The sequence below is a fragment of the Heteronotia binoei genome, chromosome 12, assembly GCF_032191835.1.
Source record: "Heteronotia binoei isolate CCM8104 ecotype False Entrance Well chromosome 12, APGP_CSIRO_Hbin_v1, whole genome shotgun sequence".
NCBI lineage: Eukaryota > Metazoa > Chordata > Lepidosauria > Squamata > Gekkonidae > Heteronotia > Heteronotia binoei.
In genome coordinates this window covers 28952936-29024486 of record NC_083234.1, presented here as the reverse complement: position 1 = coordinate 29024486, position 71551 = coordinate 28952936, and the positions used below count along the sequence as shown (strand labels likewise).

Genomic DNA, 71551 nt, shown 5'->3' with positions numbered 1-71551 from the left:
TCGAAACTTGAGGGGAGTTTTGAGGAGAGGCACTGAATACCATGCTGAAAATTTGGTGCCTCTAGCTAAAAAAACAAAAAAAAACAGCCCCCCTTGAGAGCCCCAGATAGTCACAGATTGATTCTCCATTATATCCTATGGGGACTGGTTCCATAGGGTATAATGAAGTGCCCAGCAGACATCCCCCCCCCCCTTTCTGATAACCCTGAAGCTGGGGAAAGGCCTCCAAACTAAGGGTTCCACTGCCCCCAACTGGGGATTGGCAGCCCTAGTTTGGGCCCTAAGTGCACGAAAGTCCATATATCTGCTAGTATTTTGGTATCTGAAGAAGTACTGCTGTAAGAGCACACATTCTGTGGTACTATATTGATGGAACTCAACCCATACAAAGAAGGACAGGTTTCTTACCTGTAACTGGTGATCTTCGAGTGGTCATCTGTGCAATCACACATATGGGTATTCCTCCAGAATGGCCCTGACCTCGGAGAGTTCAAAGCAATCTTGATCGTAGATCTGGCGCGCCTCCCCCTCGTCCTGGGGCGGAGCCACCGTTTGCGCATGCGCGGACGAGGGGGGAGGCGTCTAGCCACTCAGTTTCTTCCCGCCACCGGACAGGTGGAAGACGTGCTAGGTGAGTGTCCAGCAGCGGGGAAGGCTGGGTGGGTCTGTGTGATTGCACAGATGACCACTCGAAGATCACCAGTTACAGGTAAGAAACCTGTCCATCTTCTTCGTGGTCTCTGTGCATTCACACATATGGGTGATTAGCGAGCTATCCCTTCGGAGGCGGGTGCTGGATCTGTAAAAAGTATGCAAGGTTAGACCAGAATGTAATGAGAGTGGTACTTACGGTGGTCAGTCGAAGATGGAGCGAAGTACAGCCTGTCCGAAGGAGGCATCACGCCGGGCACGAACGTCAAGAGCGTAGTGCGAGGCGAAGGTAGACGTGGAGGACCAGACCGCTGCATCGCAGATGTCCTCAATAGGGATGCCCTTCGTGAAAGCTGACGAGGTGGCGACGGCTCTAGTAGAATGAGCTCGTATGTGTTGCGGGACTGGTTGTTTCGCCAGTTGGTAGCAGAGTTCTATGGTGGCAACGAGCCACTTAGAGAGCCTCTGAGTAGATATTTTGCTGCCCTTATTATGGGTGGCGTAGGTGACAAAGAGTCTCGGATCCTTACGGAATTCTCGAGTTCTGTCTATGTAGAAAGCTAGCGCTCTGCGCGCGTCCAAGTTGTGGAGAGCCCTCTGGCCTGCGTCCGAGGGGTGCTGGAAAAAGGCTGGTATGGTTGACTGTTTCCCTAGGTGGAATGGAGAGACGACCTTTGGTAGGAAGGTCGGGTCGGGGCGAAGGACCACCCTGTTACTGTGAAAGATTGTGTAGGGTGGGTCCGCCCTCAGGGCACAGATGTCGCTAGCCCTCTTGCCTGTGGTGAGAGCCGTGAGTAGTGCTGTTTTCCACGATAGCAGGTGCAGTGGAATAGATGCCATGGGCTCAAAGGGTGGTTTCATGAGCTGGCTGAGCACTAGAGAGAGGCTCCAGGTTGGAAGGATTTGTCTGACAGGAGGGTGTAGGCGAATGATGCCCTTGAGGAAGGCCTTCGTGGCATGATGAGAGAAGACTGTTGTTCCCCCGATGTGGGGGTGGAAGGCAGAGATAGCTGCGAGGTGTACCTTCAGGGAGGAGTATGAGAGGCCTGTTCTTGAGAGTGCTAAGGTATAAGTTAATACCTGAGAGATGGTAGCGCAGTTAGGGTCAAAGTTGTGTTGAGAGGCGTAGTGGGTGAAGCGCTTCCATTTTAGTAGATAGGCTTTCCTAGTGGATGGTTTTCTAGAGTTCACTAGGACTTGGCGAACGTCCGGGGGAAAGTCTAAAAACTGATTCTCCAGGCCGTCAATTTGAGGGATGCCGGGTTGTGGTGTAGGACCTTCCCGTCTTGTTGGGAGAGGAGGTCCTGTGCTTGTGGGAGGATTAGGAATGTCCCGTTGGACAGAGACAGGAGGGTGGTGAACCAGGGTTGGCGTGGCCACCATGGGGTTATGAGGATGCAGTTCGTGCGGTCTGTTTGGATTTTCTGCAGGACCCTTGTGATGAGTGGGATGGGGGGAAACAGGTAGTGTAGTTTTCCCTTCCAGGTTTGGAGGAATGCATCCCCTCTGGAGAGCTGGGATGGTGGACCTCTCATGTAGAAGTGGGTGCACTGGGCATTTGATGGTGAGGCAAATACATCTATGCTCGGGGTTCCGAAGGTTTTGAAGATTTGTTGGATGTATTGAGTGCTGATAGACCACTCGTGGTTGTTGGTCGAGTGGCGGCTCAGGGCATCCGCCTGGGTATTCTCGGTCCCTGGTAGGTGAACGGCCGTGAGGAAGATGCCCTGGGTGATGCTCCAATGCCACAATGCCAGGGCCCTCTTGCAGAGTCTGATGGAGGCGGTGCCTCCCTGTCTGTTGATGTAGAAGACCGTGGCGATGTTGTCGGAAGTGACCTGGACGTGCTGATTCCGTAGCGATGGGAGAAAGGATCTCAGCGCTTTGTGTACTGCAAGGAGCTCTAGGCAGTTGATGTGGAGGGACCGCTCGTAGTCCGACCATTGGCCTTGGACTGTGAGGGTTCCTAAGTGGGCTCCCCATCCCCACCTGGAGGCGTCCGTGGTGACGATCACTGAGGGAGGGGCTTGTTTGAAGGGCATGCCCGTGCGGAGGTGATGTTCCATCGTCCACCATTTGAGGGATGTTACGATGTGCGATGGGAGGGTCAGGAGTGTGGATTGGTGCTGTGTGTGAGGATGAAAGGTCCTGACGAACCACATCTGCAGGGGTCGTATGTGAAGTTTTGCGAAGCATAGGACTGCGGTGGTTGCTGCCATTAGGCCTAGCATCCTTTGAAACGTTAGGGCTGTCTGGGAGCGCCGGGCAATGATGGTGTTGGCCAGAGATTGTATGCTGAGTACTCTGTCGTGCGGTAGAGAGGCTGTTTGGGAGATTGTGGAGATGTCTGCTCCTATGAACTGAATTCTCTGAGTGGGGGTTAGTTTGGATTTTGATAAGTTGACCTGGAGGCCGAGAGTGGCCAAGAGGGAGAGGGTAGTGGAGACGTCCAGTTGGAGTTGTTCCCTTGAATGGGCGACGATCAGCCAGTCGTCTATATATGGGTATATTGATATGCTCCGTTGTCGTAATGATGCGGCAACCACTGCCATGCATTTGGTGAAGACTCTCGGGGCCGTCGATAGGCCGAATGGGAGAGAGCGGAACTGGAAGTGTTGCTCCCCGACGGCGAATCTGAGAAATCTTCTGTGATGGTGGTTGATTGTGATGTGGAAGTAGGCGTCCTGTAGATCTATGGATGCCATCCAGGAGCGTTCTGGGATAAGCGGAAGGATTGCCTGGAGTGTGATCATACGGAATTTCTTGTAGGTGATGTGGAGGTTTAGTTTGCGAAGGTCGAGGATCGGGCGGAGACCTCCGTCCCTTTTCGGCACCAGGAAGTAGCGGGAATAGAACCCGGTGCGATGGTATTGGGGTGGGACTGGTTCTATCGCGTTCTTGTCTAGCAGGGACGCGATTTCTGTCTGTAGCGGTGCGGACGATGGGGTGGTAAGAAATCTGTGATGTTTCGGGGTGGATGTGAATTCTATTAGGTATCCTCTCTGTATGATGGTGAGGACCCAAGCGTCCGATGTTATGTCTCTCCAGGCGGAGTAAAACTGTTGTAGACGGGTGTGGGGGTTTGGCTGAAGGAGGGAAACTGGACGTCTCGTGGCAGGGTGGTCAAAGAGACGGTTTTGAGGTAGCTGCGGTCTTTTTGGAAGTTTGCGTGCGTGGTCTGTATTGGGATGACAGCTTGGACTGGGGGGTTTTCCGTCTCCATGAGGTTTGCTGTCTGGGGGACTTGGTACCCTTATGGTAGGTGGACTTCCAGTTCCTCTGCCTGTTGAACTGGGGTTGGTGTTGGGAGACCCCCAAGCGTTTCGCCCGTTTCCTGCCGTCATCGACTGATGTGAGGATGTCGTCTGTGGCTGCGTTAAACAGTCCAAGGCCGTCGAAGGGTAAGTCCTCAATCTTATATTTAATGTCCGGTTGGAGTGACGAGGACCTAAGCCACGCATGTCTGCGTAAGGCTATCGCTGAGGCCAAGGCTTTGGAGGAGCACTGTGCAGCATGGCGAGCTGTGTTAATCTGCTGCTTGCTCAGTCTTGCTAATTCCTGTAGGGCGTTAGAGGCTGGTTTTTGTGATTCCTCGGGTAAGGAGGGTATCAGGGTGTTGAGATAGGTGGTTAGGTTGTATGCATATGCTGAGAAGCATGCCGTGTAGTTTTGTATCTTTGTTGCAGCTGTAGTGAGCGAGTATATCTTTCGCCCTATAGTATCGAGCTTCTTGCCCTCTCTTTCCGGGGGTACCGGGTGTCTCGTCTGTTTCGATTTCGAGGAGGAGTGAACTATTATGGAGTTGGGAGCCGGGTGGGTGAACAAGAACTTTGCATCGGGTGCGTGGATCTTGTAAAGGGCTTCGACTCTTTTGGAGGTTGGAGGTACCGATGCCGGCTTGTCCCAGGCTTCCTTGAGTGTCTCGAGGAGGACGGGAAGCATAGGGAGAGAGGAGCTTGCTGGGAGGTCTGAATGTACGAGGTCAAAGACGACGTCCGAGACCCTGGGTGCGTCTGTGTTAAGCTTCAGATTCAGCGAGTTCGCCATATTGGAGACTAAGTCAAGGTAGGATTTCGGACCCTCTGATGGAGACAGGTCCGCCGGTTTAGCTATGTCGGAAGCCGGGGATTGTAGGTCCGACCCCGAGGAGCGGTCAGATTCGGAGAGTTCGGCTTCGGAGTCGTCGTCGGATCCGTGCTGTAGGTCTGGTTGGGTTTCTACAGGTGGCAGCTGTTTGTTTGTCGCAGTGTGTATGGAGCCCGGTGGTGAGGGCAGTTTCGGCTCGAGGTCGAGGCGACTGCGTTCGTCATGGAGCTGAGCGAGTGTGTCGTAGTCGAGGTGGTGTGTGCGCGGGGACGCTTCGTAGTGTCGGGTTCGATCGTGTCTGTCCGCGCGGTCTCGGTACCGAGGGGAGTCATGGTAGCTGTGGTAGTGGCGCCCTCTCGAATCCGAGCGGTAGCGGTCGTGAGAGGGGGATCGTCGGTGCCCTCGTCGGGTCCGGGGAGAGCGAGATCTAGATCTCGACGGGGAGTAGTAGGAGTATCTCTCTCTACGGCGGCTGTGGGAACGGTGACTGCGGCGGCTGCGGGAACGTTGGCGGCTGTCCCTACGGCGGCTACGGGAACGTTGCCTACGGTGGCTGCGGGAGCGTCGGCGACTGCGTGAGCGTTGGCGGCTGTGAGCTCTTGGTGTGGGTTGCCGTGGTAAAAGGACTCTCGGAGTTGAAGGTTCCCTGGTCAGGGATTGGGCTTCCAGCGGCTTAGAGAGATCTATGAAGGCGCGGGGGTCGAGTGGTTGGTGGCTCTTTGCAGGGGAGTGGACCTCGAGTATTTGGTCGGGTGGAGAGGTCGTGATTGACGGCGACTTGGAGGAGATGCGCACAATCTCCAATGGTGTGATGTTCGGCGTCGGCGTCGATTTCACTGTTGGTGTCTTTGGAGCCGAGGCGGAACTCGTGGTCGGGTTCGATGTCGATCTTACTGCGGTCGAGCTCGTGGCCGGGTTCGAGCTCGTGGGTTGCCCAGATTGGTCGGAGGGTCGATGCGCAGACTTGGTTTTCTTTATGCTGGCGGTGCTCGTCGGATCCACGTGGGCGGACTCGGAGCGGTGACGCTTCTTGGTGCCGTCCGACTTTGTGGTATGTTTGCCGGACTTAGGCTTGCAGGGACCTTGAGCCACGGAAGCTGCCGGCTGCGCCGTTCCCACGTGGAGTGGGGAAGATGGCGGAGGCTGGTGTTGCGCGCCATGCGGTCGGAGGGAGGCTTCCATTAGATGGCTCCGGAGTCTCGCGGCGCGATTCTTGCGGGCCTGTTTGCCGAACTGGCTACAGTGGACGCAGGAATCCGTGCGGTGGGTCTCCCCGAGGCAGAAAAGGCAGAGGGAGTGCCCGTCAGACGATGGGATCTTGGCAGAGCAGCGCGTGCAGCGTTTGAAAGTGACCTTGTCCCTTCCTTCCATCCGCTCCCGGGGGGGGGGGGGTGAGGGAGAAAGTCCGAAAGATAGTGAGGAAGGGTTTTTTTTTTTTTTTTTATACGATACCCGGTGAAGATGAAAGACTGAAGTAGGTTTGAAGAAAGAGGTAGTTTGCTGAAGATTGCAATGAGGAAGTTGGAGATCAACGAGGTAGGTGCGATCGGGTCAGCGGTAAGGAAGAAACTGAGTGGCTAGACGCCTCCCCCCTCGTCCGCGCATGCGCAAACGGTGGCTCCGCCCCAGGACGAGGGGGAGGCGCGCCAGATCTACGATCAAGATTGCTTTGAACTCTCCGAGGTCAGGGCCATTCTGGAGGAATACCCATATGTGTGAATGCACAGAGACCACGAAGAAGATCCATAAACTTTGACCCTTTACTGTGGGCCTCTAGACACCAATTAAAGACTTTTGTATTTCATAAGGGCTTTGAACTATCATATTTATCCCTGCCCTTAATTTTTTTTTTTTTGTCATTTGCCTGCTCATGCCATTTGGCATCTGAAATCACTCCACTTTCCAATAGATAGGACTAATGGACTTACGTTCTAGCTGTATCTGAAGAAGTGAGCAGTGACTCACAAAAGTTTATGTTTATTGGATTTATATCTTCCCCGCCGAAGCAGGCTCATGTTGCTTGCTAGGTCATCCCCTGCCCAAAATGCTGCTAGTCTTTAAGGTGCTACTGGACTCCTGCTCTTTTCGACTTAATATTTTTTTTACATTAATATTTAGTATTGTCTCTATGGCTTTATTTGGGGAAGTGGGGTTGTGCTTGTGCTGTGAGACCTTGAGCATAATTCTATGAAAAAGCAGCATTGAATATTTTTCTGAAAAGTTATTACAGGGCGTGGCTTATTTGACAATACCCCCTCCTCCACCCCACCGTGAAAACATTGTTCATATGGAGGTTGCTAGAGAACAGGAGGTGAAGAGAAATATTAGTTGGGCTCCACTGCTTATATGTACTGAGAAGCAGCTCTGTTCTGTTCTTCATTTTTGTGAGCTGTGAAGAAAACAGAATAAATGCACAGGCTGGGCCTGGTGCTTTGAAGGTGGGTGGCTTTCACTCTTACGCTGCCTGAATTAGGCCCTAATGGACAAAAAATGCTTTACTAGAGCAATAATTGCAAACAGGTGAGACTGGCCCTTTCATGTGCCTTTTTCATTAGCCTCCTAGGCTCTTCACCCGAAGGAAATAATAGTTGGCCTCACAGTGGGCTCTGCTTCTCCAGAACGCGCACACACACCTTCCAGTGGGAGAGGTTTCAAAAAACATACTGGACACAGAAGCATGCAAGACTAATACATATCAGACACCTCCTTTTGGGGATGCACTCCCTCCGAAATGCTGTTTAGCAACTTTTCATCATCAATCTGTCCATTTAAAGAGGATCTCTTAGAACTGAACTCTTAAAACTAGGTAAATCATCTCTGTGTTTGTTTTTTCCTGGACAATGATCAAGCACAACCCCGCCCCCCTCAATTTAGGATTAATCAAACTGTACAAAAAAATGTCTCTGAAAAATATTTGTGATGGGAAGCATTCACCTGTCTGTTTGGAAGGAGCTCTCCTGAAATAACCGAATTTGGATCGGGCCTGAATCACTATAATCTGAAGCTTCCCCCAGATCTTTAGGAAAGTCTGCAATATCATGGTAAACTAGTTTCCAGGGTAGAGGTACTGGGAATTTCCTGTTTGTGAGGCTGTTGGATCTCCTGAAAATCCAGCTTCCCCTTTGAACCCTCTCACTTTCAGGACAAGCTGAGACCTTAAGGCTGGGGTCCCCAATTTTCTGACACAGGGTGATAGGCACAACCACAAAATGGCTGCCACAGGTGATGGAGCCAACCACAAAATGTCAGGGAGATTATGCATAATTCCAATGGTAAGTCTTCTCAGGCAGAAGCTCCATTTAACCGGATGCCTTTGAAATGTAAAGATGTTTTTAAAATATTTTTGTGCATATGCACAGCACACCTTCAGACACAGTGAAGATCCTTGTGCTGTGATGGCAGCTGCTGCTAAAATAGTTTTTTAAAAGCTGCACAGCCAATCAGAAGCCCTGCTGGACAAAAGGCCTACCTGGTCCCACCCACTTTCTAAAGACTTTTTGGGGGTATTTTTGTATATTTTAGTGTGTGTGTACACCTTGGAGACATGTCAACCTCTGGTGACTGATCCCTACTGGCGGCCTGGAGCAGTGTTCCCTCTAAGCAGAGTTAGTGTGAGCTAGCTCAGTTTTTTAGCCTCTGGCTCACACTTTGTCTTAGCTCAATAAAAATGGCCCCAAAGCGAACTAATTTATGCAGTAGCTCACAACTTTAATGCCGGTAGCTCACAAAGTAGGAATATTTGCTCACAAGACTTCACAGCTTAGAGGGAGTATTGGCCCGGAGGATATTCAGGAAGGTGGCTGAATGGATCCTGCCCGTCCTCTTGACTGGGTATTTCAAGGTCTCCCATCCAACCACTAGCCACAGTAGATCCTGCTTAGCTTTCGAGATCTGATAAGATCAGGAATACCTGAGCTATCCAGGTCAGGGCCACTTTCTAAAAACACTTGATGGTGATGCCCTTGGGCACCGTAGGACCCCAGCCCTAACCTATGTCAAGTTCTGAAAGCCCCATAGCGTCACCCCCCCCCCCCACAAAAGGTAATTTAGTAATATTTTTAGATTACGAGCCCCCCCCCCCCCCCCGCCAATCTGAGGTCCTAAAAGATAGCTTACTTTGTTTGTGCATAAACCCAGCTATGCACACTTTCTCTTGCTGCTTCTGGAAGGTAAGTTTGGGAAAAGGGAAGGGAGTGGGGCCTTGGAATGTGGCCATGCTAATTTATGAGATGTAATTCAAGGAAGGATTTTAGCTTGGATCGCAATAAGCTCAGTAATGCCAAACTGAAGCCAGTTAGTTTCTTTCAAAACAAAACCAAAGCCCCACCATCCATAATTCTTCTCCACTGGCCTACACGAATGAATTCTGAAAGACAGGTTGCTTACCTGTAACTGTAGATCTTCGAGTGGTCATCTGTGCATTCACACTTGTGGGATGTACTGCGCCTGCGCTGGTCCCCAGTCGGTATCTGTAAGAAAGCCCGGGAAAGATTTCCGCGGACGGCGCCACTGGGCATGCGCCGGCGTCCCACTGCGCAGGCCCAACGGCGCCACCGCGGCAATCCCACCAGTTCCTTCTTGACCGCTGAAAGTCCCTAAGGAAGGGAGACCGTCAGCAGTGGGGAAGGAGGGTGGGTAGTGTGAATGCACAGATGACCACTCGAAGATCTACAGTTACAGGTAAGCAACCTGTCTATCTTCTTCGTGGTCTCTGTGCATCACACTTGTGGGAGATTAGCAAGCAAGTCATACCTGGAGGTGGGAAGACGGTCAACCGGAGATGACAGATTGCAGCACCGCAGTCCCCAACCGGGTCCTCTGCTGAGCATGCACGTCCAACGCGTAGTGCTTCATGAAAGCATGCGGGGACGACCAGGTAGCAGCTTTGCAGACATCAGCCAGAGGCACGCCCTTCAGGAACGCCACCGATGTCGCCATCGCTCGTGTGGAGTGGCCACGTACAGGTCCAGGCAGTGGCCTCTTTGCTAGGAGGTAGCAGAGCTTGATGGTCTCTGTCAACCACTTCGAGAATCTCTGTGAAGAAATCTTGTCACCCATTCTGGGTGCGGAGTAGGAAACGAATAACTGCTGTCCCTTACGGAAGGACTTGGATCGGCTTAGGTAGAAAAGCAGGGCACGCCGGACGTCTAGGGAGTGAAGCCGACGCTCCTCGTCCGAGGAGGGGCTAGGGAAGAAGGCGGGGAGCCACACTTCCAGGTTGAGGTGGAATTGGGAGGGCACCTTAGGGAGGAAGTTGATATCAGGGGCCAGGGAGACGCCAGACTCTCTAAAGGCTAGGTAGGGGTAGTCACAACGCATCGCCGTGAGTTCCCCCACCCGGCGTGCGGAGGTGATGGCCACTAGGAAGGCAGTCTTCCAGGACAGAAGCTGCAGGGAACATGAGGCCATGGGTTCGAAGGGCCGCCTGGTTAATCTGTCTAGGACTATTGACAAATCCCACAGTGGGGTGGGGGGTTTGGACGGTGGATGCAGTCTAAATAGCCCCTTCATGAACTTCTTGGACTGGGGATGGGCGAAAACAGAGTACCCAGCCACAGGCTCGTGAAAGGCAGAAATGGCTGCCAAGTAGACCCTAATGGAGGAAAACACCAAGCCCGCGTCTACTAGGGATAACAAAAAATCAAAGACTGCCGGCAGGCCAGCTTCCCTAGGTGCGACTGGCCGGCCAGCCATGAAGTCCGAGAACCTCTTCCACTTCCTGTCATAGGATGCCCTGGTGGAGGGCTTCCTGCTGTTCAACAGGACCTCCTGGACCCTACCCGAGAGCTCTAAGGGTCTATGCGCCACGCCGTCAGTTTCAGGTGTGGCACGTTGTGGTGTAGCACCCGCCCCCGTTGGGACGACAGGAGGTCTGGTTCCGCTGGAAAGTGGTAGAAGTTCCCCCCCGACATGGTCAGTAGGGAGGCGAACCAGTTCTGGCGGGGCCACCAGGGGGTCACCAGGATACAGCGTGGCCTCTCCCTCGCTAACTTGTTTATTACCCTGGTCAGCAGAGGGAGAGGGGGGAACAGATAGAGGAAGCGGCCCTCCCACGGAATGAGGAGCCCGTCCCCCAGGGATGCAGGGTCTGCACCCCCTCTGGAGCAAAACATAGGGCACTTCTTGTTGTCTGCCGTGGCGAAGGCATCCAGCTGTGGGTACCCCCAGAGCTGGAAAACTGGTTGTAGGAAACGCCACTGAAGTTCCCACTCGTGCGGGGAGGCCCCCCCCCTGCTCAAAGAGTCCGCTTGAATGTTGAGGACCCCTGGGAGGTGTGTGGCCTTCACGAAGACGTCGTGCTGGATGCATTCCGTCCACAATTCTATCGCCAACGCACAGAGGCGGCGGGACACTGTCCCACCCTGCCTGTTGATGTACGCCATAGCGGTGGTGTTGTCTGTGAGTAGTGCCACTGTCCTCCCTGTCAACTTTGGGCGGAAGGAACGCAGGGCAAAGTGAACCGCTAGTAGCTCCAGATAGTTGATATGGTGCACAGCCAGCTTGGGAGGCCACTGGCCCCCCACACACAGGCCATCCATGTGGGCGCCCCAGCCCCACTGGGAGGCATCGGTGGTGATGGTCACTGAGGGCGGTGGGAGGTGGAAGGGAGCTCCCTGGCAGATATTGTCTCTGGATCCCCACCACTGGAGCGATTGGAGCGTCATAGGGGGAATAGTGAACCTCTTTCGAGGTGAGTCTCTGTTCGGGCGAAACTGGCGAAGAAACCATAGCTGTAGGTCTCTCATCCTCAGTTTCGCGTAAAGAAGCACGCTTGTCGTTGCTGCCATCAGTCCCAGCATTCGCTGAAGTTGCTTTACTGTGCCCCAGCCTTGGTTCTGGAGTAACTGTACTGAGTTGGTGATGTCCTCTGCCCTTTGGGCGGGGAGGAAAGCTCGATGGAGGTTTGTGTCCAGCACTGCCCCTATGAACTGCACTGTCCTTGATGGAGTGAGATTTGACTTTTCTAGATTGACCTGCAGGCCCAGGGCGTCGAGAAGATGCAGTGTGGCCGTGATGTGGGTAGACAGACTTTCTCTTGAATTGGCTACCAGGAGCCAGTCGTCTATGTATGGGAAGACTATCACCCCCTGCAGCCGCAGGTAGGCGGCCACGACGCTCATCATCTTTGTAAACACCCTGGGTGCCGTGGAGAGCCCGAAGGGTAGGGCAGTGAACTGGAAGTGTTGTGAACCCATTGCAAACCTGAGAAACTTTCTGAACTCTGGGTGGATGCTGATGTGAAAGTAAGCATCCTTGAGGTCTAGGGTGGCCATCCAGTCTCCTTGGTTGATGAGGGGCAGGATGGACTGCAGTGTGGACATCCTGAACTTTCGATACAGGATGAATTTGTTCAGATTCCGGAGGTCCATGATGGGCCTTAATCCCCCATCTCTCTTCGGGACTAGGAAGTAGCGGGAGTAGAAACCACCCGTCCTGGTTTCCGATGGTAATCTCTCTATGGCTTGTTTCTGTAGGAGGGTGTCCACCTCCGCCAGCAGAGGTGGGGATGGGGGGGTGGTGATCACCACTGACTGTGTTGGAATCTGAGCAAAGTCTATTTTGTAGCCCTCTTGGATGACAGAGAGGACCCACCTGTCTGAGGAGACCAGCTCCCAGGCAGGCAGGAAAGGACGAAGGCGGATGGTGGGCTGGGTGGTGGCAACGACGCGTGGTGCAGGAAAGTCAAAGCCCCTGCTTGGCGGGGCGGGTGCCCTTCGGTTTGCCTGATGGCTGGGCACTGTAGCGCCCTCTGTTGTTGCCCGAGTATGCCTGCTTGTCGGGCTGTGGAGGGCGTGGTCGCCACTGTTGGTCCGAAGATGGCTTATGCGGAGTCTTTCTCGACCAGGACCTGCTCCACTGTCGGGCTCTGGGTTGTCTGGGAAGTGGCTGCACCCCAAGGCTCCTAGAGATCTTAAGGTTCTTATCTAGTTCCTGCAGTGCGGTGTCCGTGGTGGAACTAAAGAGTCCGTCCCCTTCAAATGGCAGGTCCTCGATAAGCGCCCTGGTGTCTTGTTGCAGGGCGGTCGATCTCAGCCAGGAGTGCCTGCGAATGGAGACAGCGGACATGATTGCCGCAGCTGAAACGTCCACTAGGTGCTTGGCTGCTGTTAGTTGCTGCTTTGCGACCTTCTGGCCCTCGTGCAGCAGTGCCTTGGCAGTGGTTTTCTTGTCATCCGGTAGGAAGGACAGGAGGGGGGACAGCTGCTCCCACATGGCGTATTGGTATCTGGCCATACAGGCCGTATAGTTCGATACCTTGGCGCCGAGGGACCCCGCCGAGTAGATCTTCCTCCCCATGGCGTCGAGTTTCTTCCCCTCCTTGTCAGGGGGGGTAGAGTGCACCTTACGTGACCTCGAGGAAGAGGAGACGATGGCTGAATTTGGTCTAGGATGTGTGAACAGAAATTCAGCCCCCGCCTCTTGGACCTTGTACATGTGGTCCAGTTTTCTTGAAGACACCGGTGCAGAGGATGGCTTCTTCCACGGATCCTTGAGCGCCTGGAGCATGACCTTTGTCATTGGGAGGGAGACGGCTGGAGAAGTGTCCTTCTGGACGATATCAAAAACACTATCGTCCACGGTTGGCTTGGGTTGAGAGATGGAGAGGGAGATGGTCGCTGCCATTCTTTTGATCATCTCCGCATAGGAGCGTAGGTCCTCAGAGGGCGAGGCTGGGAGGTCCTCTGACGTGTTGGGGTCCGGTGAGGGCTCCCAGGTTCTCTCCTCGTCGCTTTCCGACCCCGACGGGGAGGACTCTCCTCGGCCCGAGCGCTCCGATAGGCGCGGTGATGGCTCCCTTCGCGGCGACCGGGTCGGTGTCGGTGTTCGGCGCGGAGGCTCCGTCGGTGTGACGCGTTTGCCCAGAGGAGTCGTGGCCGATCCCTGAGGATGCTTGGACCGATGCGATGTCCTGGAGAGCGAGGATAGCTCAGATTGATGCTCCCAGTCCGGGTGGTCGAGTGGCTGACGCCAATGATATTGGGGGCAGCAGGGATACGTCGACTGCCATCGATGGTGCTCCCAATGCGGCATCGATGGGTAGTGGCGTGGCTCGACCGAAGGCTCCCTTGGCCTCACGCGCTTGGGTGCCGCAGGCGTTGTCACGTCGACCGGTGGAAGAGACTCGACGTCCGATGCCGAGTCGAAGCTCCGCTGACGAGACGCCACCGATGGAGACCGACGGGTGAGGTCGATCTCCACGTCGTGTGTCGAGGACTGCAGCCGATGGTCGCTGGGTCCAGGCGTCGGGGAAGTACGACGTCGATGCGCGCTAGCCCGTGGAGTTGGGGGGCTGCGTGGTCGATGGCCGCTAGCCCGCGGAGTTGGAGGGCTGCGTGGTCGATGGCCGCTAGCCCTTGGTGTCGGAGGGCTGCGCTGCCTTCTCGCGCTAGCCCCTGGAGTAGCGGGGGTGCGGAGAGGAGAGAGGGGAACCCTTCTCACTGGGTCGGTGCCGATCGGTGCCGACACGTCGGAGGGAGGCGGAGGGGAGCGTGGCCGTTTCCGCTTCTCCTTGCTCTTCGCCTTCTTAGAGGGTTCATGTCCCGAATCCTCCCGTCGTTTCTTCTGGGGCCTCTCGACCGACTCGTCGGAGGGCCGTTTCGCCGACTGCTGATCCTTCTGCGGGACAACGTCGACCGGGGCTGCATCGGCCGATGGGGCCTTCGGGGTTTGGGCGGCAGCCATTTTCGGTACCGATGCCGAGGAAGACGCCGTTTGCTTCGGAGGGCGAAGTGCCGAGGCAGTTAGTGCGGCCGAGAGCCTAGCCGCTCTATTCTTTCTGGTCTGCTTCGAAAAGCGGAGGCAATGCGGGCAGGCTTCCACGCGGTGTCCTTCGCCGAGGCAGAGCAGACACAAAGAGTGGCCGTCGGGAGGGGCGATTTTCTTGCCGCAGGCCTGGCACCTCTTAAAAAATCCCCAGCGACTGTCCATAGACAGTGGTCGCTGGGAAAAATCCTCTCAGAATCCTCTGAGAGGAGGAAAAACTAGGGGCGAGGGGGGGGGAAGTCCCGGAGGACAAGAAACCCCACCGCGACACGCACCCGAACGAAAACGCACTTTTTTTTTTTTTTTTTTTTTAAACTAACTAACTATGGAACTAACTAACTACTACACTACAGGAAAACAATAAACAGGCTAATATTTACAGGAGGCTCGGGGAAAAAGGGGTAGAAAAAAACCCAAAGCTCACCGACCGGGAACACGAGGAAACACAACTCTTCGCGCAGCGGTCAGAAAGGAACTGGTGGGATTGCCGCGGTGGCGCCGTTGGGCCTGCGCAGTGGGACGCCGGCGCATGCCCAGTGGCGCCGTCCGCGGAAATCTTTCCCGGGCTTTCTTACAGATACCGACTGGGGACCAGCGCAGGCGCAGTACATCCCACAAGTGTGATGCACAGAGACCACGAAGAAGATTTCCAAATGCCAGCCTTGAGATTAAGGTCCCTGAAAGCCACCATGGGATAACCAGGCTGGTGGCCTGAAGCTCTTTTTGGAAATGGCTAAGGCAATGGCGAACCACCCCGTAAAAAGTCTGCCGTGAAAACATGGAAGCGATGTCACCCCAGAGTTGGAAACGACTAGTGCTTCCACAGGGGACTACCTTTACCTTTACCGCTTCCATACAGCTGAGTACCCCCTAACTCCAGATCTCAGTGACTGCAGTCCAGTACTAATAAGACAAAAGACTCCTGCCAAGGGGACATGAAGCTTTTTTTTTGCTCCCATGCAGCTGACAGAAAAGAAGTACTCAAGCTTCCACTGGCTCAACACCAATTTTAATAATAATATAAAAATAACAAAAAGAAGTGCAACCTGCAGTTGCTACAAAACAGAGGCCTCAAGATGCAGCATGAATCCCCCAAACATCTGTTCCTTTCTGCTTCTGATTGTGTAGACACTATGGGTGTGATCACACAAGAGACTTGGCACGACAGTATCCCGGCTCTGAAAAAAATCAGTTCTCTTTGATCTGTGTCACGGCATTCACACAGGCCCCGCCCTGCTGCCAGAAGAGGCACAGGCCACACACGTGCAAGAGGAGCATTTAGACTGCTCATGCACATGCGGGGGTGCATTGTGTGCCTGGCCATTCAAATGTACATTTTAGAGGTTTGCTACAGGGAAGTTCCCAGTGACTATTTAATCTGGTCCCAGCCTGCCCTAAGACAAGGTAGGTATGGGCAGGACCCAGGGGGCAGATGCGTGCATGTGATGGCACACATTAAATGTGAATGGGAGGTGTGGCTAGGTCAGGCCAAATCTCTTGTGTGATCGCACCCTGAGTTATGCTCCCTTCCATCCCTTTAAAAATAAGTGCAGCTGGTGACAGGCTCGGCTGGTGTTTCCAAGAGAGTCCTCTTTGTTTCTGGCATCCGCTCCGTTTCAGCTTTGTTCATTTCTCCTGCCATGGAGTTAGGAGGGCCAACAGGACTTGACCCTCCCTGCAAAGCTCGCCCCTGTTGTGTCTTCAGGCTCCTCTGGCTTCAGGAGTGGTGTCAAAATTCCTTAAAGCTGTAAAACCAAAGAGATTGATTAGAACGGCATCAGAAAGTGCACCTGATTGCAGGCAAGGTCTACCGTTGTTTCATTTAACCACATACAATCATGCTTTTTAGCTGAGAGCCAGCAAGAAAGAGAGAAAAAGAGAGAGCTGTGGAAGACATCTAGGCTGAGGTGGCAGCTACAGCTGCTTGTGTAATTCTGATAACATCTTTGGGCACTTTCACAAATGATGCTGTAGACTCCATTTGAATTGGTCAGGTCAATCATGTGAAAGGGCTACATATAATGTCCAAGTGGGATGTTATACTATCTTTAGTATAATGCAAAGCTAGGGTTTTTGTTCCCCAGATATGCCAACAAAAAAAGAGGGAGTTGCCTTACATTTGCATACAAGATCCCAGGGAGGGTGTGGAAACTGTGAACAGCTGCCTGGAGGTAGGCAGTTTTGAAACAGCTGAGGACTAAAAGACTGTTAACTTTTCCTGACAAAACAGAGGTGGTACTGGATGGGAGGGGGGAGGTTTAACCCAAAAAACGGGATAGATCGTGTTCTGGATGGGGCTGAACTCCTAAAGGAGCAGATCTTCAGGGAGTCCGGGAGCTAAACTTGGCTACAGCAGGAACTTTGGGTCTTCTGTTGTAGGTGGCAGCAGCAGCAAGAGGTGCCTTTCAACAAGCTTTGGCTGATGAGTCAGCTGCAGCCCTTCTTGGGTGGGAAAGATCGTACCACTTTGATGCATGCTCTCATAATATCTAGATTAGATTACTGCAGTTTACTTTACGTGAGGCTGCCCCTGAAGACTGTTCAGAAGCTACAGTTGATACAGAAAACTGCAGCCAGAATGTTGACTAGAGAGGGTCATGGGGACCATATTGCTCCCATCTTGTTTTATCTACTTTAGATCCCAAGTTGCTTCTGGGCTTAATTATTCATGGTGCTGCTATTGACCTTTAAAGACCTATATGGTTTAAGGCCAGCGTACTTTCAGAACGTATTTGTCCACTCCAGTCATCCTTTGGAGGCCTGCTTGAGATGCCCCTGCCATCTGAGGCTAGATGGGTAGCAACCCAAGCAAGGGCCTTCTTAGTTGTGGTGCCAAAGCTTTGGAACTTCCTCCCCAGGGAGACGTCTTTCTCTCTCTATCTTTGCCTTCTGCCAGCAGTAAAGGCTTTTATTTTGTTTGACATACCCCCAATAACTGTTACTGATCTTCCTCCCTGAGGTTGGTATTCTGTATTTATATACCTTACTGCATTATGATATATATACTTTATCTCAGATGCTGTTTAATGTTGGAATCTTTTAATGGTTTGATGTTTGCTGCCTACTGGATAGAGAAACAGCATAGAAATGTTTTAAGTAACCATAACAATAACAAATAATTCCAGGGGATTTTTTGGGACCTTGACGTGGATGGCCCAGACTAATCTGCTCTTATCCATTCCAGAAGCTAAGCAGGCTCAGCCTGCTAGGGTAGCTGGGATGGGGAGTCCTGGAGCTAAACACAGCTACAGCCAGAACCTTGGCTATTGCATGATCCCTCTTCTCCTATGTCCCCCCCACCACCACCCAGAAAACTACAACAAACTTGTAAAGGTGTTTACAGTTCCTCTGAGGGCCCTTCTCTGGCTGATTATTAATTTTTAGGTCCAATTTAAGGCCCTTCCAAAAGTTAACAAGAGCAGTCATTCTCTGTGGGCTCAGAACCCAGCAGATGGAACCTTCCTGAGGGCCCTGGATTATGGGCTGAGGACCACAACCTGAGAGGTGGTTTTTCTTCTTTGGATATTGGAACTTCATGTGTTCAGAAATAGGCGTCCTGATCAGAACTCACAAGATACCAGAAGTTGTGATATTTCAGCCACTGTTTTAATACCTGTTTATCAAATTCTGTGTTATAATGTTTTCAGGTTTGCTATCTGGGGAGTCAGAGGGAATACCAATAATACTTCTGCACTGATTTCCTTTATTTCAACACGTATTATGCAAAACATCTTCCTGGCAAACTTGGGGCCCTGCCCTTGGGACAGGCTTGCTATCTGGGGAGTCAGGGGGAATACCAACAATACTTCTGCACTGGTTTCCTTTATTTCAACTGGTATTATGCAAAACATCTTCCTGGCAAACTTGGGGCCCTGCCCTTGGGACCCTGACCAAAGCTGTACACCACCACCAAATCACTCCTATATTCCAAGATTGGTATTCAAGTGAAAACAGGAAGAAAGTAAGTCAGAGTTTGGATGTTCATATCCCCCTTATCGGACCATAGAACTGCAAATGAACAAAGCACCAAAGTCCAAGAAAGGGTAGCTGTAACATTCTCTTGACACCTTATACGTCCAAAGGCTCCACCACCAGAGATATGAGCACAACCCCTCTCAATGGAGCTTGCAGAAGTCCAAGAATGGGGTATTCAGCCTTTTACCACTAGTACCAAAAACACCACATAGGAGGAGGCCTATCAAGTGGCACCAGGGCCTTGAGGCAGAGATGTGAACTTACCGTAACTCCTGGCCCCAGAACATGTCTATTCAAAAAGTGAAGTTTAGTGACCTGCAAATACAATCAACATATAGTGTACCAGGGTCTTTAGGGGGGCGGTGGTGGTGGGGAGAGCCTACGTAATCAAAGGACAGTGGTTTTCACTGTTTGGCAGAGCTCTGCTTTTCAAAACAGCAGTTCTCAGACCTTAAGTAGATGTCACATGCCTCTAAGGAATTTGATCCCATTGTCAAATTCAGTGTTTTCCAACTCCGGGTCATAGTCTGCTGTGTGTTAGGGATGGGAAACTGCTTATGCTGGTAACATCACATTTATTTCTTTTACAAGACTTTTTTTTTGGGGGGGGGGGACGGGATGCTTGGGGGACTTGAAGTGTTTAGTTGACATTTCAAAAGTGTTGACATAGAGAGCTCTCTGGAGTGGAGAGAACTCTTGGAGCCTCTCTGTACTCAACTGCCAAAATGCAGAAAGATTGGCCAGTTTGGCTGAGGGGAAAAGCAGAGCTAACAAAAAAACAGAGATGAAGCAGATTATCTCCCCTCTCTATGATTGGAAAGGAGCTGACCATTCTATCTTTCTGATCCAATCAGAACTTTTGTTGGTGGGACCATGCGGGTGGTTTGGTCTCCCATGACAACCGGCTCTATTTCCTGGAAACCCCATTTGGAGAACTGCTGCTTTAAAATAAAGGCTGATTTGTTAACCCCCACACTGGCAGGCATGATTATTAATACAGGATTATTAATACAATGATACCCGGGTAAAGACGGAAGGCAAAGACAGTTTTTTCCACAACAATGATTTCTCTGCACAGTGATGACTGGCATGTCATTTCTTCATTGGAAAGTGGTTTGATTAGTAGCGGATCCAGAAGTAATTATCCAAGAGCATTAGGAAAGGTAGGATGGCATCGGGGAAGGGGGGGGGCTATGCCTCAAGAATGTGCTGGAGATCAATGTTCCCTCTAAGCTGAGTTAGTGTGAGCTAGCATTTTTGTCTTAACTCAGGAAAAATGGCCCCAGAGCAAACTAATTTATTAAGTAGCTAACAACTTTAACACTAGTAGCTCACGAAGTAGAATTTTTGCTCACAAGACTCCACAGTTTAGAGGGAATATTGCTGGGGATCTTCTGAGATCAAGGCTGTGCTGAATATTATCCAGTTTTAACATTTGCCTTGGATATTGCACATTTGATGGAGCCAGAGAAATTATCAGAAAACATGTTTGGGTGGCTGAACATTTGTGTTGTTTCAGTGCTACTCAGAACCGCTTGTTGTCCTCACCGTCCCTGGCCCTGTTGCTGTCTAACTCCACTGGCAGTGGTGACCATCAAGATTTTGTCAGTGATGTCATGGCACTCTATCCAACATACCTTAGACACTCCCTAACAAAATCACTAGGGTCAGTATGGCCAATGGTGAATGGTGCAAAGGGCTGTGAGGACAAAAAAGAAAAAAGACAATTGCACAAAGAAGAAGATATTGGATTTATATCCCACCCTCCACTCCGAAGAGTCTCAGAGCGGCTCACAATCTCCTTTACCTTCCTCCCTCACAACAGACACCCTGTGAGGTGGGTGGGGCTGGAGAGGGCTCTCACAGCAGCTGCCCTTTCAAGGACAACCTCTGCCAGGGCTATGGCTGACCTAAGGCCATTCCAGCAGGTGCAAGTGGAAGAGTAGGGAATCAAACCCGGTTCTCCCAGATAAGAGTCCGCACACTTAACCACTACACCAAACTGGCTCTCCAAAGAAAAACAACTCAGAAATTACACAAATGCATTCACCAGTGCCGAATATTGTAAATGGAATCTTGGTCTCAGATCTAGTTCCAATACACATTCAGGAAGACGCGTCTGAGAAGTATAATGCTTCTTTTCTGATATACAGTTCTCTGGCAGTACAGAGAATACCCTAGTTCAAATCAGAGTTCAGGGAAATTAACACCAGGTCAATCCACCAACAAGTGGTGTGATCAGATAGTTAGAGAATGTGTCAAAGTATCTGTGGATTCAAATCCTTACGGAAGACAGTCATGTCAAATTCATCCAGTAAGAATTAGCTGTCTGATCCACTGGAACTGGGATAGTTTTGGGCCGATGGACTGGCTACAGAGTGCATCATTCCCTAGCTCTAAGGCCATAAGAACACCAGTGCAATAAACCACACATGTCTGAGTAGGTTTTGATTTATCCATCCCTTTTCACTGGGAACACAAAAAATGGGTGTGTTGGGCTGCTATGCTTTGGGTCTCATTGTGCATGATAACCTGACAGATGCCACAGGGAAGAGAGATCAGGAGGGGGGGGGGGGGAAATCACACACCGAATTTGCAGAATTCCTCATTTCAGTGGGAAGGGAGACATAACACACATACTCACGGTGCAAACTATTTTGTATCCAACGTTACTGGGTGAGTTAGATTCATACAAAAACTATAAAGGCATATTGAGAAGAAGATGATTGTTAGTACTGGTTAAAGAGACGTTGCAGGAGGGTTCAGAGGAAGAAATCAGAGTTTGTAATACTGTAGCCAAAGTTGTACATGGCTCTTTGGTACACTGGTTGCTCAGTATCACTCTTGAATATGCCTCAAGGTGGAAATGTACTGTTTCCTGATAGAGCTGGAGATACAATACATCCGGCAAGTCTGGAACTTGCATGAACCTTGCATGTATTTTCAGGACTTTCTCCCTGGTCTCCTAGACAAACTACTTTTTTAATTCCTGACTCCAAGGAGTCTTAAAAAAGTAGCTGGCTCATGGGAATCACTGTTTAAATAACTCCAGAGAAAGTTCTAAGTCAATAAATGTTACCCATAAATGCAACCAATTTTGTTTAAGCACAGATCGTACAAAACAACCAGGGAATTTTTGACACTGGTTTCCATTTGAGCCTCTTGAATTCCGGGTATGTGACCAACCAAGAACAAAAGTCCCACCTGACATGGTGATTCAGGAATTTCTGAGCCATACTTAAAAATAAATCCAAGATGGTGCAAACAATATTTTTTGTTTACACATATTCAGGTAGCGCCCATATCAAGGGAATTTGACATGGAATCATTGACATCCAGGCTGTCAGACTTGGGATTCAAGGCAATTTGGGGCTTTTAAAACACCAATGAACCATTACAAACAATTCCCACAACAGTACTTTCAAAACTCTCTGGGTTCTGTCAATACCTACCCTCTCTTTCTTGTGTAGCAACCACACCATCCTCGTATTTCTTTGTATACCACACGGGAAAGGAGCTGGAAAGGAAAGACATACTCAGAATTAGCTTTTGAGATAGCTCTTTTTTATTGAGACTTTATGCGTGTGTGTAATGCGTGTAATGTGTGTGGGTAGTACAGTCAACCCAACATTTCTTTCTAAGTAGCAAAACTATTTTTGACTAGAACAACAGCTCAGTGATAAAGTCAATAAAATCAAAGAAGCCTCAAGGTAATCTTTCTAGATTTGGGGCAGGGCAAGTGTTGAGTTCAGCCTTTCTCAAAGCTCTGCTGTTTAAATCAAAATAAAAATTAAAATTAATTTCAGAGGCTGCATACAGACATCATGACAAGCATCTCTGAAACTCCACACAAACTCAAATTGGGTATGAACCTCTTTGCTGTTGTGCCTGTACATGTCCATTGCTCCTCCCACTAACTTCCTTCTTCGTATCTGGAGAACTCCCTAGCTTCATCATGTTTTGATTTGCCATGGCATCAGAACTCAGATCCCTCAGTGAACTTGATTTTGTTTACACTATACAAACTGGGTTTCTAAACTGGGACTCAACAGCAGTTGAGAATCCCAGCTTGTGATGTTCAAAAGCTGCTTGAAACAGTGGAAATGGACCTTCTTTCAGTAAAATTAAATGAGGGAAATGTACAGGAATGTAAGGTAGTATGGCAACCTTTATATGACTGGTTGAAAATAGATGGATAGGTGAAGAAAAAGGGAAAAAAAGTAGAAATAAGAAATGGGGTTGGGTTAAAGGGAAATTGTAAATATGTATGATGAAGTATATTGTTAAAAACAGACTTAAGCTCTCACTCTCCAGTTTATTGTTTATTGTTGTTTTGTTTATTGTTGTTTGTATTATGTGTTGGGTCATATGTTCTTTTTTGTTTTATGTATTGGTGTGGTGAATTTTTCTGTTTTTACGTTTCTTTATGTATTTATTGGAAATAAAAAAAGAAAACATTGTCAAAAAAAAAAAAGAGAATCCCAGCTTGTGTGCAACAAATAATCTCTGGCTCATCAAGGAGCCCACATTCAGCCATCATGGGGAACTGAACCTTGCACAGTCTGCAAAGTTTCCTATGTATTAAAGGAGGGGAAAGGATAGAGCAAGGGATGCATAAGAGCAAGCAACCGACTGTGTTGATATCCAGTTGGAGCGTGAGTTTAAATGGAGCTTGTGATGACTGAATGCCAACATTAGAGCAACCTAGAAAGGTGTATCTTTGCTTAGGACTGCAATGTTCAGTCACTTGGAGAGACAAGAAATTGAGAGTCTGCAAAAGGAACCAACCAGACAAGCCAGTATGTCAGCCGTAATCAGCATGTAGAAGACGTTGTCCCAGCCTGATTGAGAGATCAGCCCTGCCAGCAGGGGTCCAAGAGCAGCACCTGCAGAACAAGTAGCCAAGACTGGTCAGATCAAGGTTGTTTGGAGGCCATCTGTACAGGTGGAGGAGATAAGCTATGTTCAGGGGATGTCAGACAAAGATACATTTGGGATACACCTCTGTGGCTAATCGTGAATGGGCAGAAGCTCCCATGCAATACACAAGGCTGATAAGTGATGCCCTTGCCTGTCCCCCACCATCTCTGAGTAAAGAGGTTCTGTTCCTACAGCAACTGACAGAAATGGATCCCAAGCATACGTTTATGGGCCTGTTCTCATCATGCCCTCCTGATAAAGGGGGCACAGGAAGTTCTCACATGTCTCAAAACAAAACCATGGCTTAAACCATCTCCTGACTACCAACCTACAGATCCTGTCCCATCGATGATAGCTGCAACAGTGGAGAGGGCCTTTGCATTTCCTTGGAGACATTCATGGGTGCCCTGTGGTGGAGGAATGAAACAAAATAAGTTATTAAGAGAAAATGCACAGCATGAGTTCTGGAGTGTTTTCTTTCCAATAAGTGTAGTGCAAAGTGTAGTGCCTCTACCAGGGCCAGGTCCCCAACCTGGTGGAACCAGCTCCCTATGGAGATCCGGGCCCTACCTGGCTTGCTAGCCTTTTGTAGGGCCTGTAAAACGGAGCTGTTCTGCCAGGTGTTTGGGTGAGGTGGCGGGCATCTATCCATTAGATCGGTTGGCCTCCCCTACTGTACTATCCTACCGCACTGCTTTGCTGTACTGTCCTGCTACACCATCTTATTACATTGTCCTGTTGGACCATTCTGTTGTACTGAATATTGTAATTGGTTTTTATCATCATACTGTTGTGATTTTATTATTTATGTTGTACTCCACTCAGAGCCCTTATGGGGGAATGGGTGGAATAAAAATAAACAAATAATAATAATAAAAAAATGGTGTGGTCATACTGTATGGTAGGTAACCCCGCCCCCCCCCCCAAAAAACAGCCCCATCTTTAGAGACCCAGTTCTTCCTGCAGAACAAGTTTTCAACCTGATGTTTTGAACACTCCAGAGCAGCATTTCAGAATAAAGCTCTAGGCTCAGAACTGTAGCAAGCATATGAGAGTGAAGGGCAGGCATATCACAGAGAGCAAAAGGGGTCACCGACCATCTGTGAACTGGGATTAACATTGACTACTCTGTGTCTATATATATGGGAGCCAATCAGGGTGGGAAATCATTAACGATGGCCAATCAGGAAAGGGGGGGGGGTTGCCTGACAGTAAGCACTTGTCCCTCCAAATTCCTTATGGATGGGTTCTGTTATGTGCCCAGTTGCAGGATTATACTGATAAAGTCCAGTTCAAATCTTTTTTTTCTTCTCCTGCACCCCTATTGCACTATCCCAGGATGCAGAGAGCAAGATATTCCATGTTCAACTAAATAAGCCTTATGTTTTACTCTAAACAGGGAGAAGAGTGACAACAAGGAACAGTGTGAACCCCAAATCCTTTCTTCAATATATACTTCTTCAATATATACTGAGTCACACCATTGGTCCATCTAACTCAGTTCCAACTGACAGCAGCTCTCCAAAGTCTCAGCAGTAAAAGGTGTGTCCTGACTCTGGCTACTTTAATTGGAGATGTTAAAGACTGAATCTCAGGTCTTCATGATGCAGAACAGTTAAGACATTTCAATCCCATTTCTATCAATGCCCAGTGTCTACACGATGGCACACAGAAATATAAAAATAATCAATTATGATACAGAACAGAATATACCTTTATCAGCTGAGAAGAACTTTTAAAAGGCAAAGAGTCAGTCTTAAGTTAAAAGATTGGTGGAACAAATAGGTTTTTAGCAGCCTTCCTGAAAGTCACAGGGAAGGAGCCAATTGTGCTTCATGGGGGAGGGCATTCTTTAATTTTGGTGTCACCACCAAAGAGGCCCTGTCCCATGTTGAGCCTCATGGTATAACCCTACACCAGGGCAGGCATCTGATCTAATCCAGACTGGATTGTTGTCCAAAGAACCCCTTTTACGGCATGTGGTCTTCCATTGAGCCACAGTCTATCCCTGCATAATGCAACAGGCATAAAGGTCAGAGGGCAAATACTCCCCTTGAAGAGGCCCTAGTGACAAACATTGGCATTGCTTGACAAAAAGAAGTGCCAAGCCAGAAACTTTTCCATTTCGGCCTAGCCCTGACTAAAGATTTTTGTACACAGTTGCCATGAAAGAGGATTTGCCTAAGGGAGCATTTTTCAGCCAGAAAACCATTCCAGAATACCTGGTGGATGTATAACTGCTTTGTGCCAGGTTACTTGAAAGCCTTTCAAAGTTTGGAATGCCAAGTTCCAGCCAAGAGTTCCCTTCCTTCTAAGAATCTCTCAGCCAAGGTGTCATGTTTACGTTCTGTGGAAGGAATTTCCTACCCCTGCCCAAAGAAGTAAGCCACTGTGCTGCATGCAATCCCGTTCTAGGAATTAGGTCAAATTCAGGAAAGACAGTTACAAAGTGGTCCAAATTGCAGGAAAAGTGTACTTAATACGCAAATATGTGAATATATGAGGTGGCCATATAACTGAATCAAACCACTGCTGATACTCTGAATGTTGTCAAGTCAGGTAGCAAGCACAAAACCACAAAAAATAATGTTTCTCAGTACATGGTTGGATGGGGGTGGGGTGGAGAGAGAAGGGAATCGGAGGGCTCAGTAAGATTCTTACCAAGTCAGCTGACACTGCTGTTGTAATGAGAGCATAAGGCCCATTGACCAGGCCTCCACAGATAATTAGCATCACTGCAAAGCAAAGGATAAAACATCAACAATACAATGCTAGGGCCATGTCTTCCAATATGAGCCTGCCGTTCAGAACACTGGCGATCTGATGCTTGTCTTCCCACCATCTGATAAACCGCACAAAGGTGAAGGATCTTTTTAGCTGTGGAGCACAAACTGTGAGTCCCTGTTGCTGAGCAGAGTTGGCTACCAAGGTTTGAGAAGTTGTCCCACACACAGGTATGGAGATGGCTGCTGCCAATGCCATGGCAACAGGGAAGCTGATGTAAGAATTGCCAAGAAAGGCTGGTGAAAGCTGCAGCCACAAAGTACAGGGGTACATCTCTTGGCTAAAGAAAACCACGTGCTTTGTGAGAGAGGAAAGGGGAGAGAATGGGAACAGCAGCATCTGCCTGAAGGTGGTTAGATCTCAAAGGCCAAAGGAGACTCCCTCATGCCCCCTTAAGTCAACAAAGGAGTGGACACGAGAAGACAGAGGAGGAGGATCTAGGTGCAAGTGTGCTGAGGCCCAAGTGAAGAAAGACAAGGCATTCTAATACCTCACAGGCAACACACAAAGCTGAGGTGGGGATCAGTGTACATTGCATGTGCCAGTTTTCTGCTCCACATCCACACCTTCTATGGGCTGTAGGAGTGAAAATATTATTTAGAAGCCTCAGCAGCTGATGGAACATAGAGTTTTAGTGACTGCCCAGGATGTCATTTTGAACCCTTTTCCTCATGTGCCAGTTTCCTAAATTTGAGGTCCTTATATTTATAAGGCAGCTACAAGGTGATTTCACCTTGTCAAATTTGTGAGGTAATTGTTTGGCTACTGCCACCTTAGCCTGCCAATACACACCTTTAATTTTTTTTTCTCTGTAGATGTGGCATAATATCCCCTTCCCTATGTTTGAGCTCACAACATGCATGGTTGGATGGTAGAAAATTCTGGAAAGTGGTGCAGCCTTACCTATTGATGTAGCGAGTCCATTTTGGCCAATGTAGTTGTACAGAAATAACTGGAAGAGAAAACTGGGTAAGAATTTCCACATCTGAATAATTCCATTCCTCCCTCTTCCTGCACAGAACACGATGGTTACTTCGTGGTACTTGAATCTTTGCCACTCTATACCAATGCTGCTGTAATGCAGGAGAATTGTCCCACTGGATCCCTGCCCAAACCCTATTACTCAAAAGGATCCTTCTCCAGTATTAGGACTTCTCAGGGGACATCCACACAGCAGTTTTCTGGCCTATGGCAGCAAAGAGCTATAGGTAGGGATGCCAGCCTTCAAGCGGGGCCTGAAAATCCCCTGGAATTACAGCTTATCTCCAGACTACAGTCCCCTTGGAGAAAATGGCCACTTTGAAGAATGGGCTCTCAGGCATTGTACCCACTGAGGTCCCTGTCCTCCCCAGGATCCAGCCCCAAATCTCCAGGACTTTCCTAACCTGGAGCTGGTGACCCTACACTCTTTGTCAGTGGCCAGGGGGGATCTGGCAACCATAGCAGGAGGTGTCAGAAGAGGCAGATATGTAGAGCCAGCCTTTTCCCCCTGGGAATAATACTTAGCAATTATTCAGGGCTTTCGGTATTCATAGCGCTTCACTCCCATTATCTCAGTGTTATCCTTACAACAGCCCTGTGTGGCAGGTCACTATTTATCCACCTATTGCCCAGGAGACTGAGAGAAAGTGGCTTGCCTAAGGCTACCTCATGAGTAGCAGCTCAGATGAGATTTTTCTTTCTTTATTTAATTTTATCTTGCTCTCCCTCACTTCATGTGAGGCTCAGAGTGGGGTTCCAACACATGTTCACAAGCATCTCTGTGTGAAAGAGAGAGAGAGAGAGAGCACTAGCTTTGGCTCTCCAGGGAACGTGTGAAACATCTTGCCAAAGTACATTCCAATCAGATCACAGGACAGACCATCCAAAGCCAGAGTTTACATCATAGCGGCAGTTTCATAGCTGCACTGCGAACAAGAAGAGGCCACAGTTTCTCTGCAAATCATTTAAAGCTATTTCTTTGCCTAGCAGTGAAAGTTGAAAACTTTCTAGGAAAAGCATATATACAGCAAGACTAGTGTGGACAGCAGAGGTTGAGAAATGCAGGGAAAGTAGAATGCTCCATTCAGGCCAGTTTTTACACACGCATGCACGCTCACACACACACACACACACTTGGCAAGACTAAACAGCTAGTCAAAACACAGCCCTCTTCAATGCTTGGCTTCACTGCAACTTGACAGCCTCTGTAAGCAAAGCTATTATGACCAAAATTAGAGTTCTTGCCTTGAACAGTACAAAATCACTGATTTTTTGGATGAGAAAAACCCCAAGAAAAGTGGAACTGATTATCTCCTCCAGAGTAGAAGGAATCCTTAATATGTCCACCTCTTAAAGGGTTCGGCTGCCATATCTGGGCAGGGTGAATAGAGAAGAATATGAAATCTTGCTAGGAAATCTGGCATTTTCCTGCTTTGTGTCCACCATCTCCCACAACTGGGATGCTCTGATCTTGCTAGGAAAAGGATTTCCCCAGGACCAAGTCTGGTCTCCTCCCTTGGAAGAAGACAAGAGGAGAAGATGGACAGGAAGGGAGACTGAGTTGCAATCCACCTGCATAGGGGTTTTGCCCTTTCTAAGACTGCAGCCATTGGCATTTGAGCCTGACTTGGATCTCCCCATTTCTAGCAACATACTACATGCATTGTGAGTGTTTAGAGAAGAAAAACACCATCCAAATATCTGAGTTTTGGAAAAGACCAAAGAGATCTTCAGCACAATACAGCTGGCTCTTATCCACCAGGTTGCCAACGGAAGTTAAAAGACTTCTAATTTAATTGGCAACTCTGTCTTGGTTTAGACAGAAATGTCTTTGTTAGATCAAAAGCTAGTTGGAGCACTAGCCTGTCTCTTTTGTACCCTGTAAAGTATACTGACTGCCCTAAAGAAACAATACATAGCTGAGCACTGTGAAAAGTTCTCAGTCTGTTCATTTTTGGCTTAGGGCAGGATAAGAGGGCACCATGGATTATGGGGGTGCCATAGATTATACTAAAGCTGCCAGAACCTGCTTAGCTCCACCTGATAGCACAGAGTCTCATATAAACACTGGAAGGAAGGCTGCCAGCTCTGGGTTGGGAAATTCCTGGAGATTTTGGAGGTAGAATTTGTGGGGTGGAGTTTGGGAAGGAGAGAGACTTCTGCAGGCCACAATGCCAGAATCCACCTTCCCAAGCCGCCACTTTCTCCAGGGGGACTGATCTCTGTAACCAGGAAACAACCCCTGAGACAGACCATTAGGCCTTCACTTGTATTTAGCAAGGCGCACAAGATAGATTTATTTCAGAAGACCATTTGGTGGAGGAGGAACTGTTTGGGGTAGTTTTTGAGCTATGCACTCCTATTTATATTTTGTCTCCTTGCAACTTGTTGTTGCACTGTGAAGTCCAAGGAGAGATGGAAGGATATTTTAAATTTAGCTCAGTACTATCAACAAATCTACAAAACCTCAGGCAAAGGTTTCTTTTAACTCCACTTTTAACTGGAGGCACCAAGGCTCAAATCTGGGACTTTTTGTATAGGTAACATGTGCTGTGCTAAGCAAAACCTTCCTGCAGATCTATGGCTCTTTTACTGGGATGCAAAGGAAAGCTTTAGTGGTTTCTTAGCTTTCTAAAACAGCCTCTGAGCCCTGCATACCCTAAGCTGTATGAAGGGACAAGGTAGGCATTGCATAACTCAAAAGCTCACTTGCAAATGAGTCCACACAGGTCTCCTAGCCTGTAAAGAGCTTTATGGACCTGCCTGCCCTATTTTAGACACTTCTTTTGCTCAGATGGCCTGAAAGGTGAATAGGACACATACACTTTCATTGCACAGATGTTTCCTTTCTTGGTCATCTGGATGCAATTCTCACTTGCCAAAGGCAATGAAGCAAGAAGCTATTTCTTCAAGTCTGGTTTAAAGGGGCTTTGAGGTCTGTGAAATGAGCTCAGACTGTAGCATCTACACCTTTAACTAAATAGTCAATTGGGCAGAAATTTTTAAATAATTATTATGAATGCAAGTAATTTTTTTAACAAAAACTGTAGAAGAGCCATTCTCTTCTGGGTGAAGAAATGCCTTTTCTAAGGGTTTTTTTTTTTAAAAGATGATTGCTGTGACCTTTCTGTGCACCACTGAAGAACAAAAGAGGTTATCTTTAAATCAGGGGTGGGGAACCTCCGTCCCAAGGGCCATATACGGCCCTCAAGGTCACTTGGTGTGGCCCTCCGGGATTGCTGGACAGATACATAGATTGCCATGTGGCAACCTCCCTGGGGCCTGGCTGGCCAGTGAGGATCATGGGGCCCAGCTGTGCCATGCAGCAGCCTCCCCAGGGCCAGGCAGGGATCACAGGGCCCAGATGTACTGTGCGGCAGCCTCCCTGGGGCCTGGCTGGTTGGCCAGAATTGCTGCAGGGCCTGGAAAAGTTACTGTCACAGTTCAGTTTGCACCTGATTATCCCAGATGGTGTGGCCTAATATGCTAATGAGGGTGTGGCCTAATATGCTAATATTAGGGAATGTGGTCTAATATGCTACTGAGTCCTGCTGGGGTTTTTTTTACAAAAAAACCCTGGACCTATGCATTTGCCTAGGGCGACAGGCCAGGTGTGTGTGTGTGTGCACCAGATTAGGTTCTCCCATCCCCACATAACTCCAAATAGAAAAACAATTATTTGCATTAATTTTGCTGGCCTGAATCATTCTCCCTTGGTGGAGCACTGTTTTTAAAGTTGATAATTTTTTATGGCCCGCAAATGATGTTATAAATATCCATATGGCCCTTGACAGAAAAAAGGTTCCCCACCCCTGCTTTAACCCTTTATTCCCTGCTGTTTTTCCCCCTTCCAGTGCTAATTCATGCACATTTAATTGATTAACAGGTTAATCCTATGGATCACAAACAGGAGCTGCTAGAATACAAAGAGGAACCAAAAGGGTCTACGTCTTGTGAACATGAGGATACTCACCATGGGTGCTGCTAAAATGAGCATCACACAGCACGTGGTGGCCCTGCCGCCAGTGTAGTCAGAGATAAGACCTGCAAGGATGCCACCTGCAAGGCACAAGCATAATTCACATTCCATAGCTTGCAAGGAGTTGAAAATCTGACATCTTCCTTGTGGGACCAGGCCAAGCTCAATGGAGCCTAGCAATCTGTTTCCAGCAGTGGACAGCCAGAGGCTCCAGGTAGTTCACAAGCAAACCCAGTAGAGAAGGCCTATTTTGTTGTTTCTCACCTACTGTAAGTAACAACTAGGAGCAGCAAAAGTATACTGCTTATGAACATGGAAGTTCCATTTAACTAACAACAAATTGGTCTTCCATCTGAAAAGTCCATTTCTAGTGACATCTCCACTAAGCAGCCATCTCCCCGTCTTGCAGTGAATCCCAGCTGTTAGTTATACCTTTCTTTTGCCAGTTCACTCCTGTTCCCTCTAAGCTGTGGAGTCCTGTGAGCAAAAATTCTACTTTTTGAGCTACTGACATTAAAGTTGTGAGCTACTGCATAAATTGGGGCCATTTTTCCAGAGCTAAGACAAAAAGGTGTGAGCTGGAAGCTAAAAATCTGTGAGCTAGCTCATGCTAACTCAGGTTAGAGGGAACATTGCTCCTGACATGTCCGCTAATCAAGAATTTAACTCTTTTCTCCATTCCACGGTGATGTTGTGGTCGTGGAGGTAGGGATTTGGTTCTGGAAGTCCTAGCAGAAAGGAGATACTGCACTGCATTTCAAGCCAGCATAAACACAATAGTTTGAAGAAGAGCTTCCTTCCCTTTCCTCACCCAACATAACCTCTCCCTTCCTTGGACTTTTACTGGTGTTCATCCACTAAAATGCAATGTGAAGGTCCATTTGTGACTCTAAAATTGGTAGAGGTGGAGCCCAGGCATGGCAGTGAGGTTGGGTGCACTTTACTGGGACCTGTGATTCCAGGGGATATTAGACTGGGCTGCAAGCACATTACCATGGTACAGTATATTTTAAAAAATGAAATGGACATTCATGATTTGTGAGGCTGTATGTAAGAGATGGGATTGGTGCACATGCATGTGTGTTACAAGGTTTGTAGTGGGCACAGAAAAATGATGCTTGGCCCTTCTTTATGCCCATGTCTGGACTCTACAGATTCCCCATGCACAGTCAGAGCATAGGAAGACTTCCACATGCATAACAGAAGTTTTTTTTAATGACTCAGAAAGCTGGAACTGGGGAAAGGGAGTTGGCTGCGTTTGGGGTTTGAACCCAGCCTAAGGGGATTATGCTTGCCCCCCAGGTTGACTACCAATTCAAACAGGCCCCCAATAGCCTCTGGAGCTATTTTCCTGGAATCGGATACAGAAAAAGGAAGGAGGGTGAATGAAAATATTAGTACAACATACCAATGATGCCGCCAGCATCAAAAAGAGTGGACATGTCTCCAGCCTTCTTAGCGCTGAAATGAGCTGCAAAGGAAAAGAGAAGGCTAAGCAGATCTGGTCAAAAAATTAGAAAAAGCTCTCAATTGTGTGAGTAAGTCTCAGCCAATGGTGATAGGTGATTACTGTGCTTTTGCCCAACTAATGAGATTGGTAGTTCTCAATGTGTGGGTCGTGACTCTTTTGCAGGTGAGTTATAAGCTCAGGAGGGAGGATACAGCATATATCAGGGAGAGAAGGCTCAATGGCAAAGTTGGGTTGATGCTTGCATAATGCATGAAAAGCCCAGGAATAGGGCCTGCTGTTCAGTTATACTACATATGTTCACATACTAAACATGAGAAATAAAATATAAACCTGTCCAGTGCTAACTGAAGTGAGACTCTTGCCTGTTAAGCTGAGGAGGGGGAAAGTAGTGTGGAGTTACTCTGCTAGTGGAACCCCAAAATTACAGTGAGTGGCAGCCTGCCCGACCTGACCTGGATGGCCCAGGCTAGCCTGATCTTGTCAGATCTCAGAAGCAAACAGGGTTGGCCCTAGTTAATACTTGGATGGGAAACAACCAAGAATATCAAGGTTGTTTCGCAGAGGCAGGCAATGGAAAACCACCTCAGAACATCTCCCGCCTTGAAAACTCTATGGGTCGCTATAAGTCATCACCGTGATTAGCCAGCCCAGAAACAGAAAGTGTGTATAGATGGTGCAGTGACCTGGCAGTGATACTTGCTGTAGTGTAACCAAGGGGATGAAGAGGGAGAGATGATGCACCACCACTTCCTCTAATCTCCTCCTCAATGTGGCCTGCTGGCAAAAAGGCATTGCTAACCAGGGCTGTGGACCTTCAGTTCACACAGCAGCCCAACTTCTTTATATCACTGAATTTTTATTGTAATCATTCCAAAGGGACAGTCATGTTAGTCTATAGCAATTTTCAAAAAAGGAGTCTTGTGGTACCTAAAAGACTAATAGAGCGATCCCCAAGAACTCGTTCCTGGGAATAAGCCCCACCAGATAGATCTGAGTAGGATTTGGAATACACCTGCTTAGAATTGCTCTTTTTTATTTCAGTAGAAGCTTCTGTGAGTCTAGGGTCAACTGGCCTGATTCATCTTTCATGTCTTTCAGCAGCTGGGGCATGAGGCCAACGACAGACTCCTCGGGAGCAGGGATCGACACAGCAGGTGGAGTTGGGATCTGGCCTTCAGGGAAGCACAGAGCTGGTGAATCAGCTGGGCTGGTGAAGAAAAACCTCCTTACATCACAAATCAGGATCTTAATACATTCGAGAGACTCACCAACGTTCACGATGTAAAGGGGCAGCCAGTAGAGGAAAGTGTAGCTAACCAGCTTCGCAAACAGAAGGCAAAAGGAGAACTCCACCACTCCCTGCAAAGGCAAGACAAGAGAAAGTGATGGGGAAAGGAAGGCACCAGCAGATGCAGAGCAATCTGAAGAGCATAAGAGATAAACCACACATCAGATGCTGGATCTTGCACTATATTTTTCTTTACTAAAATGTGGCCATTTGTGGTCACTGATTTCTTGGGCAACAACTGAAGCACTAGCATTTTTCCCTCTCCTATCAGGCCTAGGCTTGAGATGGGGGCAATGGATCAGTAAAATGGCACAGGTGAATAATACGTTAGGGTAACACCAGGTTAAGAGTCCGCTGCTCTTAATCACTACACCACGCTGGCTATCTGGAACAGAGGCAAAGCCACTCTGGGGCTGTACTTACAGGTATCCGGAGAGCGCCAAAGAAACTGATGGCTTCTGGTCCCTCTGTTGATTCTTTTGTATTTTCTACCGCAACAATGATGTTATCTCTGCTATTGCTGGATACGTTCAGGCTCCCGTCGCCAATGGAATGTTCTGCCTCAAGGCCTTTCTCCTCTGAACTGGCCTGTAAGAGAACCAAACATCTCAAAAATCTGGATTCAGGCCCCTTGAGAAATTGACCCACCTCCACTTCTGCAGAACTCTGGAAGACACCCATGGGTTCTACTGCAGCTATCTATGGCTCTGACTTTCCCTTCCCAGTCATGGCTTCTCTCTCGCTCATATCCAGTGATTACCCTCAAGGTTCAAGCATCATTTCACTGGGCCCAGTATAAACTTGTAAGATGGGATCCCCACAAACATACCATCCCACCCCATACATACAATGTCATGTATCATGAAAGAAAAATGATCTACTGTGTTTCTTTAGTGTCACAAACAAACCATATCATAGGAATATATTTGCAATCCAGGCCAAGCCCCAGTCCTTTTCACATGTGATATCTAGGGCAATCTTGGAGACGGTGGACATTTGGTACATTTTTATTTTAATGTACCACGGGTATGTTACTTCTGGGATCTTGATGTCTAGGGGTCATCAGGAAATCACACCCAAACATTTACTTGTTTGTTTTATTTAGAAAATGTATATGCTACCTTGCCAGAGACCTGCTCAAGGTAGCTTACAAACAACTAAAAGCATTTAAAATGCCATTATTTAAAAAATAGGCCAACATCATTAAAAGTACAGTCACTAAAACAGGATGCCAATAAAACAAGCTATTAATTTTCCTCTAGTAACTACACTTGGTAGATATCAAGGAACCTTACTAAACACCTTGTGTGGTTTTCCAGTGATCTCTGAATCACAGGAATCCCACGTCTTTCTATTTACCTATTCATACATTTTGCCCTGCACTTGCTCCAAGATTCTCTGAGGGTGGGCATGGTTCTCTGCATTTTCCCTCCTCCCTGTGATGTAAGTTAAGTTGAGAGAGCGACTAGACCAAAGTAACCCGGTATGTTTCACAGCTGAGTGAGGATTTAAACCCAGTGCTCCCCAGTTGTAGCCCAGCACTCTAACCATTACATTAAGCCACTTTAATTCCCCCACCCACACCTGCGTTCTCTGTGGGCACAAGAAGGAACTGAACAGTGTGTCTGACGATTCTCTCCTTCCTTCTTGAGTTCTGCTTTACAAGTTCCTCAAAATCCTGAGATCACTGAATCAAAACCACATGAGTTGAAAGAGATTAAATCCCAAATGGAATGAAGTTGGGAGAATCCACTTCTCCTTGCTCAACTTATATCCTGCCCTATCAGAAACTTCAAAGTGGCGTATAGCACAAAATATTTCTGTTGTTCCCTTCTCCCATCTTTCCTTGCCCAGTACAGTTCTGGCTTTTGGTCAACACAGAGTGGGCAAGAAAGGGGGAAAGTGCAGATGATAAATAAGTGAGGTGGGATGGATCCTGGTAACCAAATAAGTCAAGGAAAACCCCTTGCAGAACTGGAACTGGGATGCTGCAAGTTTCAAGAAGCCCAAAGCGCAGATGATAAACAAGTGAGGTGGGATGGATCCAGGTAACTGAGTAAGTCAAGGAAAACACCTTGCAGAACTGGGATGCTGCAAGATTTCAAGATGTAAGGGACTAGTCCATAGTACATAAACGAATGGGCAGGGAACTTGATTCTCTCTCTTCTGGAGCAGGATGCCTCTCTCTACCAAGTAAGGAAGAGGAAACCTCATGTCAGTGATAAGCAAAAACAAAGATGTGAGACTTACATGGTGAAGGGGAGGGCTGCACTCAACATCTTCTGGATCTGAAAGAGAGGGAGACAATGTTACAGAAGTAGGCTGAAATCTTGGGAAGATATCAGCAACCCCAGCTTGAATGTTTTTCAGTCTGCAACTCAGGAATTGCAAACACCAGTGCCTAGGGGTCCCCATCGTGATGCCAATGGGCCCCATGGCACCTGCTGGCACCTTTCCTAGAGCCTGCCAAATGTTTTTAGAAAGTGGGTGGGGCCAAGTGGGGCTTTTGCCCAGCAAGGCCACTGAATTGGTTATTGGAGATTTGATGGTTGTACAGATTTTTAAAAATCCAGATAAGATTGGAACAACACATTGGGTAGGATGTGTAAATCACAGTAAATTGGTATAGAAATAATAAAGCAGTTAACAGATGTGAGAACTGAGTTGGGAGTCCAGTGGCACCTTTAACACCAACAAAGTGGTGTCTATAGCCCCTTCACAGTGCCTTCTTACCTTTTGATATTTTTTCAGACATTAGTGTTTCTGGGGTTACACACACACTCTAAAATTTATTTAACATGAGGCATGAATTTTTTTTGCTATTAATCATTGGTCCTATTTATTATTTATTTATTATCAGCCGCCCTGAGCCTGCTTCGGCAGGGAGGGTGGGATATAAATCCAATAAAATAAATTGTTTTACTTTTATCTTGTTGGTTTTATGATGTAAGCCATGCTGAGCCCATTTTGGAGGTAGGATGGGGTATAAATTGAGATGAGAAGGCAAGAGGAGGAGGAGGATATTATTAATGGATTTATATCCCGCCCTATACTCTGAATCTCAGAGTGGTCACAATCTCCTTTACCTTCCCCCCCCCCCCCCACAACAGAGACCCTGTGAGGTAGGTGGGGCTAAGAGAGCTCTTACAGCAGCTGCCCTTTCAAGGATAACTTCTGTGGGAACAATGGCTGACCCAAGGCCATTCCAGCAGCTGCAAGTGGAGGAGTGGGAAATCAAACCCGGTTCTCCCAGATAAGAGTCCATGAACTTAACTACTACACCAAACTACATGTTGGGTTCAGGATATGCTACAGTTTATCAGGGAAGTTACTGATACCTAAATCATTCAGTTTTCACTTATATTCAGAAATCAAACTTTCATTTAATTTCATTTCTTCAACAAATCCTGCCCTACCCACAAAATGGGTTGGATATCAAAACTTTAGTTATTAATCTAGAAAATCCAAAGCTACAACCGAAAACTTTTGCAGATCACAATTACCTTACAATATCAAGTGTCCTTCAACACTCTAGAGCGGCTGGATGGCTGAAAAAAAAGACACCTTTCCTAGATCTCAGTTGAGAGGTCTGTATCTCCTGTGTGCTGCAAGAGCTATTGCCGGGAAAGTTACCAAATCTCCCCACCGGGAACTATTGCCGGGAAAGTTACCAAATCTTGACCCAGGTCTGCCAATGTATTGATTCACCCAATTAGAGCTTACAAATACTGGTTAATATGCATATTGACACCTAACCCAATAGATACCTCTGGGAGTTATGCCTTTGAAGATCGTGATCTCTCCTCCTTGAAAATTTAAATCAGAAAACATTTTCATACACTCAAAGGAGTTTGTCACTATGCCTGGCACTGGTTGCCTGGGGAAGACCTGAGCCCCGAGCCCCCAAGTCCTGTGTTGGTTGCCCGGAGGGGGCAACCCCGTAGTTTACGCCTATTGGTATAGCATAAGGATCTTCAATGTGTGACTGCAGTAGATATTTTGTGAACGTGCCAGTCAAGAAGACTTTATTAGCAGTTCCAGGGGCAAGGCCAAAATCCTACTCCAAAGCACTGATTGCACATGGCTGCCATGCACTTAGTGCTCAGGTGAAAGGGGGGGGGATGTCCTTGTCCTTTAGGAAATGTGATTTCTGACATTCTAAAGGCTAACAGATTCATTGCAGCTTAAGTTTTCTGTGGAATGGAGCCCCTTCATTAGGTGCATCGAGTATGGTATAATTTGGCAGCCAGTAGGGGGATTCCAGGTCTGTTCCTGAAGTCTTCTCCCATGTACGCTTTGGTTCTCAGGACACAATGACATCATCTGGAAGTGATATCATGCTGCTGACATCACACAGCGACGCTCTGAGTTTTGGGCCCAAATTTACCATAGAGTTTTGCCCACAAACCAGAGCATCGCCATGCAATGGCAGTGTCATGATGTCAGTTCCCGGTGAAGAAGAAGAAGATGATGATATTGGATTTATATCCCGCCTTCCACTCCGAAGAGTCTCAGAGCGGCTCACAATCTCCTTTACCTTCCTCCCCCACAACAGACACCCTGTGAGGTGGGTGGGGCTAAGAGAGCTCTTACAGCAGCTGCCCTTTCAAAGACAACCTCTGCCAGGGCTATGGCTAACTCAAGGCCATTCCAGCTGGTGCAAGTGGAGGAGTGGGGAATCAAACCCGGTTCTCCCAGATAAGAGTCCACGCACTTAACCACTACACCAAACTGGCTCTCATCATCACAAAGCCTTTTGGTCCTGTTGGGGGTGGGATTCCCCCCCACAAAAGTGGTGGTTCCCCTACCCCTGGTGGGGGTCTGGCAACCCTAGCAGCTATACACATATAAGCATAAACAAACTGAAAACAACAGAGCCAAATATCTGCCAAAATCAAGAGGAGCAGGGTGTGACATTTCTATGCAAAGGTACAGTGACCATTCATTTCCATGCCAATTTGTGATGACCATCTTCCCAGCTTTTCTGGTGACACCAGACGCTGATTAATCTGTGATCAGATGTACCAACATTTCATTTAGCTGCAAAAAGGAGCCATGGAAGAGGAAAATACTGATGAGGCGGAAGAAGGGTGTTTAAGCTCCATATTGGGGGCCTTATTGTAGCCTGTGATGATACCATACTGCAGAGATTAGAGAAGAGGAGCCTGACAAAATTCCCTCTTTGGCAACTTTGAAGATGACTTTTATTTCATCTGCCTTGAGTCCACTGTGGACAGGCTGAGTAGAAGTGTTTTCAGTAGACAAACACTGAATCAACTCATGAGTTGTAGCACAAGTCAGCTCAAAAAAGGAGCAATACCACTTTATCTCACTAGATGGCCACATGTCTTTGTCAGAATATGTATCTATCTATGGAGACGCCTGGGGGTCTCCTTGTTCCACAAACTGGAACTTTACAATAACTCAAGTAGTCTTTGGTCCCCACAGCCTAAAGAACTGAGATAGCACAAGATGGGTAGCCATGTTAGCCTGCCTGTAGCAGTAGAAAAGAGCAAGAGCCCAGGAGCACCTTAAAGACTAACAAAAATTGTGGCAGCGGATGAGCTTTCGTGAGTCACTGTTCACTTCTTCAGTATCTGAAGAAGAGAACAGTGACTCATGAAAACTCATACCCTCTGATGAATTTTGTTAGCTTTTAAGTTACTACTGGACTCTTTTCTACTGGACAGCAATGATTCCTCCAGTATCCAAAACACCAGTGCTGAATTTATAAACAATTTGGAAAAGTGAACGAAGAAAGTCATTCTACCGCACCCACCTTTGGGATTCATCGGTCCTAAAGAGGACTTAAGTCACCAGATCACCCTTTTGCCCATTAATTTAGCTTAGGATCTCTCACTTCACTTATAAACTTCAATGGGGCACCCTTTTAATATTTTCCAACTGTCCTAATTAGGAATTTGAAAACCACTGTAATAGTACTTTTAAAGATAAATATCCTGCATTAAATGATCTTGAGTATGCACCCACAAATAGCCATTTTCTGAAATGCTTTGGGTCAGAAGTATTGTCCACAAATCCCAGTGGGATTTAAAAAGGTAAAGGTAGTCCCCTGTGCAAGCACCAGTCGTTTTCGACTCTGGGGTGACGTTGCTTTCATGTTTTCACGGCAGACTTTTTATGGGGTGGTTTGCCATTGCCTTCCCCAGTCATCTATGCTTTACCCCTAGCAAGCTGGGTACTCATTTTACCGACCTCAGAAGGATGTAAGGTGAGTCACCCTGGAGCCAGCTACCTTAACCAGCTTCCGCAGGGATCGAACTCAGGTCGTGAGCAGAGGGCTCTGACTGCAGTAGAGCTTTACCACTCTGCGCCACGGGGTTCTTCATGCTCCAGTGTGATTTACTTCCAAACAAAGTATGTTTAGGGCTGCAGCCAAAGTACCCAGGCTCATGAGTGGCAAAACTCACATTCAATGAGGAACAAGAAGCAGATGACTCCCATAGTGGCAATGATGATCCCAGGAACGATGAATGACAAGCCCCAGGCCTGTGAAACCCAAGCGCCTGCGATCAAGGACCCCAAGATATTTCCTACGGATGTGTGCGAATTCCAGATGCCCATGATCAAGCCCCGTCTGGCAAGAGAAAGGACAGAAAGTATTCAGTTAGTTGCTGCTGTTGCTATAAATGGAAATCTGAACCAGGTAATGGATTAATCAGAGGGTCACATCAGGCATCATTCTAACCCATGGTCTGCATAACCCACAGTTTATAGCCCCAACCGTGGTTTGCGCTTCAGAATACTCAATAGATAAAGCACGATGTAGAGCTGATTGTCTGATTACATTTTCCATTTCTTAATATTCAGTTTGGTAAGTTCCTTCCTGGCTCCAATCCCTAGCCTCCAGAGGCAGGGCAATCACCGCCACCACCGTTTCTGAGTTCCAACATGAAATCAAACCATGTTAGCACAAACCACGATAAGCAAGCCCGTTTCGGTATGGCATCCTGCTGGATGACCTTGGGCCAGTCATGCAATCTCAGACCGACCTACCTCACAGGGTTGCTGTGAGGATAAAATGGGAGGAGAAGAGAATGATGCAAGATGCTTTGGGTTCCAAAGTGGAAAGAAAGGCAGAGAATAATGGAAGAGAATAATAATAACAACAACAACGATGATAATGATGATGAATTGAGTTACCCTGAGCTACTTGCAGGACAGGTAAGATACAGCCGAAGCACACAATACGAGACATAAAATGGTCCAGGCTGGAGAGAAAAGAACTACTGAGGTAGTGAGTATGGCTGACATTAGTAGTCAGCTACCTGATAGGCTGGCAGAGTTTCTCTAATACAAAGTTGGACACATTCAGTGCTGTGGAGGAAAAAAACCCTGTGCCGTGGGAACTAAATTTCTGTCCCCTTTCCTCCCCTTAATTTCTTCATCCCTCCTTCCTGTTTTGTCATTTTTTTTTCTTTCCTTTCTTCCTGTTATAAAAATAAAATTGCTCTCAGCATTTGTTAATCTGGGGCCCAGCCCAGGGGTTGATGGTGGGGACTATGAATGCAGTGGGGAGGGGGAAGCTTAGAATGAGCTCTCTCATTTGCTGTGAATAAGCTTTTTTTGTAGCAGGAGCTCCTTTGCATATTAGGCCACACCACCCCTGATGTAGCCAATCCTCCAAGAGCTAACAGGGTTCCTAATACAGGGCCTACTGTAAGCTCCACGCGGATTGGCTACATCAGGGGTTTGTGGCCTAATATGCAAAGGAGTTCTTGCTACAAAAAAAGCCCTGAGAATACAAGCACATGAGAAGAACTGCCCTGCTGGATCAGACTGGTGGTCCATCTTATCTGGCATCCTCTTTTGTACAGTGGTCAACCGGTTTCTCTGGAGGTCCAACAACAAGGCCTAGAGGCCAAGGCCTTCCCCTGATGTTGCCTCTTGGCACTGGGATTCAGAGGCGGACTGCTTCTGAATGTGGAGGTTCCCTTTAGTCATCATGGCTGGTAGCCACTGATAGACCTATCCTCCATTATCTCTCCTCTTCGTCTTATGCTGTCAGTCACTTAACCACATCAGCTGGAGCTGTGCACAGGCAGAAGCTTAAGGCATCAGGCTACACGCTACCTTCCCTGGGAGAGGAGTGTGACTGCAGGAAGCACAGCCGGTGGAGCAAGAATCTGTCTGGCGGTTTCTGCCAAAAGGAAGATGCTATCAAGGGAGCTCAACGGTGCTTTTTTCCACTACAAAGGGAAGCTGCATGAGATGGGAAGGACGCTCCAGGCAAAACTTGTTGCTAGGGGCACGCAATTTCCCCCCAGTTTTTTTCCAGTTCGGGTCTACAAGGTATGCAAAGCATCTCAAAGGCTGAAGGTCAGCAGGTGAGGTCCTGCCCATCGCTGTTTAAATCTGGAAGAGGTTATCACTGCGTAAGCAGAACGTGGGTTTTGTGCAATGAAGGACACAAGTTCAGTGCTAAGCATCTTCAGGTCAAAGGTCTTTGCCAGCCAGAATGGGGGGAGAATTTTGCCTGGGAACTCAGAGAGTTGCTGCCAATCAAAGCAAGTGAAATATATCCATCTGCGGTTTATCGTTTGGTGGCTTCATTTGTCCATAAGCTCTTTACAGAAACATTCTGGTACAAGTTAAACAAAATAAATATGTTTTATGAGCAGTTATCTTTTGGTACAGAGGACATCCAAACTGGGTAGGTCTGGCATTACGCCTACAGTCCATATCACATACAATAAATGGTTATGCAATTTTCTTTATTTACCAAATACATTTTTAGCCCGCCCTTCCTCCATGGAGCACAGGGCAGCATATATGGTGGCTTTCTGTTTGTCCATTTTATCATTAGAACAACTTGAGGTAGGTCAGGCTGACAGAGAATGACTGTCCCAGCATCATCCCGTGAGTATTTGTGACAAACAAAGATTCAAACTTGGGTCTCCCCAGGCTTAGGCTCAAGGGCTACACCACTCTGGCTCTCCATATGAGATCAAACTCTAATAGTAGGACTTCTATCTCTGCCATGCTATTTAAACACATGAGAGTCTCTTACAGGGCTGCTGCTGGGGAGGGGGGGGGCTTTGTGGATGTCTGGCCCCCTCAGGAATGATCCAAACCCCTTCTCTAAATTTTCGGTTTCCATTTTTTGATAAAGTGAGATCTTTAGACCTTTTATTTGTGGAGACTGAAGGAGCACCATACAGGCAGAATTCTCCCCAAATGCTCAGCCAGTGCGGCGTAGTGATTAAAGTACTGGACTAGGATCTGGGAGAACCAGGTTCGAATCCCCACTCATACCATGGAAGTTGGCTGGATGATCTTGGGCCAGTCACACGCTGAGCCTAACCTGCCTCACAGGGCTGCTGTGAGGATGAAACAGAGAACAGGAGGAGGATATAGGCTGCTTTAAGTTTACATTGGGGACAGAAGCAGGATATAAGTACAGTAAATAAATAAGATGAACCCATAAGAAACAAAGCTGCTTCCGCCTTCCACTGATCCGTCCAAACAGCACAAAAAAATGAATGAGATGATGGACAGGCACTCAGAACTCACTATTAAACTAAATTGTATTGTACTGTATTAATAAGCAGCCGGAATAGCTCTGTCTAGCCTGATCTTGTCAGAGCTTGAAAGCTGAGCAGGGCCAGGCATGGTTAGTACTTAGATGGGCGACCCACCGAGGAAAGCTGGGGTTGCCATGCAGAGGAAGGCAACAGCAAACTACCCATTGAACATCTGTTGCTGTGAACAGCCTTTAATCCTGGGTCGCCATGAGCCATGTGGATAAACATATGAAGCAGAGGTCCATCAGTGGCTATTAGCCACAAGGTATAGGTGGAACTCTCTGACTGAGGGGTTGGAACACTTTCCCTATGAAGAAAGGTTAAAACGCTTGGGGCCCTTTACTTGGAGAAATGTTGACGAAGGTGTGACATGATAGAAGTTTACAAGATTATGCATGGTATAGAGAAGGTAGAGAAAGGAGTACTTTTCTCCCTTTCTCACAATACAAGAACTCATGGACATTCAATGAAATTGCTGAGCAGTTGGGTTAGAATGGACAAAAGGAAGTACTTCTTTACCCAAAGGGTGATTAACACATGGAATTCACTGCCACAGGAGGTGGTGGCTGCTGCAAAGATAGACAGCTTCAAGAGGGGATTGGATAAGCATATGGAGTAGAGGTCCATCAGTGGCTATTAGCCACAGCGTATTGTTGGACTCTCTGTCTGGGGCAGTGATACTCTGTATTCTTGGTGCTTGGGGGGGGGGGGCAACAGTAGGAGGGCTTCTAGTGTCCTGGCCCCACTGATGGACCTCCTGATGCACCTGGGTTTTTTTGGCCACTGTGTAACACAGAGTGTTGGACTGGATGGGCCACTGGCCTGATCCAACATGGGTTCTCTTACGTTCTTCTTATGATTATTGTATTAATAACCAATGCACAAATTGCTTTTCATCATCTGCTTCTTCTTAGTTTCTGCTTGATATGCAATGATTCTCCCCCCCACCCCTGCTGATGTACTTTTCATCTTCCCCCCTCCAGTCCTCAGATTTCTAGCTATGGATCTGGTGGCACCTTATAATGAATCAGAGCATTGGCCCACTTTTGCCTATGGCTAGGCTTCCTGTCTCAGCAAGGGAATCAATCAGGCTCTTCCTCCAGAGAGGAGGATGAAGCAACCGATGCTTGAGAAACGCAGTCGGCCAGACAAGCAAAACAGACTTACTTCCCTTTTCCAAACCAGTTTCCAACACATGTCACAACGGATGGCCAGCCGGTTGTTTGCACCAGACCATTGCAGACCTAGCAGAGGGGAAGAGCAAGAAAAGACAGCAGGCTGTTAGGCTCCAGTGCTATATGATGTCACACTGCCTTTCAGACCTGTTTTATCTCGGCGGCAGGACAAGCTCTCTCCCCCCACACACTCCTTTCACTAACAGGCTGCCACTAGGCCCCCAATTGTTATCCCCACCCCTCCCCAAAAGGGAACAGCAAAGTGCTCTAAATCACATCCAGGCTACATGCATTTGAATCAGTTTCAAAACTCTCACCAAGGATTTTCATTTAGAACGCTGAGAATTCTGTTGCGGAACTTCTCATCCCCTCCCAGAATGACTCATTTTAAAAATTTTCTGTTTAATATAGTTTTCTATCACCCTGCCTTTAAAGAGTTCAGGATATTGTAAGTGACCATGGTGACAACCCCTATGAGATAAACCAGGGGGTGTGACCAGGGTTGGTCCACAATCACCCAGGGCTAAGAAGGGTTAGACTTCGAGGTCTCAGTCTAACTTTCAATCTGTTGAGGTTCCCAGGATGCCATGTGTGGGAGCCATCAAACTTTAGCTGTATTTGAAATGAACTGGGGAGGTATTCATTTCATTATTACTTAGAAGTATTCAATCTGGCTCACTTTTGGCACCATCCTCTGTATCTTGGGGTCAAGATGGAGGGGGTGCCCAGCCACTACACTGCATTGAGTACAGAATGAGCAGCTGCAACTCTGCCTCTTGCACAGCTTTCTGGAATCCCATTCTAAGTGGGCCTTGCTTACTGGCCACCAACATCCCAAACAAATCTACACATGTGCACGCAAAGGCTTCCCATCACTCATTGTTTATTAACCAATCAGGCAAGCCCTGTTTTCTGCACCAAGGCAATTTTAGCCTATTTGCATGACGCAAGGGATTCTGCATTATTCATCAAGCTCCAGATTTCCTCATGAGGAAAATTTGGGTTAATGAACCTGACCTACTTCCCAAAGCCAGTTTGGAAACAAGAAAGTGTGGGAGGGAGGATAAGCATGACTTTCCATCAAAGCAGTTTCAGGTGGGGAAAGCAGACGGGACAAACAAGGAGGTTCTTTACACAACCAGCAACAAAAACTGCAACACAACACAGTGGCTGTGATGGGAGATTGAAGCAGAGAAGAAATCCTAGATGGAGGAAACCCAGAGACACATTTCTGTTCGGGGCTGGTGAAGATGGTACTGATGACTGACCACAGTTACTTGAGCTCACCCCATGTCATGCAGCAACTTTGGGAAAGTTCCTAGAAACCCCATGGACACTCTTTTGAGTTCCATAATGACAATGAAAGAAATGCTCAAAACGCTATAATCATATTGGCCTTGCAACTGATTGAGGGATACAGGAAGAATGCCAAGGACTCATCCATGTTCTCCTGGACTCATCCACGTTTGGCTGGATACTGTGCTACTTGCTCTATAGCAATCATTCACAACTGGATTTTCCTGTACAGACTAAACTATCCCTTTGGAAATGACTGCTCTAGTGCCAATATCCAAAGATATGTGAGTGCAGCACTATAATGCGCATTCTTTGGTCACAGTTCAGCTATCTCTACCAGTGAAGGGATATAAATCTATTAAAATAAATAAAATAAATATATTAAAAAATAAAGAGCCCACCTCCCCGGGCCTTTTTAATCCCAGCCTCAGAAGACTTTGTGATTCCTGGGAATTTCCAAAAGTGAGGATTGTTCCAGCCTCACTTCCTGATAAGGATCTGCTGCGGGATTCATGTTCAAAGCCAGCAAGGTCAAACCCACGCCTTTGCAACAAAACAATATTAAACTTGAGAACTCATTATGGGATGACTCACTGGAGTTATCCAAGGACACATGTTGTAGTAGGAGCTTGGTGAAAATACAAGCATTTGACAAAGGACTGACAAGATTATTTGCCAGGGTTGCATGGTTCAATTAGTGTTATTAGTTGGTTAATCAACCAAATCCTTAATAAATTAATCCATGGGGGCAAATTTTAATTGGGAAGGTGTAAACAAAAAAATTCTTTACATTTTGAAGCTGTTTTGGTGTCTAGCTCTGAAAACCATTAAAAAATAGGCGCTAAGCTGTCACCAACTAAATAACCCTAACAGGGCAATCCTAAAAACACTTTCCTGGGAGTAACACCCATTAAACAAAACAGGACTTACTTCTGAGTAAGTATGCTTAGCAAACTTATAACTGCTTTCTAAACTGATTAACATGAGTTTTAACTAGGGCTTTTTTTGTGGCAGAAACTTCTTTGTATATTAGGTCACACACCCCGATGTAGCCAATCCTCCAAGAGCTTACAGGGCTCTTAGTACAGGAGTGTGTGGCCTAATATGCAAAGGAGTTCCTGCTACAAAAAAAGCCCTATTTTTAACCAGTTAATTGATTAACATTGCAATCCTATACAGAGTTGCATGTGTGCATAAAGTGCTCTCAAGTTGCAGCTGACTTATGGTGACCCCAGCAAGGGGCTTTCAAGGAAAGTGAGAAGCAGAGATGGTTTGCCATTGACTTCCTCTGCAAAGCTTTCCTTGGTGGTCTCCCTTCCAGGTACTGACCCTGGTTAGCTTCTGAGATCTGATAAGATAAGACCACCTTTCCTCCTCCTATGAATGAATGACCTTCAAAACATCCATCTTAGTACAGAGCTAGTCCAGACTAAATCCATTGCTAAATTTAGATTGGAGTAGATTTGCATGGGATTGCTCTGCCAGGTCTAAGCTGTGCCTGTTGTGGGTTATTACTTGGATGCTAAGGGGGAAATAAACTGAAGCTGAATCCAGACAAGACAGAGGTGGTGCTGGTCACAGAACAATGGGGAAAGGATAGGCTACGAGAAGCTAGAAAGGGCTTACCCTACAGCTAGAGCTAAAATATTGGAAACAGTTGCATGTGCGTGTATTTAAGATGTTAAAATTATATTTTAAAATGTTGCAAATTCCATGAACCTTGAGAACTGAATCTAATCTTATGAGGGAAAAAAGGAGAAAACATTCAAATGGGAAAAGGCCTAGATCAAACAGAACCCATCTGCTTACTCAAAAACAGCGCAGTACTTTAAGCAGGATATCACTGAATCACAGATGGTTATAAGCTTGTGACTTTGGCACTCAGACCAAAAACAGAAGCATCCTATCCAATAATTCCTGCCTCACACTCAATAACCTCTCATTTGACAGAGATGTCTCATCTAGACAGACACAGCTAGGCTGGAAACGTTTACTGCACCCTTCTCTATTCCAGTGGCTAATTATATCTGGCTGCCGTTTGCCCAGCCTCACTGTGCATGTGACCACTAACATCAGAAATGGGTTTTCCCATTGGAAGGCAAATGGCTCAGGAAAATAATTTCCATATTTATTTCATTTATTCATTCATTTTATTGGATTTATAGCCTGCTCTCTCCTGCACAGCAGGGCTCAGGGTGGGTAACAATAAAAACAGTGATTATAACAATGATTATAAGTTAGCTATTAAAAACAATTTCCAGCATATTGTTAATATCAAGTAGTTAATACCTTTTGTCCAAGGGACAAATATCCCTCGTGCGTGACAGCAGATAATAAGTTGGTATTAAAGACAAAGCAGGTGGCCAAGGGAAGGCAAGGGTAGCCCTGTCATAGCCTCAGTCACAGGCCTGGTGGAACATTTCAGTTTTGCAGAATTTGGGGGACTGCATCATACGGCTTGTCTCACAAGATAACAGCACAAACCAATGACAAAGGAAAGTCAGAGGAGGGGAACTTGGTGTCTGGATCCCAAACAAAGGCTGTTCAGAAACAATAGCCTAGTTTCAAACACTTCTGTATTAGGAAGATGGTATTCTATTGATATGGGATTTGGTATGGTATGGTACAGTCCAACCTTGGAAGCTATACAGATCTGGGAAGCTATTCAGGATTGGTACTTGAATGGGAGACCATCAAGGAAGACTGCAGAGGAAGGCACTGACGAAACACCTCTGCCTCTCACTTGTCTTGAAAGCTACTTGCTGAGAGTTAATGGCACACACTTGTCTAAATGTCACACTTGCCTAGATGGCACATACTCATTCACTTGCCTTTTTGAGACTTGATGGCACACATGTGCATATTCTATCATCAGCATAAATCACTGTAAACGGCTGTTTATGGAAAACGTTAAGTCCCTGCCCTGGGCACTGTATGAACGAGGAAACTGAGGCACAAGGTTAGAGATGTGACTCGTGTACCAGTCTTATACTGGAGTCAGAATCTTGAGCTCCAATCTGTGTTATTTTAAGAGTTGAATGACCTAGAGTTGTCCAGTAACCATTCCCTCCCTAGCTAATGGACAATGAGACTCATAAGATGATTCTCACAAGAATTCCCCTTGTGTGCATGAATCACCATGCAATGAATTTCCATACCTGTATGATCACAAAGTACCAAAGGTAATGGATTTGCCAGTAGTATCCCAGTCCAAATAAGGCAGTGAATAATCCACTCAGCAGCATCCCTCCAGAGAGATAGTAGCGCAAGGGGAGGCGTTCGCCGAAAATCCCACTGCACGAGAGGGAGGAGAAGCAGCATTAAACTTAATAGCTTGTTCTCAAAGGTCAGCTTTAAAACAGAACAAATGCAATAGGCAACAATGGGTTCCAATGTCATTCAGAGCTACCAAATCCAGGATGGAAAATTCCTGATGATTTGGGGGTGAAGCCTGAGATGGTGGGGTTTGGGGAAGGGAGGGACCTCACCATCTGGTTAACCAAAAATAGCATGAAGATGGAGTTTGTTCTGCCTGCCCTAAACCTTCTACCAAAAACTTCTTTTGCATAATGGATCTGGCAATTCTTCCACAACAGATTTTGTGGGTTTTGTTAACTGTTGGGATGGGCAAACTGATCTGTAGGTCCCTGAAGCTCTCCATCCATAAATCTCATCCAGCCATCTCTCTAGCATCTGAGATTTCAGTACATACGGTAATTCACCAATTATTCCCCTCCCCCAAATATCTTTACAGTCATGAAAGCTAGACACTTGTCAGACACTTTCCCAAACTGAGATTTCAGAGGCTGAAGTCTCTGCTAAACTGTTAGATTTTTACTTCTTTGTTTTCCTGCACACACACTGCCTTGGACATAACCCAGTGGGGATGATTAATAACTACTTAGGTAAGAAAAGAACCTGATATGGGCTTCCTTTAGCCTTAGCAAATAGAATCCATCATTTAAGCAACAACCTTGCTGACATCTCAAGCCCTTCATTAGCAGATTTCTTATCCGACTGCTGTTATGTAACTGCAGTTATGGAGTATCTTTGCAGTGTTCTCTGAAAGATTTATAAGCTACTTGATTGCCTTCCAGTGGGGCTACCTCCTGATACAATCTGTCAAGATAATCAGGCCTGATGGATTTTGTTCTAAAAGCAACTCTGGGATTATTTGATGTTTTTCACTATTGCCCGCCAAGCGCTGAGATGCTCTGTGATAAATGGCAGCGCTGGTCAATCATGCTTGAGACGATGAGTGAAGGGAAACCAAGTCAAATGGTGAACATCATGGAAAGAGACAATGTACCATCTCACTACTGTCTGTCTTGGCCTAGCCTTCTGACTCTTAAGGAGGCCAAGAACACATAATCATCAAGAGTCTCTCAGTGTTGTCTGTTCACAGCCTCCAAACACAAAGATCCCATTTTAAACATCATAACTCACCTATCTCCCACTATTTTATTCCCAATTTTATAATTTTGTAGAATGTGCAAAACCACATTGTATAGGCGGACACTTATTATGAAGTTATCAGTTTGCGGCTTCAATGTCTACAACAGGTCTTAGGCAGGTTTCTGTATATTGAATTACTATACTGTGTTCATTTCATGTTGTATTTTTTTCTTTCACTGTTCTTTGTAATCCAATTTTTCTTGCACTGTTTGTCATGTTATTATACTGGTCTTTGATGCATTATTTTCTAATTTCATCTCAAGATCACCATCACTACAGGATGCAGAAGTGAATTAGATACCAGCACCTTAATGTGTACTGCAGTTGTCAACACCCATCCTGAGCCCTTGTGTTTAACAATGTGCAGAGCATTGACTTACTCCTGCATCACAACTGAGTCCAAGGAACCAAAGGCAGTCATCTTTTATCTTCAGAACCTCACTTTACTCAGCATGGGGAGTCACATGAGTGAACACAGAAGGCTGCCTGATATAGTGTCAGCCCTACAGACATACAACAGAAGATCCTTAATCCATAAAAACCCAACAGGAGACAGACTGACATGGTTTTCATTCCTACAGTTTAAGTATATACCTGATATACATTCCAATAGCATAGGCAACCAGGAAGGCATTATCCAGGGCTCCAAAGAGTTCCTTATAGTTGTCCTGATCTAGAAAAAACAGAGAGAACCGTACAGGTAATTGTCATGATCCTAGGTCTCATGAGGCCTACAGGCTCCAGAGAAGCCTGTGGAGGAGTGGTTAGTGGGTTTACATCTCCCAGGACCCTTCTGCCCCTTTGATTGGGTGAAAGCAGTTTTGGAGGGGAAACTTGCCCAGAGGGGTGGGGGAACCTGGAAGGAAAGCATAAAAAGGGTTGTTCTCTCTGGAAAGGTAGTTGCATCAGGGTTTTTATTTCTTTACATCAACCTTTATTGTTTCTTTATTCACTGTTGCACTAAAAAGTTTTACAACGCATTTGTTGTTTTTGAATGCTTAAAATAAGCCTGCTGTTATTGTTAAACTGCCTGGGTCCTCACGTTTCTTCAGTCACAATTAAAAAGTGCTTGCTAATAAGAAAGATACGGGGGTTTGGTGGGTGCCCCCATACAGACCCTTGCCAGAGTGGCGGCAGCCAGTAGAGGCCCTCCCTGGTCCCTTGCTATGTGACAGTGATGCTCAGGGTACAGGAAACATGCCATGGAACAGCAAGAATATCATATTTTCACAGGCATGTGTATTAAAGCAAGTGGCTTTTCATATGAACATATGAAGCTGCCTTACACTGTCTGAATCAAACCATTGATCCATCACAGTCAGTATTGTTTATACAGACTAGCAGTAGCTCTCCGGGGTCTCAGGCTCTCCAGGATCTTTCACAGCACCTACTACCTGAGGTTTTTAACTGCAGATGCAGAGGACTGAGCCTGGGACCTTCTGCATGCCAAGAAGATGCTCTACCACTACACCACAGCCCCTCCCCTAAGAAGAACAGATCTTGGGAACTGTCCCTGACAAGTCATCGGTCACAGCCACTACCAGTTCTGGCATCTGATATTGCACTTTTTAAAATTTCATGTTTTTCTATTTTTCCACAACAACCTGACCTCTGAGGAGCTTCTGCACCTCGCTCTTCCACCTGCATTCCAAAGTGTTATTGCCCTCACAGGGTGTGTATTTTGAAAGACTATTTCTATTCTTAATGTTTCTCTTTTGAAAAATACAAATATCAGATCCTATCTGACAGGGTGGTTGTGATGAGGATCAATATGGTCGCTTGGATCCCAACGGACCACTGGTGGAGGAATCGCCTCCTTGCTGAGCCCCAAAGCACTCTCCAGAATGCTGCTCTTGGGGGAAGAGAGGCCCCAGGAACAGCACAGAAGGGAACTGGTGGTACACAGCAGCAGCAGAAGAAGAAGATATTGGATTTATATCCCGCCCTCCACTCCGAAGAGTCTCAGAGCGGCTCACAATCTCCTTTACCTTCCTCCCCCACAACAGACACCCTGTGAGGTGGGTGGGGCTGGAGAGGGCTCTCACAGCAGCTGCCCTTTCAAGGACAACCTCTGCCAGAGCTATGGCTGACCCAAGGCCATGCTAGCAGGTGCAAGTGGAGGAGTGGGGAATCAAACCCGGTTCTCCCAGATAAGAGTCCGCACACTTAACCACTACACCAAACTGGCTCTCCAGAGCAGCAGAGGGGGACTGGCGGTGAAAACAGTTCCCCCCTCTTCTGTTAGCGGAAATATAAGGCGGGATCCAATTCAAAGTCCACAGGGCACATCTGAATGCCAATAAAGTGGTGTGTGAATGATAATTAGTTGTGTTTAATGGCTTCCAAACAACTAAGGCCTAAGCACAAGCAGGAGCAAGTCACTGGCCAATCTGCTAATGAGGCTCACAGCCACACTGCAAACATCTCAGGGCACGATAAGGAAGGCTGTTAATCACGTCAGAACAAAGCCTTGACCTGCAAGGCATTCGATTTTTGCTATTAAATGCGAATTAACTGAGACCAAAGACCTTATTAACAACTTCTAGGAAGAGGCCCACAGCGCCTTGAGTTCATGGAAAGTGGGTGGGCCGAAGTTATAGGAGCCCACTTGCAACCTTTCACATGGGAGCAATGATAGATTGAGGAAGAATGTGCTGTTGAGTTGCAACCAACTCACGTCAACCCTATTCCATGGGGCATCCAAGGTAACAGATGAGCAGAGGTGGTTTGCCATTGCCTTCCTCTGCATAGCAACCCCGATCTTCCTTGGTGGTCTCTCATCCACAGATCCTGCTTAAGCTTGCACGCTCTAAACAAGATAGATCCACTCTAAACAAGTTCCAAGTTAAACTGGGCTATCTTTAAACACAGGTTAAAAGCCCTGTGAAAAAGACTGGAATTAGCATTTCATCAGACCAAATGCTCCAAACTGAGGGAACCGTCAGACAGACAGTATTTTGTCTTTCTCACACAGACCTGTATCAATTCACAATGCAAATTTGGACGACTAGCCCACAAAATGTAGCACGATATTTTTATTGTGTTCCCGAGCACTGGGAATTTTGGAAATGCCAGTCAGTAAAACTTATGAAGGACAACAAAGACTAACTATGCATGCATGCGGTTAAAACCACATATTCCACCTGTCCTGATCATTGTGGTTCAGTGGCAGAGCATCTGCTTCATATAAGAAAGGTTCCAGGTTCATACCCAGGCATCTCCAGTTCAAAGGATCAGGAGATCAGTGATATGAAAGACCTCTTCCTGGAGCCCTGGAGAGCTGCTGCCAACCACAGTAAACAACACTCGCCTTGATAGACTAGTGATCTGACAGTTGCCTAGTCTTCAGATGGTCTGTGGCTCAGTGGTAGAGCATCTTTTTAGCTTGCAGAATGTCCCTGGGTCCAATCCCAGGCATCATTAAAAGAATCAGGTGGTAGGTAATGTGAAAGACCTCTGCCTGAGACCTGGAGAGCTGCTGACAGTCAGAGCCCACAAATACTTCATGGGAAGTGTGGGGGTGGAGAGGCAAGGAAATTGTGCTCCATGGGCAGAAACCCTTGCACTCACAACAACATCTGGTCTTGAGCCAACCCATTAATTACAAACAACAACAACACAAGAAGTCAGGACAGACATGATTACAGAAAGAAAAACTGCCATGGCTTTTTTAATGCACACCAATAAATTGCAGCAAGCATTCAAGCAAACTGCAAAGTTCAAATAGCCCAAGGAACTATCCAAGCTGAACAGCTCCAGTGGTGCAGAGGCCATTTGGCTCAGATCCAGCCTTTGCCAAAACGGGCATCAGCTCACCCATTGCCTCCCATGGTGATGTGAGTGGAGGCAACTGCTGAGCTGACACCAATCACTGTTGCTGCTGAAGATCATGAGCCAAGTACTCATGCAGCTTCTAGTATTGGGCTCTGCTGGTTCCTGGCTGTGGCTACCTCCTGGACAGCAGTCCACCAGGACCTTTCCCGTCAATAGCCAATCCATCCCTCCATCCCAAAAGATGGTCTGCAGCAGCACACAATGTGAGAAAAGAGACTTACCAAAAGGCTTCCAGTCACACCATGTGGTACTGTTTGAATCATTGTGTGGATTGGCTCCTTTCAAGGAGCAGTTATAATGCAGTTGACTCTGGCAAAAGAAGAGAGAGAAAGAGGGCTGCATTCAGTGGCAGGTGGGGGAGGTGAAGGGAGGAAGGCTTTTCAGACAACTCTTCCTGTTTGCTTCCTGGACCCTTCCTAAGCTTGTATCACATCCCTGCAAAGTAGGTGGTTGTGGTGGAGGATGTAAAGCACAGCATGTGGCTGGGAGCAGAGCTGAACCTCTCCCTCAACCTCATGGAAGTGGATGGACCAAGTTTCTTTGGTGAGGAGAAGACCCTCCAACAAGCCCTGGGCCTTGGCAGCTGTCCTATTGTGCTATGCTTTGACACCAGCCTCAGCCACCCTTTCCCCATCTCATGCTATGTACCTTTACAATGCTGATCGGTTTCCGTGAGAGATGGTAGCTGGTATAGCACAGGAATGTCAGTAGGAGAATTAGTCCTCGATACCTAGAAAAAGGAAGGACAGAGCACACATGAACGACTCTATGGCACAGTATAGGTAGGAAACCCTGAGCACCAAACAGTCTTTCTGAAGGCAGTGAGTTTGAGTCTTACAGCGTCCAGACTTTCAACCATTGCTACGATGTAGAACAACTTTGTCAAATGACATACCTGGTCTACATCTTTTATTTTTCACTACTAGAAATGGAAAACTCAAGAACTAACAAGCTGTTGGTTGTGTTGTGTTTAGAATCAACATGATTCAGTTTATTGCTAACAATTTTTTTTTAGGTTTCCGCACCAGTAATACCTTACAATGTTGCATGTATAGGCACCGTGAGCTAAACATAATACCTTCACTTCCTGTCTTGCATTGACCACCATGAATTTTACTAATTTAAGTAAATTCCAGTTTCTTAGATAAGAGAGCCAGTGTGGTGTAGTGGCTGGAGTAGGATGTGGGAAACCCAAGTTCAAATCCCCACTCTGCCACAGAAACTTCCTGGGCAACCTTGGGCCAGTTGCATACTCTCAGCCTAACCCTACCTCAAAGGGTTGTTGTGAGAATAAAACTGAGAGAACTATGTAAGCCACTTTGGGACATAAATAAAGTAAAATAAATAAAAGAAAATAGAAAAAGAAAAGGGAGTGAATTTTGAAAATCTTTCTTAAAATCAGTGTGACCTAGGCACCATGTTTCTCTCCAGCAGAAAGAACAAACCACAAAGAAATTACTTTGGTTCTGTTACAAATTCAGCAACTGGTAAGCAGTGCTCACTTTTTAATTCAAGCCGCATGCTTCATAACTGGTGTTGTGCATCTGTTCCTACATTGCAAGATGCTAAGGGCCCACTCTTGCTGATAAAAAAATGTGATCTCCAGCAATTGAAAAGCTACAGTCTGGTTGGGAAACTGATTTTGGTTGTGAATTAGAGAATGACAGTGGGAAATTGTACTCCGTTTCCATGAATCTGATTTATGCCAGAATTAGCATTTGAAGTTCTAACTGGGTGATGTCTTGTCCCCATGAAAGCACACAGATGTTTAACAACTGTGAGAAAGGCTGTCATAAAACCAGAAACCTTCATGCACATGTGGTGATTGTGTTCAATTACTAATGCTTTATGCAGGAAAACATTTGAGGTTATAGCTAACATATAGGACAACTCATTCATATGGAGCCCAATATAACACTAACTTTTGACAAAAGGAAAAACAGAAAGATTTAACTTTTGGATATAAGTCAAGACAAATACTTGACAAATCTGTGCCTTGTTTTGGGTTCCTCTTTGGTTATGGAAATACTTCGGTCTGCTGGAAGCAGCATCAGTGTGTTTCCAGCAGTGCAAGCAAATGAATCATGTTATGAATCAGCTACACGGCAGTCATCTCTGGACAGCTGCCAGAGCTGAAGTACAAATGCACTGTTTGCCAAAGCTGAAGCACCAATATAAGCATACTTTCACTGTTGGAGAGATGTGGCAATCATCTCATTACAACCTACGAATTCACCAGATCAAAGCTTCTAAGAGCTCAGCCAAGCCAGATCTCTTTTGGTGTACTCTGATATCTAGTCAGAGCTTTTATGGATGGCCACTGCTTGAATGATATTCCACTTGTTGAGAACATAAGAATGTAAGACAAATCATTGTCATCCAGACGTCCTTCTAGTTCAGAGTCCAGAATCCTGGTTTTCACAATAGTCAGGCGTCTTTCTGGGAAAACCAAAAGCAGAAGAGTGGCTAAGACTTTTTTTTTAAACTGTGTGACAGTCCTGGTATTTGTTTTAATGTGAACTATTTTTTCTCATCTCCAAGCCTTTAGGAAGTGGTAAAGACTAGCCAACTAAATAGCTAAACATAAAGTCAATGAAGAGACAACTGATTTTAGCTTTAGACCTAAGACAAATGGTGTCATCAAGAAGTCTGCAGACTGTTTCTGGTTCCACTTTGGCTTTGGACATTCTGAGGTCTGCTGGAAGGAGCATCAACATCTTTCCATTAGTCTAAGCAAAATAAACCATGTTGTGAATAAGCATGTTTCCAGGATCACAAGGGGAAATTAAAACACATGAGCAGGGCTTTACTCAGCCTGCTGTGCACAGTAGATGCAACAGAGTCACTCCTTCCATCCTTCAAGGAAACAGAGATCTTGCCACCTTGCAAGACCTAGGTTTTCCACTGTTAAAAAAGGCACTGTTTAAAGGCTATACTTGGGCAAGTTACCCAATGACCTGCAAAAATCCATGTGCATGCTGGGTGCAAAGGAAATATTTCTTTGCTTCACCAGACTTGTTTAGGTGAGGTTTGTAAGCCCCACGCTTGAGAAAAAAACTAAAATCTAAAAACCAGAAAAACCTTGGGGGTTACCCCCCCAATAAAGTAACAGAAGCACTGCCAGTAGCTTTAAGAAAACAATGCCCTTAATGGCTGTTGCTAAGAAACCACAAGAATATTGCCAGCCTTCAAGTATTGGTTTCTGCCACTAAGTGGCAGGGGGAAGGGCCAGGGACCTTTACCAGGGTTCTTTTCACCTTTGAGGGAAGAAACATCGGGGTTAGGACTGCCAACAACCACAGGTAATTTGATACCATGTGACTGCATGACTCACCCAGGACTGGCAGGTTGCTACTGTTCAACATCCCAATGTAATGGTTAGAATTTCACACTAGAATCTGGATGAGCCAGGTTGAAATTCCCACTCTGTCATGAAAGCTCACTGGGTGGCTTTGGGCCAGTAGCATACTCTCAGCCTAACCTACATCACAGGTGTTGTTTTTAGGATAAAATAGAGGAGATGCTTTGGTTCCCTATTGTGCAGAAAGGAAGGTATACAGTAAATAAATATAGCTAAAGATGTGGGGCAGATAAAAAGTAAGGTTGTTGGTGGGTGGGAAGGAAGAAGACTGCAGATTTATACCCCACCCTTCTCTCTGAATCAGAGACTCAGAGCGGCTTACAATCTCCTCTATCTTCTCCCTCCACAACAGACACACCCTGTGAGGTGGGTGGGGCTGAGAGGGCTTTCACAGCAGCTGCCCTTTCAAGGACAACTCCTGTGATAGCTGTGGAAGCAGGGAAAGGTGAGAAAATTAGTGTTGTCAGGAGGGTGGAAAGAGTAAACAGTGTGAGGAAGAGCTACAGGAGAATGAGGTATCCTACACCCAGGGCTTTTTTGTAGCAGGAACTCCTTTGCATATTAGGCCACATACCCCTAATGTAGCCAATCCTCCAAGAGCTTACAGGGCTGTTAGTACAGGGCCTACTGTAAGCTCCAGGAGGACTGGCTACATCGGGAGTGTGTGGCCTAAAATGCAAAGTTCCTGCTAAAATAAAAAAGCCCCGAACCCAGTACACCTCCTGAGTAGAAGGTGAACACAATGAACACTGAAGACAGTGGGGCAGAAAAAGGTAGGTTGGCTGATGGGTGGGAAGGAGAGAAGCAGGAAACGGGGAGAGACTATGGGGTCTCTCAAGGAAAAGAAAGAGGAAATAGTGGGGGAGGGAAAAATGAGATGCCTCTGTAACCCCTTCTGGGCCCACACTTGTCAACTTCCCACCCATAACACAATTGAAGGCCTGTCCTAGAAACAATTCAATTATGGGTCCCTGTCAAAAGGCTCTAGGAGATTGCATCAAGTGTCTGTTAAACTCATGCTCCATCAGGATACTTTCCACTAACCTCTGGTGCCCCTTGATCTTGCTGTATTTCCTCCATGGTAGGTCTGCCTGGTTGCCAGCCCCATTTGAGTGGAGCAAGAATTTACTTGCCAGGGAACACTTGAATGTCCACTACACAGAACTTCTATGTGTTGCAAAGGATTCTGGGAAGTGGCTTAAGGTATACCATTCAGAACAAGGGAGTTCTGCTGGGTCTTTCCATTGCTCTGTATAAATGGAGGAAGTACTGTACAGCATGCCCAACATGCCTCTGAAACTGTGCCTTTTAGGTGAAGACTGGTGGGAACATTCACATCCTGATATGCTTATGTGCCACCCCCATCAGTCACTAATGCGTTCTTAATGAATAACAATAACAAACTTCCAAGGAACACATCTGGGAACTATCTCTCTAAATTAGATTATTTTTCACATGCTTTCATTAAATTTTGGCTGCCCCTAATTTATACAGTACCCTGACTTGGAGGACTCCGGCTAACCCAATCATGTTAGATCTTGGAAGTTAAGCAGGGTTAGCAATTGAATGGGAGACCACCAAGGAAGTCCAGGGTCACTACGCAGCGGCAGACAATGACAAACTCTATGAGGTTGCCATAAGTCAGCTGTGACTTGATGACACTTTACACACAATTTTTACAGCCACTATACACAAATGTCATGTGATTCAAAATGACAGTGAATGAACAAAGGCTCTTTATGCTTGCAAACACCAAACTGCTGAACCAAAGCATGCTTTGCTAGACTGTCATATTTTTCAGGAAACAACTAGGCAGTTTCTGTTTTTCATTCATTTCACTTCTGCTTTCAAACAAAATATAAATCCCAGAGCACAGAAATCCTGATCAGAGAAAGAAAACAACAACACATTTTAACTACACGTTAGCGCATGTGTATTCACAATGGTCCTCGGTCAACTGGATTCTGTGGAGGTGTACACATGAATATTGTCGGGTTGGTGGCACTTTATTAACCTACGATTTTGGTTACTTAATGTGGGAAACATACACTGCCTTGGGGCCCCTAAGCTGGGTGGAAAGCTGGCATACTAATGTTTTAAATCAGGGGTCCCCCACCTTTTTGAGCTTGTGAGAACTTTTGAAATTCTGATCCATTGTGGAAGGCGCAGCCACAAAATGCCTAAACCAGTAGGTATAGCCAGCTGCAAAATGGCAGCAGCTGTTTACCTTTAGCCACACAGTGAAGATCCTTCTGTTGCGGTGGTGGTTGCTGCCAAAGCGACATATTTAAAGATCTGCACTGCCAATCAACTCTCCAGTGCTCAATCAGAAGCACTACTGAGCAAGAGCCCTATCTGGTCTTGTCCACTTTCTAATAATTCTTGGTGGGCAACAGGAAAGATGTCAGTAGGGATCACCGGCACTATGTTGAGGACTCCTGTGTTAAATAAGTAAAATAAATAAAAATATGGACGATGCCACTGACAGACAAAAAAAAAATCACTCCTGGAGCATCCCTGTGCTGGTCTCTTGGCCCGACTTTCATTTTAGCTCACTGGCTGCATCTCAGTAGCAGTTCATTAATAAGGGGGCAGGGTCCTTATGCATTAGGGGATGGGACAGTGGCTCAGTGGTAGAGCATCTGCTTGGGAAGCAGAAGGTCCCAGGTTCAATCCCTGGCATCTCCAAAAAAGAGTCCAGGCAAATAGGTGTGAAAAACCTCAGCTTGAGACCCTGGAGAGCCGCTGCCAGTCTGAGAAGACAATACTGACTTTGACGGACCAAGGGTCTGATTCAGTATAAGGCAGCTTCATATGTTCATGTTCATCTGGTCCCTGGCATCCCTAGTTAGGCACTCTGCAAGATGCCTATATTTTCAGAGGCATTAGAAGCAAGAAGCAATGTTCTGGCTGAAGATAGGATTGTAAGTATTCTTCGTTCCCTCACTCTCAGGGCATCAACCTCATCCAGAGCACAAGCAGTGAGAAGTGGAGTTTTGCCTTATCTCATCTGACTGTGCCTTCCTTATAGAAAGTCAACCTGTACAACAGAAGATCTGTTTTATGGGATATTCTGGTCCAGCCTCATCACCTGGCTTGTACTTTCCCCATCCCTATGCAATGACAATACCTCTTCCATGGTGTTTGTTTTCCTGTTAACAACACATTAACTAGCACATCTTTCATAACACAGACATGAGCAACACAAGCAGGCAGAGAAAGAGGTAGACAGGTAGAAATCTGCTAGAGGCTGCCTTGGAAATGAGCTAGCTACACCCAAGAGGCTATTGATAACTTGGGATTAAGGCAGTGCGATAAATGGGTGAATGCATAACCAAAGGATCACAGACTGTGTTCAGTAAAGGTCAGTCACACAGAAGCATTCACAAGAAGCAATAGTTCCACTCCATTTTGTGCTAGCCGGACCTCATCTGGAGTACTGCATCCAGTTCTGGTTGCCATAATTTGGAATGGACAAATCAGAACAGAACAGGACAAGAGAGATAGTTGGTAAGAACAAATGAGAAGCCATGTTGGATCAGTTCAGTGGTCTATTCAGGCCAACACTGTGGTACATACACAGTGGCCAAAATCCAGGTACCATCAGGAGGTCTGCCAGTGGGCGCAGAACTCCAGCTCTCCTATTGCTGGCTCCTAAGCACCAAAAATACAGAGCATCACTGCCCCAGATGAGGCCTCATTATAGATTTATACAGGAGCATTATACTACTGTCTGTTTATTGGTCTGAAAACAAAGTTCTATAAGGAAAGGGGGAAGGAAGACTAACAGGAGATATCACACTCATCAAATACCAGAAGGGCTGTCACAGAGAACAAGACAAGGAACTGTTCTCTGATGAGTTGGGGGAGCAAAATGGGATCTAATTATAGGAAGGGAGATGGCAGCTAAACATTAGGAGAAACTTTGTAATGGAAAGAATGGTTCATCAAAGGGATCAATTATCTAGATATGAGACCAACCAGAGGGTTGTGATTCTCTCATGGGTGGGTCATGAAGCCAGGAGTGAAAAGGAGGAATGAATTGAGTTGGGAGAAGTTCTGGGAGGCTCCATGGCACATTTGGGTTTGCCTCTGCACAGTGTGCTAAATGACCATGTCAATCAGAAATGCTATCTAGTTATAAATACTACATATGAAAAATCAAAACCTAAACTTATTCAGTGTTAACTGATATACAATTCCTGCACTTGATGCTGGAGAAGGGAAAGTAGTGGGAAGTTGGTTTGAAAGTGAATCCCAGATAGCGTTTGCAACCTCAAGGTGGCCCCTGGAGATCTTCCAATACGATAGTTGATCACTATATGACCAAGATCAGTTCCTCTGGAGAAAATGGCTGCTTTCAAGGGTGGACTCTATGGCATTATACCCTGAGGATGCCCCTCCCTTCTCCAAACCCCTCTGTTCCCAGGCTCCACCCTAAAAATCTCCAGGTGTTTCCCAACCCAGAAAGTCACTATGCATAGAGAAAAGTGAGCAGAATACTTGAATTATGATGTACTAAAAGAAGGACAAGTGATTAATTGAGCTGGTCAGTGCAGTGAGATACGATGAGGAAAGACAGAGGACAGCAATAAAGACACCGCATATTCCAAGAATACACATCCTTTGAGAAAGGACCGAAACAGACTGTGCTGACATTCAATACCGTCAGGGGACAAATACTGAGAGAATTTTTGCAAGCACTGCAACCATATTGAAGTCACATGCTCATATAGCATCGTCACAGCTCTTTTGGAAAATTGTTTGTAACCATTGTTAAGTGTCTGTTACACTGGTGTTATCAAAAAGCTGTTGTGTAAAATATTGAGGTGTTTATAAAACTGTAAAGACTTGTATACTATTTAATAGACAAAATAATTTGCCAGCACGGTGAGTTTACCTGATATTATGGATTTGTTACTCCCGTTGTTCCAGTATCTGTTATTGTTGTTTCCCAACCCAGAGGTGGTAACCTTAGTCTCAGATTATAAAAAAATAAGAAATCCAGATGAACAGACCACCTAAACCAGAAAGCACTGCATTGAGGTGAACCTGTCCAATGTATTTCTCCATGCCCCTCACCTATTAAACACTGCAAGAGTCCCCATCCTCTTTTAGGCAGTTCACTCTATAAACAGATACACAATAAGGTGTAGGTGAGCTAATGATAATTAGGCTTTCTTTCCTTTAGGTGGCTCAGTAGGTTAATTAGTAAAGCTTGGGTGTGACTCTACCACAGCAAGGGATAATTTAAGAAGACAAAAAGAGCCTGGAAACAGAATGGAGGAATAAAACCTGCTCTTGGCCCAGTGCTATCAGGGTATCCTATGATTTTTTCCCAAAGAGACAAGAGTCACTCACTGCAAAGGGAAGGTTCACAGTGGAGAGAATCTGACAAGCTGAGACTAATGTCATAAATGCAGGAGCAGACACGTTGAACTTTGTTTATTTACTTCTAAATTCATTCACGATTTATCACACTCTAGGTACATAGGGCCCTGAACTGGATGCCCCAGGTTAACCCGATCTTGTCAGATCTTGGAAGCTAAGCAGGGTAAGCCCTGATTAGTACTCGGATGGGAGACCACTAAGGAAGTCCAGGGTCTCTCTGTGCAGGGCCACACAACAGCAAACCATCTCTGTCTCTTGTCTTGAAAATCCTAAGAGGATGACATAAATTGTCTGCAACTATTTCAGCTCCTGCTCAGCAGGTAAGAAAATCTGCCTTACTGGAAAATGGCTTTTTTGCTGTGCTGTTTTTTCAGTTCCCCTGAAGAAAATGGCTGCTTTGGCGGCTGGACTGTATGCCATTATATCTTACAGTTCCTGCCCCTCCCCAAACCCCACCCTCTTCAGGCTTTCCCCCCAAATCTCAAGGAATTTCCCCTGGAGTGGGCAACCCTACAAGGAAATATTGTTCGTCCAGGAAGAAGTGGCATCATTATCTATTCCCGAGGCTAGCCCAGCTTTTCCAAAGTCCTGTTTCTGGAGAAACACATCCTGCTTGGCTGAAGCACACAGTAGCCACATAACAGGAATTATAAAAACAATTCTGTGTGGGATAGAGCCTCTTTGAAGCCAGAAAGCCAGCCCTGCAGCCAGTCCTCACAGCTGGCAACTCTAGTCCCAGACTGTTAAATACCTTCTTGGTGATGATCTCCCATGGTCTGGCTGAGCCACAAATTAGATGGATATCAGGCATGAGCCTTGGAAGGTTTGCAGAGCATCAGGCTTAATTTTAGATGCAGCAGAAATAGAACACTGTTGCAAAGCCAGTTTGTGTTGGGAAAGGCATCTAGCAGACACCCTGGAGTGTGATCAGAAGATAGTTGGAGACAGGGGTATTAATCCAACTTGGGAGGAAGCACAGCGAGAACCAAAGAATGACCAATCCACCATTTTCAGTCTGGTGCTGTTCCTGGGACTATGAGAAGAACCCAGTGGGCATGAGAATAGCACAAAACCACAGGAATAATCAGATAACAGAACCCAAAGTGATGCTCCCAACACCTTCTAAGGTTTCAAAATTGGGTGGTGTGGTTAATAAGGAAGACAGCAAGCAGCACTTGCAAAGGAATGAGGACTTCCCAGTCATGTGCCCCAAGGGAGCCAGATATGCAAAACAGGAATGCAGAGTACAGGAAATGAGGTTATCCTGGAGAATGCTGCTTGGAGTAGAAAATGCAGGTCACAGCAGATAACCTGTTCAAGAGAGAGCCAGCATGGTGTAATAGGTCAGGTCAGAATCTTGGGAGGCCCATGTTCAAATCCCCATTTTGTCTCTTTGTTCCCTGAATAGTAGTCCTATAAACAATGCTGCCTTGCTCTAAGCAGACATCTCGTGTGGGCACTCATAGCACTGGGAAAGAGACTGGGCTTGAGTGTGCTGCTTGCCTCCATATGGCGAAAGCATGGAAGAGGTGCCCACCAGTACACCCCCTCCCCAACAGTGTTCTATTTCTGCTGCATCTAAAATTAAGCCTGATCAGCAGTGTTCCAAAATCAGCTTCACTGATCGTGGATGCACAAGCATTTCTTCTGGTGCGGAGGCAGAAGGTGGAACTACCACACTCATGCCGGTTCTCCCTCCCTGCCAGGTGAGGGCACATGAGAGAAGGATGTCTGCCTGGGGGTATTGATTCTGACAATTGTTCTGTCAAGGGCAGTATTATCAGCAGCTCTCCAGGGTCTTTCACATTACCCACTACCTGACCTTTCTAAACTGGAGATGCTGGGGACTGAACGTGGAACCTTCTGTATGCAAAGCAGATGGTTTACCACAGAGCCATGGGTCCTCCCCTAAAAGCAGCAAATGTGTAAGAAGGTGATTCAGCTCCATAGGTCTTCACCGCTCTGCCACAGGCCAATAACAGATCCTCTTGACCTCTATAAGGGAGCTTTTTCACCATAGAGACTATTTCTGCTCTAAGAAACATACATGAAACTTGCTTTCAGTGTGTAAGGAAAATATGGCCAATGAGGATTTGCAATGATTAACATGGGAAGCAGAGACACCCATAAATATACAGCTGCATATGATTTTATTTTTAACTACCTCCCACATGAAAGATCATACCAAACAGTTTTAAAAATAAAGCACTGAGAATGAATCAGCCCTGAATAAACATTTTGTTAAACTCTACTTGGATTTCTTGACATTCCTTGCATTCAATGCGGCACAGTGGTTAGAGTGTCGCTCTTGGACCACAGAAAGCTGAGTTCAAATCTCCTCTGCTAGAAAACTCACATCCAGTCCCTCCCCTCTCTTTTTCAGCCTGATTTACCTTGCAGAGATCTTGTGAGGATAGATCTAAAGTATGGAGCCATATACATAACTCTGCACTACTTAGAGGAAATGCAGGATTTAAAAACTCCCGAATAGTCTTTTTTTAAAAGTCCAGTATTCTTAGCCAAGTTCCCCTTCTCTCAGAGAAACAGGCAGTGTTAGCTTCCTGATATAAATAAGCAAGAGCTGACTCGGACAAGAATCGGTGGCTGCAGAAGGATAGTCCAAAGGTCTGGTGTGTGGAACAAGTACAATTTGATAACTTGCAGGTGTATTATGAACTGATTCCACTGCATGCCATGGCATTTGAATTGATATGCAAGTTCTGTCTGCTTAAGCTATGATGAATTCTGCACTCTTGGGGAGATGAATATGTAGATGCGAACAAGACATTAACTGCTTTTTTGCAAGATCTGATATGAACAACTTGCAAAATGCTTTGTCTATATCTATATATAAGCAGATAGATCCAAGCGGGCAGCCGTGTTGGTCTGAAGCAGTTGAACAAAGCAGGAGTCAACTTGCACCTTTAAGCCCAACCAATTTTTATTTAGAACGTAAGCTTTCGTGTGCTCTTAAGCACACTTCATCAGACGAGGAATCCAGCACAGTGAGCAAAGCCATACATAGCTGAGCAGAGCCATACATAGTTGGTAGGCAGCTCAATGTTTTATCAAGCAGCTCAATGTTTGATCAATAGCATTCTGGAGGGATGATCAGATCACTATATTATGGCATCCGGAAACAGCGGGAAGTGAATACTCAGCTATCTGGATATTCAGTCTCTGAAACTAGATTTTTCTACCAAGACTCACTGCAGTTGCTTACCACAGAAAGCAGGCTAATTACCGAGGTCAGGAGTAATTAAACTGAGATTAGATATCTTCCTAAGAAAGATGCCGTAGCCAAACTTGATAAACACAATCACCTTTTTCTAGTCCAAGATATTCCAGCCAGAAATGCAATTTCCTTGTGCTACCTGAACAGGTGAGATTAAACTCAGCTGACCCAGCTGCATTGAACATTTGCTTCATGTTTTCATGTTACATTACAGGCACTCAATAGAACCTAGCAGGAAGAAACTACTATGCTTGTACATTTCTGTGAGCTAATATAGCAGATATGTGAAATTGTAAGTCTATAATAGATGTATGTGACAATTAACATACACATTAATGGAACACTAGGGCTTTTGCTTGCTTTGCCACCAGGTACCCAAACTGGATTGCTCTCTCTTGAAGCAAAAGTGTCATCAAGTTAAGGATTATAAACAAAGATTTCTGGTTTTTTTAAACCATCTCTTGGCTTCTAGGTTTAGGCCAGTTCACATCCACAGGAGTGCTTTAAAATGACTCCTATGGAGCAGTATACAGACAGAAAAAGTCTCATTTGAAAAGGAAAAATCTGCAGAAGTATATAGAAATCCAGTGCCCTGATCAGAAACTGTTGCTATAAAATCTATTGTAATAGGTACACCATCACAGAAATCATATCAAAATTATCCTGTGAACAAAAAAATATTATACTGGAAATAGCTTTCAAAGCAACAACAAAGGGGTTCTGTGAAAATTTAATTAGTGGAAGAGAGATCTGGTGTTAAATTAAAGTATTAAACATACTCTTGGGCCCTTTCATGTGATTCTTCATGTGTACATCAGAAACCAGTGGCTTGGGGTGAGAAATGGGTTGGTACATAGAGGCTGTATTGAAACAGACTGGCACATATGCTAAGAATCCTTTAAATGAGATGCAGGAAACCCTGCTGAGATATCAGTTTCTTCTATGCCCTACATTTCATACATGTTGACCTACCAGGTAAGAACACATAAAAGATATCAACCCCATTCGTAAGATTTTTAAAACATGCCACACACCTTGGTTTCTTCTCCAAGGGGGCATGAACATATGAACATATGAAGCTGCCTTATACTGAATCAGACCCTTGGTCCATCAAAGTCAGTATTGTCTTCTCAGACTGGCAGCGGCTCTCCAGGGTCTCAAGCTGAGGTTTTTCACACCTATTTGCCTGGACCCTTTTTTTGGGAGATGCCAGGGATTGAACCTGGGACCTTCTGCTTCCCAAGCAGATGCTCTACCACTGAGCCACCGTCCCTCCCCTATGGGAATGCTGCACATGAAGATGCCAATGCAAGTCTTATAAATGCTTTGAAAATAAAGATCATAAACCAGCAGAATCTTACATGAGCGAGCAAAAGAACATAAGAAGATTCCTGCTGAATCAGACTAGTTGTCCATCTAGTCCAACACCCTGTCTCACACAATGGCCAACCAGTTCCTCTAGAGGTCGAACAACAGGGCATAGAGGCCAAGACCTATCCTTGCAGGCACTGGTATTTAGAGGTTAACTGCCTCTGAACATGGACATTTCATGGACATGGACATACTGGACACCCACCACCCCCGTGCATAAGATCTAGCCTCCATGAATCTGTCTATAAGAACATCAAGAGTTCTTCATCTTGTATAAATCAAACCTTTTCCTGCCTAAGTTGACTTTTCCCCTTGGAAGATGCTAGACAGCAGGTGAGACAGATGCTGGATAGCGTGCTGAACATGATCTCCCTTTCCACCTTCTGATCCACTTAAACCCTGGTCTGTTAGGAGATGAGTGCTACAGGCTGAGTCTATTTCCCCTCTGCAGATGACTGCCTCCACATCAAGTTATGTCAGAATATCACATCTTCAAAGATTGTCCCAGTCAGGGCTTTTTTTCTGGAAAAAGAAGTGCTGGAACTCAAGAGGGAAAAGGAGAAACATATGGATACTTCTCATGAACTTCTAAACATTTTTTTAGAATTTTTTCTCCACTGTGTTCCCCCAGAAAAAAAGCCCTGGTCCAGTAATGCTAAGAACTCCTTTGGGTCTGGAATTCACCACCTATGAAGCCCTTTTCAAACATCAGAATCACACAAACTGGACACCGCCCCCCCCTCCCCCGTGCATAACAGCATGTCCCAGTTGATCCTCCCAAAACACACTTTCATCATGTTGTGTGAACAGGGGCAACATGCATATTCCCCATGTGTGTACAGCCTGTACATGTGAATGCAAACTCTGAAGAGGAGAGATATCTTAGAGTCAGAGGCCAGGAGTCAGATCTTAAGAGTCGTGGTAAATAACTCACTGAAGATGCTGACCCAGTGTGCAACTGCAATAAGACAAATGCTATGCTGGGGATTATTAGATGGGGATTGAAAACAAATCAGCCTGCACCATAATGCCCCTGCATAAATCTATGGTGTGGCCTCATTTAGAATACTGTGTACAGTTCTGGTCACTGTACCTCCAAAAAGATATTATTGGTGCAAAAAAATGGCAACTAAAATGATTATAGGGATGGAACACCTTCGTTATGAAGAAAAGTTAAAGAGGTTAGGGCCCTTTAGCTTGGAGAAATGATGACTGAGGGGTAACATGACAGAGATTTACAGAATTATGCTTGGGATAGAGAAAGTAGAGAAAGAAGCATTTTTCTCCCTTTCTCACAATACAAGAACTCCTAGCCATTCAATTAAATTAATGAGCAGTAGGTGTAGAACAACAAAAAGAAAGTGCTTCTTCACCCAAACAGTATTTAACATGCGGAATTCACTGGAAGTAGTGGCAATTACAAGCACAGAGAGCTTCAAAAAGGTCGACTCAGGTGGGCAGCTGTGTTGGTCTGAAGTAGCAGAACAGAGTTTGAGCCCAGTGGCACCTTTAAGACCCACAAAGTTTTATTCAAGGTATAAGCTTTCGTGTGCACACACCGTTCCTCAGATACATTGAAATGGAAATTACCAGTCCATACATATAGGAAGAGGGTGAGCAGTAAATTAGAAGCATAACGAAGATGTTTAACAGATTCAAGGACCAATCAGGAATAACAAGCTTAGTTTATGTGGTTACCATCTGTTTGGGTTTAATTGCAGGGGACAACATAATGAAGGAAATAAATATGTCAAAATCTGATGGGCAGATGTGTCCTTAATTGTGGAATGATGAGAGTAATTAACTGAGGCTCATGACCTGAGTTCAATTCCGGAGGAAGCTGGATTCAGGTAGCCGGTCCAAGGTTGACTCAGCCTTCCATCCTTCCAAGGTCGGTAAAACGAGTACCCAGCTTGCTGGGAGGGGGAAGTGTAAAAGACTGGGGAAGGCAATGGCAAACCTCCCCGTAAAAAGTGAAAACGTGAAAGCAACATCACCCCAGAGTTGGAAACCACTGGTGCTTGCACAGGGGACCTTTCCTTTCCTTTCCCCTGCCATTATGCTCCATCCATCTCCTCCCAAGCAGTAGGGCGATTGACTGTGTAGAGTTATCTCCCCTGTCCTCAGACCAAGTAAATGCATTCCAGTCTACCAGTCCAAATTACATTACATTCTAATCTATTATTTCAAATAACAAATAAAGCAAAAAGTACACATGGCCTTCCCTTCTGGGGGATTGGTGAGAATACAGAAGCAAGGGCCCTACAAAAATCGCAGTGGTTTTTGCATACATTCCCCCACCCAGCCTCCTCCCTCCCCAAAAGGGGGAACCCCCCCCCTCAAAACATTATGTCAGACTCGGGTCTGGCTGGGAAGCATCTCTGCGGCATCTCTGTCGAGAAGGGCGCCTTTGTTTGCCCGAGGTCAACGCGCTCTTTGTTAACAGCAAAACGGCACAGAACAAAAAGACTGGGATGCCGGATTCTCGCGTGGTTGGAGGGCAAGCCCAGCCAGCTTGGCGCGACACAATCTGCAGGGGCGCCTTCCCACTCCGATCCTGCCCCCCACTGGCGCCCCCACAGCCCTGTTCCAATCCTGACCTCCGTGTTTGTCTCCTCTCCCATCTCCTCTTGTGGGCGTCCCTCCCGTCCTCCCAAAGCCTGGGTATCACCGACTATCCCGCCCCAGCCAAGCACGGCGCGCCGGGTCAGGCTCGCCAACGCCACGGGATCCCTGGTAAACCGGGCGCAGCGCTCGCCGGAGCAAGGTGGCCTGCCCGACACTCTACGGCCCCCGACCGCCTCCCCTCCTTACCAGCTGTCCCTGGGGAAAGAGCGAATGAAGCGGATCCCGGGAGCAGGGATGGATCTCATGGTGCCAGGCCGGCCTTGGGCAGGAGCGGCGCCGAGCCGAGGCTGATCGCGGCGCAGGAAAGCGGGAGGGGGGACCGGGCAAGCGAGGCGGGAGCGCCGGGCTCTGCTTTCTTCCCGCGATGGTGGTGATCGCGACCTGGCGCTGCTCCGCACTCGCCCCGGCCGGCATTTAAATGCGCCCCTGGAGCCCGGCTGCTGGGCACACGCCGGCGAGGCGAGGCAAGCCGGCTCCCCGCCCCGCCGCAATCAGGCTGGGCTGGGCAGGGCAGGGCAAAGAGGGGAGTGCCCGCCCGCCCACCCGCCTCTGGCAGCTCCTCCCAGCAGCAGCGCCCGCCCGGGGACTAGTCACATGTGCGGCGACGGGCGCGGAACTCGTGCGGCTTGCCGGGGGCTCGGCCATTTCCTAGGCGAGGCGGGTTGTTGTCTGGGACATTGAACTTTCCCCCCATCCCTGCGTTTGGCTGGGCTAAGCTTCAGAAACGGGTCGTGGCTGGGATCGGGGCTTTTCAGACCGGGTGCCCAAATAGGACGGGGGTCCTGGGGAACCGTCAGGAACCCCCAAGGAGGAGTCAGTCGAAGTGCAGATTTTCTTTTACCAACTACAGGTGATTAAATTAGGCTATCGGTGCCGGGGAGATAAGATTATCCTTAGAGTCTCTCTGTTCTTACTTTTTGTACTTTTGCAGGGAGATGTCAGGGATCATTCTGTTCTGTGCCCTTTGGGCCCTTTCGCCTCAGATATAGCAACGGAAGATAATGCATAAAATTATTTTTATTTTTTATTGGAGCTTTATCCATCCATTTCACTCAAGAGCTCAGAGTGGACCCCTCTCCAGTTGTACCCTCACAACAACTCTGCAAGGTGGGTTAGGCTGGGGAGGACTTGTGAGCAGGCCCTTTGGGGAACTATTCAGTATGTACAGTATGTTCCCTGCTGTGAACTCAATTTCCAGGTGTCTGGCTGGCGGCAAGGACTGGCAGGTGCAATGAGAAGGAGGTTTGTGCTTCCTTCCTGTGCTGTTTTCCTAGCCTAAACCGACATGGGACAGGTGCTGTTTGACCTATTGGTCCTACCAACGACACCATAGTGGCTCTTGACCATGAAAGCGTAGGGC

At 46.7% G+C, this 71551-nt stretch overlaps 1 protein-coding gene across 2 annotated transcripts; it reads right to left on the bottom strand.

The window, feature by feature from the left end:
• Window positions 1–15489: 15489 nt before the first annotated feature.
• Window positions 15490–70520, bottom strand: SLC37A2 (solute carrier family 37 member 2). Of its 2 annotated transcripts, XM_060250588.1 has the most exons (19): window positions 70378–70519; window positions 54854–54935; window positions 54427–54514; window positions 50966–51044; window positions 49075–49210; window positions 44613–44689; window positions 40332–40498; window positions 36151–36188; window positions 34324–34488; window positions 33881–33971; window positions 32550–32612; window positions 31136–31221; window positions 27085–27133; window positions 26059–26132; window positions 23726–23804; window positions 23266–23363; window positions 21930–21994; window positions 18742–18792; window positions 16018–16247 (listed from the first exon to the last, which is right to left on the bottom strand). In XM_060250588.1, exons 1-18 carry the CDS (start codon window positions 70434–70436, stop codon window positions 18771–18773), a joined length of 1518 nt encoding a protein of 505 aa, XP_060106571.1. In that variant the 5' UTR covers window positions 70437–70519; the 3' UTR covers window positions 16018–16247; window positions 18742–18770. The 2 variants fall into 2 exon arrangements, with proteins under 2 accessions (XP_060106572.1, XP_060106571.1); XM_060250589.1 differs by lacking the exon at window positions 18742–18792 and having other exon boundaries at window positions 15490–16247; window positions 70378–70520.
• Between the last annotated feature and the right edge of the window lie 1031 nt (window positions 70521–71551).

Coding starts and splice junctions, on each gene's coding strand:
- SLC37A2 (XM_060250588.1), bottom strand. CDS start 70,436: ATGAGATCCATCCCTGCTCCCGGGATCCGCTTCATTCGCTCTTTCCCC. Junction 23,805..26,058: donor CAGCAGTGTCAGCTGACTTG/GTAAGAATCTTA, acceptor CCTCCACCACAG/GGCACCCATGAATGTCTCCA. Junction 21,995..23,265: donor CTGACATACTGGCTTGTCTG/GTTGGTTCCTTT, acceptor TTTCCTTTCCAG/CTCCTTTCCCGTGTGGTATA.